Source organism: Cupressus sempervirens, chromosome 5 (assembly GCF_028749045.1).
Source record: "Cupressus sempervirens isolate cs-2001-9-10 chromosome 5, ASM2874904v1, whole genome shotgun sequence".
Classification (NCBI taxonomy): domain Eukaryota; kingdom Viridiplantae; phylum Streptophyta; class Pinopsida; order Cupressales; family Cupressaceae; genus Cupressus; species Cupressus sempervirens.
Window position 1 is genome coordinate 640,685,478 of NC_143122.1, and position 72,089 is coordinate 640,757,566.

General features: G+C 34.5%; 1 protein-coding gene and 2 pseudogenes across 3 annotated transcripts; 1 reads left to right on the forward strand and 2 right to left on the reverse strand.

The window, feature by feature from the left end:
• Positions 1–11,935: 11,935 nt before the first annotated feature.
• On the reverse strand, positions 11,936–18,029 carry LOC149557539 (cold-responsive protein kinase 1-like). 2 transcript variants are annotated; one of them, XM_089832180.1, is made up of 7 exons: positions 17,223–18,029; positions 14,364–14,522; positions 13,558–13,688; positions 13,270–13,483; positions 12,956–13,187; positions 12,611–12,761; positions 11,936–12,493 (listed from the first exon to the last, which is right to left on the reverse strand). In XM_089832180.1, the coding sequence occupies exons 1-7, from the start codon at positions 17,965–17,967 to the stop codon at positions 12,185–12,187; spliced, it is 1,941 nt and encodes a 646-aa protein (XP_089688306.1). In that variant the 5' UTR covers positions 17,968–18,029; the 3' UTR covers positions 11,936–12,184. The 2 variants fall into 2 exon arrangements, with proteins under 2 accessions (XP_089688306.1, XP_089688307.1); XM_089832181.1 differs by lacking the exon at positions 14,364–14,522.
• Positions 18,030–32,683: 14,654 nt separating this feature from the next.
• Positions 32,684–59,795, reverse strand: LOC149557540 (cysteine-rich receptor-like protein kinase 2; annotated as a pseudogene). Its single transcript, XR_016364890.1, has 9 exons — positions 59,290–59,795; positions 57,469–57,474; positions 35,602–35,831; positions 34,923–35,087; positions 34,244–34,374; positions 33,914–34,130; positions 33,584–33,815; positions 33,339–33,489; positions 32,684–33,171 (listed from the first exon to the last, which is right to left on the reverse strand). The product of XR_016364890.1 is annotated as a cysteine-rich receptor-like protein kinase 2 (transcript).
• On the forward strand, positions 47,227–48,101 carry LOC149557541 (putative sugar phosphate/phosphate translocator At2g25520 pseudogene; annotated as a pseudogene).
• Positions 59,796–72,089: the final 12,294 nt, after the last annotated feature.

Sequence of the window (72,089 nt, forward strand, 5' to 3'; positions counted from 1 at the left end):
CATAACTTGGAGCTCGTGAGGGCTATCGATAAACTATTGAATGCTGCAGGATGTTGATGTTGAGGCCTAAAATAACCTATCTCATTTTTGAGAGATCACATTCCATTTGGATTTGGCACAATGATCTCGCTCAATGCTAAAACTCGTAGTGTGCCTCAGTTCATAGATGCACCACAACGTAACTTTGAAATCATTGATCTTGGCATCGAATCGTCAGTGCCATTAGCTCCGGATGGGCGGGTGAACCCTAGTCACACCCTTGTTCTAGCCACAGAGACCATCCATCATTTGCGGCCACCCCATACCGAGGAGTCTCCAAGGTGCTCTAAGTGCATTTTGAGCTCGATCTTTCGAGGGTCATAACTTAGAGCTCATGAGGGCTATTGATGAACTATCAAATGCTACAGGACGGTGATACTAAGGCCTAAAATAACCTATCTCATTTTCGAGAGATCACATTTCGTTTGGATTCAGCACAACGATCTTGCTCGATGCCAAAACTCGCAGTGTGCCTCAGTTCATAGGTGCACCATAGCGTAACTTTGAAACCACTGATCTTGGCATCGAATGGTCAGTGCCATTAGCTTTGGATGGGTGGGTGAACCCTACTCACACCCTTGTTCTGGCCACGAAGACCATCCATCATTTGCGGCCACCCCGTACCGAGGAGTCTCCAAGGTGCTCTAAGTGCATTTTGAGGTCGATCCTTCGGGGGTCATAACTCAGAGCTCGTGAGGGCTATCAATGAACCGTTAGAGGAGACAAGTTTTTAAGAAGTAGTGGCTTAGTGTTTTTGCTAAAATAAGTTAGTGGGATGACTTTATTAGAGGGTCTTGGCCAAACTAGTGGGGTCTTTGCCCACTCTCTAATTTTAGAGACAGTTACATTTTGGAGGGAGATTAGGGGAGCTCTAATACAACTATCCTTACCCTAGCTTGGACCAAGGTTGATATCTCAAACTTGCTTCTTTTCCATTTCTTTCTTTTAGCATGGTTAAGCAATATATGCAAGTGTGGAGTTTATCAATGGAGTATGCATTGCATTGCATTGTGGAGTAGCATTCATGTGAGTGCTTGAATGGTGTTCATTCCATGTAGATTAGTGTGACACCATTATGCATCTTGTTGTATTGTGTGGAGCATTTTGAGTATGAGGTTTGGATTTCATCTATTTCCTTGTTGTATTATAGGTGTTGATGTTGTGTTGTGAAAATGTGATGTGCTCTTGAAAATTTCTTGTTTTATTTCTACTTGGTTTTGTTTTCTTGTTTTGTGCTTAAGTATTGTTATGGGCATGGGACTTACACTCACCCTTGTGGGAAGGGAAGAGAAGTCCAGGGTGAAGGGCTTAAGTTGGGTTCGAAAAATGCATTGAGAACCTTGGAGTATGGGCTCCATTGTATGCCATAACATTTCATATCTTGCTGGGGGTGATAAGGAAAGTATGGTGTAGAAAGTATGGTGTAGAAATGAAGTTTGAGGAGTTACAGCTGATGGTAGTGGGTTTGGAGATTAGTAATTAGATAAATAAAGGCATATTAGTAATTAAATAATAAATTAGTAATTAAATAAATAAAGGCATATTAGTGTGCATGTTAGAGAATATGACAAATTTAAATATTTAACTCAAAAATAAAATAAAAGCCAAGATTGATCTTGACCGCCCTTCTAGAGTAGCCCCCAACATTTCCTATGCTATCATAATGCAAAAAGTTTTCTCCACTCCCCAAGGCGTATTGTTAAATCTGACATTCATTCTAACATGTCATGTCAAAACTTTTATCCTTGAGCTTGCCTCCTTGAAAAGGGGTTTGATCCCCATTAATATACTTGGGTGCATAGGAGAAAGGGTTTATGTCACATCCTTGTCTTATGCACTAGTCGTCCCCTCCTTGCAGCAATGGTCACATGTTCCCAAGCATAGGTAGTCAACTTGAAATTTCTTGCAGCAGTGGTCACGTGCTCCCAAGCATAGGTAGTCGACTTGAAATTAAGGGGGAGTGGGATAGAAATCCCAAGGGATATGTACTTAGGAGAATGTCAAGTTCACATTTAATATAACTTGTTCACATTAGGATTGTTGATTGGAGGGATGGGAAGAATATGTCCTAAGGCTTGGATTAGTCAAAATTTTGCACATGACCCATGTGGGACCTTGTGGGGACCACGTGTAGGAAGAAATGTGGCCTTTGTAAGAGTTAGGGAATGATGAGGATTTAAGATAGATAGGAGATTCACCCTTTAGATTTGTTTTTATTTTTATCAGATAATTATTTAATCATTTCAAGTCTTGAATAGAGGATAATGACACTTAGTGTATTTGACCTTAGTTTAAGGGTAATGTTTATATCAAGGGGCTCATTTAGAAACATGTAACAATTAAACCATATGGTAATGGAAAAGCTCAATATAGGAAAATAAATTAAATGAAATAAATAAGTTTACGAGAATGCATATATAATTGAACATGATGTTAAGTACGGAGGGTTTAATTAAATTAGTGTTAAGACTGTAAATTAGGATAGTTGGATGTACATATAATAGGGTTAATATGAAGTAAGTTGTTGGGATGATGGGATTGGAGAATCAAGGATAAGGATGGATGGTGGATTAAAATAATAACTCAAATCTAGTTTTATCTAGTCAATAAAGCACATTGATAGATAAGAGTTACTAGATAGAATTGAATGCATGACAAATCTATGTAGATGTTGGATTTAATGTCAAGTGAATTTTATATTTGGCTTGAGGTAATGTTAGTTAGATAATGAATGTTGTGGATTTGATTGAAGATATTAGTAGAATATCAAAGTCGATAGAATATATATACCAATTTGAAAATGTAGTGCGGGAATAAAGCATTAGTTAGCTAGTATGTAATAAGGGTCAATAGGCATGTCATTAGAGGTAGCTCATCAGCTCATGTACCCTATGTATAATTAATGATAATACGATTCATGTACACCACATTTTACTATGTTAGTTGCATGAAATGATGAATACATATATGTCAGAACGACAAGGTATGTTATATACAAACCTTATTTATACGCTTGCACCTAATCCTTGCATAAACAATTCATCTAACAAATTTAAATTGACACACTCAATACGATGGTGTAGTAGGATGTGTTTAGATACAGATTGTGAATTATTATTGAGTTAAGTACTTTGAATTGGCCCTTAGACTTACTAAGAGTTCCTCATTTTATGTGCTTACTAATTCGTACTATGAAACTACTTTGAATCTTAACATGCTTTGATAATAATAATATTGATAGCGAAGAAAGTGAGCTTATGGTGAATAATTAGATGTAATAATGTAAAAAGTAAATGTAATAGTATAGTAATTATAGTAATTAAAATAGTAAATGTAAAAGCATGGGAATGTAGCTAGATTAGTTAGTAGTTGATGAGCTAGATAGTTAGTAATTGTCTTTTGTTAGAGTGAGTTTAATTTATGTATTGAAATAGTAATTTTTGTGTTTAGGAAACTGTAGTGAGTGCTAGTTTGGTGAGGAAGCAATGTTGATAGAATGCATAAGGATGACTAAATAGAGTAAAGAGGGAGAAAATGACTCAGTATTGGTCCAATCTTCGAGAGGACCTGTAACCAGTAAGATATGGATGCAAGCACATGATACACATTTGGCACATAAAACAAATTGTTTATTCCATAAGTTGTGTAACTAATGTGTTGAATGATGGATACTATCAATGCAAGTGGCCCCTTCTCCATCATGTAGACTTCGAAGCTACCTTTGGGGCATATCTTTTCTAATTTCCAATGGTTAGATCCGATATGGAGTGGTAGATAAGTGCACATTTTCTTATTTGACTAAGGGTGCTCATGTGATGAGTACTAAATCTAAATTCTATAGATACGTGTGTTTAATCGATTAAGATATACTACACTTCCACAACATATAGTAATTGTCACATTAATATATATTGTAATGATTAAGCAATGTGTGTAGATTGGTAATGAGGATAATAATTAATTTTGATCCCCTTCCCTTACATGCCAAAATCACAACCTAGTCCATATGATACAATCAACAGACCCTAATAGAATATTAGTATCAGAGGCTTGTTAGGATATGAATTACCTCACTAAATTATGAGTGTTGTATCTTGAACTTGCTCTTTTGACTCGTGACGCTAACTTGAACTAGACTGTCATCCAATCTATTTGAAAACCACCTGTGACTAAAATGTTACAACCGGATGACACTATCCACATGAGTCTTGAACTCCTATTCAATGATAACCTTGTTTTACAATATGTAATTTCTTATGTGACTTCATAAGCTACAAAAAAAAAAAAAAATTGTTGTGTTTTTACTAGTAAAATTTAGGGCATGACACATGATCCACGATAAATTGAACAATACTAGATACTAAATTAATATGTATATCATTGTACACATAAATGACAAAAATATATATCAAAATACATGTATCAATAGACAAAATTTTACACAAATATATATCAAAGATCATGTATCCATAGACAAAGTACTCAAATATATATCAAAATACATAGATCCATATACAAAATGTGGATGATCATGCCATCAGAATGTGTATAATATCAATGTTTCTGTATACAATGTGGCATATGCCATCTCAAAAATGTCTCATGATGCATCCTACGAAAACTATACTATCCTAGGGTGTTGGTGGATGATCAAAATGCAGCCTCTTCGCTGCACTAGGTGGATCGGATGCCTCCTACATAAACAAAAAAGGAAAACCTAAAGTTAGACTACTAAATTTATATGATTCTACATATCTAACATTGAATTTCTCAAATTCATAATGATCTTTTCCATAATGGAGATTAATACTATCAAAATTTCATAATAAATACATCTCTCGTCAACCTCCTACGCTGGTCAGGAGTCCTCTCATATGCCTTCGGCAATGCTGGTACCTCTCTGATTGTGGGTTGTATATGTTCAAATACCTTTGTTAGATAAATCTACAATTTAAACTATAACATTATAATTCATAGCATGCTAAATTTATAACATATTTAATCATGAATTCAAACTACAACTTACTATTGTAGGCTCCTCCTTAGGAGTGAGTGGCTGCGTCATCAAATCTACATAACTTTCCCGTCGGACCTCATGTACACTAGGAGTCTCCTATGAGATACAAAATAGTAGTTGTTAATATCACGAAAATTAGTTTTGAATTTATTTATGAAGATAAGTGATGCAGGAGCATCCCATGCTCATCAGGGGAACATTGAAGATCCAAGGCATTACAGTGGTCATGGAGCATCTCTTGAAGTCAATTGGGCAATCCTTGCACCAATTATGGCTCATGGAAGCATACAAAGTTATAATGTTGGACTCATATGTGGAAAAAAGTTGTAATTGGGCATGAGATAGGATTTTAGGATTTCATATGGTAGATGAGTCATTTTATAGGTTCATTTAGGTTTTCATGATCACATCTTGTCATTAGACAAGTCAAAACGTTCAATAAGCCCATTAAAAGCATAGTTTAATAGTTAGAAATTTGAATAGTAATGGTTATGTGTTTTTTGGAGGGAAACTCCATAATTTAAATTTTATGAAGAGTTAACAAATGAAACCAATTGGAGGTGGTTGAGGGGGTTACTAACCATCCCTTGAAACTTATAAATTGTGATTGTATGGCTTGGAGGGTCAAATTTGTACGGACTGTCTTAGAAAATTGAATGAAAGTGCTTGGTTTTCAAGAGCAACTTGAAGAATCCTTTGTTTTGTAAGTGCTTTCTAATATTGGAATGAGTGGTAATATCATGTTATATATTCAAATTCATGGTGAATGCTGAAGGAGAAGTTCTAGAATTGAGTTTTGGGGTTTGAACAAGCAAGCCCTGGTTTTTAAGCCATTTTAAGGAGGGTTTTGAAGTTTGGGTGTTTAGGAGTGTGACCAAGACCTATAATATTGAAAATCCTTTGATTTAGATCATTAATAGAGACTATGAAAAAAGTATTAAGTCAGATTGCAAGTTTGAAGGGTACTTTCTTTGTAAAAGTGGTCTAATTAGGCCTAATTCTGACACAAACTGCCCTGTTCCGTACAATCTTTCCAAAGGAGTGATATCTGATTTTTGGATATGTTATAAAACTCAAAAAAGGGTATCTGAAAAGATAGTTTATTTTCTTGGTGTTTTGGAAATTTTGGAAGAAAAATCAAGAAAATAGGGTCTACTGATCCAAAGAAGAGAATAGCCTAGTAAAGGGCAAAACTGGCCTCTTTTGTATCCACTGAAGATTTGTGAGTTTGGAAACCTTAGAAAAATGTTGGTTGAAGTTTTTTAAGGTGTGTAGAGGTGGAGGGAACACTCGATGAATGTAAATCCAAGTTTGGAGTCTTTGGTGGCATTGTGTGCATTTGGGAACACCATTGAAACATAGGGGTTGGGTCCATATTGTGCTTGAATTTGCAAGTTTGTGATTAGATCCTCCATCCTCTGCATCAAATGGTATCAAAGCATCAACAAGGTCTTTTGGGAGTAGATAAGTTGTAGGTTTCGTCATCATAGGAGTCTTTGTCATCCTTAGTGTGCTGGTCTCTTTGTTGAAGCCTTGGAGTGTCTAATTCCTCCTTGTGTCTCCCAGAGTTGAAAGGTACACAAGTGGTGTCCAGAGATTTCTTGGTGAGGAAAGAAAGAGAATCAGTGAGTTGGCCCTTGGGAAGGAAGAAAACTTGTTGTAAAAATGCCTCCCAAAAATCAAATGGCTAGAGAACTTGAAGAATTGAGAGAAGAGTTGGCAAGAGAGAAAAGAGAGAGGAGAGAACTTGAAGCATCTAGAGTGAGGGAAGAAAGACAGATGAGAAGAGAGAGGCTACAGCTTATTGCAAGGATAGAATCCTTAGAAAAGGAAAGGCAAGAACCTAGAGGAGAAGAGGTTAGAGGAAGAAATCATGGAGAGAACCATGAAGAAGAAGAGGTTGGTAATGCAAGGCAAGAGGATGAGACAACAGATGATCTTGAAGAAAGGAGATTTATGAGAATCATTAAGGCAGTATAAGGTAATGGTGGGAAGAACCATATTGATTTGCCAATATACCAGGGTAAAATGGATAGTGAAGAAGTGCTAGGGTGGATAGAGGCCCTTGAGAACTACTTTGATCTTGAAGACATAGAGGAAAATAAGAAGGTAAAAGTAGCAAAAGAAAGACTAAGAGGAACAAAACTCACTTGGTGGACTAGTGTTCAAAATGAGAAAGAGGAAAGGTGGTGCAGGTCACCTAACCTATATGGCAGGAGGGAACAAGTATCTATGTTGCCAGACACCTTACCACTCCATGAAAGTGAAGATTCAAGTAGATCAGGAAGTTGGAATAAAGGCTTGGTCCATATTTTACAAGTTGGTCTATGTTTTGTAATAAAGGCACATGTAAGGCCCACGAGCATTTTGGTGTGGTTATAATCTCTAAATAATCTCCATGGGACCTTTATATATTTCATATGTAATCTCAGTTGAAAGGGGGAGATCAGAGTGTATGGTGGTTTGGAGAAAAATAATAAAATCTTTAATTTTTTGGAAATTTACTGGTAATCATTCGGTTGTTACGCTGGTATGGATCCATACAAAACTTTTATGATTGCTAAGTGTATGAAATAGTTAAAAGGGTGAGTTAGGAAACTTTTGGTTTTGGTTTGACTCAAAAAGGAGTTGGGGATTAAAAGTTATCTGCATTTTAGTAGAAGGTGGTCTGAAAATCCTTGTTTCCTAGACCCTTCCAGAAATGCATCCCTAACTTACATTCCCAGCCATGGAACTGTCTAAAACTGAGGGATATGCAAGTCAGGAGACTAGGAAACATAATGCCAGAGGTTGGAGGCTTGGAGAGAAGGGCAACTATTTTTCCAAGTCGGCCCTAGGTCAAGCAAGCCCATGTGCTTGACCCGTTTTTGCAAGGTAATTGGTGACAATCATGGTTGCAAGCACTTCTGATCAGTTTGAGTGCTGGAGTTGGATGCATTGAGTGTGTTGGAGATTGCCTTAAGTGTTTTGGGTCTTGGGAACCCACCTTGCCCATTCTTCCTTGAAGCCCTAGCCTAACTTGATCAACTAGGCCTAGGTACCAAGAAGCAGTTTCGAGGGTGCTGGAGAAAGATCAGCCCAAAAGCTTTTGGATTCTTAGTAGGTGCCAAGAAGGGTGTTTGGACCTATGGAGAAGTCCCTATGCTATTAAGGGATACTGGGAGAAAAGTGCAAAGAAGCTAATTGGAAGGCTACAAGGCTTGTAGGCCTAGAAGTGCAAAGGTGTGTTGAGAGTTTGGTGGAACCAAACAAATTGATGATTTTGGGTTGGAACAGTATGTCCATGATTGTCTCCATTTCTGGTGATAGTTGGTGAGGCTTTTGAAGTGGGATTGCCTTGTTTGGCTTGGAGGTTGAGTATACCTAGAGTGGGTAAGAGGACTTGTGAGAAGTCCTAAAATCCTAAGTTGGATTGTGACAACCATTTATTGGCTTGTGGAAGGTAGTTTCTGTAGACTCTGCATCAAAAGGGGATTGAATAAGATTTCAGATTGGGAGAGAATGAAGACCATGGTGAGAAATCAATTCTTGCCATTTGATTTAGCAATCCAAATAAAGATAAGAAGGAACAATTTGAAATAGAGGGATATGGATGTCATGTCCTATACTGAGCAATTTCATACCCTGAGTATTAGGGGAGGACTGGAAGATGAAGATGAGAAGGTGGCTAGATACATTAATGGCCTCAAGTACAATATTCAAGATGAAATAGGATTGAATGTACCAAGGACACTTGGAGAATGTTTTCAGTTGGCAATCCAGGTAGAGGAGAAGTTAAAAAGAAAGAATGAGAGGCAAGCAAATCAGAGAGGAGGTGGAACAATGAGAGGAAGAGGTGTAAGAAGTCAGTTTGACACTTCAAACAATCAAGACAAAGATAAAGGAAAAGAGATTACATTTGAGACAAGAGGAAGTTTCAGGGGAGGAAGATTTGGAAGTGGAAGAGGTAATAGTGTTTTCACAGGTAAATGCTTCACATGTGGAGGAGTAGGCAATCAATCCTACAAGTGCCCTGAGAAAGGTGTGGATTTCAAGAAGGAGGAGAAGAGAGTCACCTTGACCCAAGGAGAAGAGGAAGAAAAGAAGTATGATAATGCAGACCCTGAACTTGAAGGAGAATCTTTGATGGTGAGAAGAGGACCACAAATGCAGTAGCAAAAGGAGACTAGACCATCCATTTTTAGGACAAATTGCATGAGCCATGGTAAGATTTGTAAGATGATAATAGACTCTAGTTCCTTTGATAATTTAGTGTCTTATGAAATGGTAAATAAACTAGGATTGAAGAAGTATCCTATTGATAGACCATATAGGGCATCTTGGGTCAGTGATGCACAAAATATTGTTGTAAGGGAGCAAGCAATAGTGGATTTCTCTATAGGAGAATATAAAGATCAAGTTATATGTGATGTCATTCTAATGACATGCTACCATGTAATCCTTGGAAGGCCTTGGCAAACCTCAAGGAACACTATTCATTTTGGCTCATCTATTAATTTTTCATTGGCTATAAAGGTAAATTTTAAAACCTCTCATGTACGAACACCATAATTTGATCAAAATTTCACTTTTTTCAGATTTTTTTTAACTTCAAAAGAATTGAATCTAGATTGATGACATATAAATTAATTTAAGAAAAATCTTAAAATAAAAAAATTATTAATTTTTTATTGAACATCACTAATTTACATTTAGGTACCACCTTTGATTAAAAAATAATAATAAAATAGTAAATAAAATCATAATAGTATAAAATTTATATTTTTGATATTAGGGCAATGAGAACTCTAATGGGTTTTTGTTTCATAAAAAAAATTGATTGGGAAGACTTTCTAAAAATTATGGCAAGGCGTGAATTTGTCAGTTCAATGCCTTAGCCAAATCTTGAGAGGCTAAGGCATAGGCTTGGTCTCACCAAGCCTGTCCCAAACCAAAATCTGAGGCAGGAAAAAAACCAGTCTCATGTTGTAAGAAACGGGCACCCATTATTTGAAATTCAAAAAATGGGTACTAGTCTTGAAAAACTAAAAGCAGCACGTAAAATCCCCTGGAAACACTAAAAAAATTGAATTTTTAAGAAACGGGTATCTGTTTTTTACTTTTAAAAAATGGGTACCCAATTTTTTTAAAATGGGTACCCATTTTTTACTTTTAAAAAATGGGTACCCGATTTTTAAAAAAGGGTACCCATTTTTTCAAAATTTAAAATTTAATTTTTAAAAATCAGGTACCCATTTCTAAGAGGTCTCATTCCACGGATTTGACTTCCACATAATTGTAACCCAACTTTGTGCATTCACCCTAATAATAAATAAATAAATAAAATTATAACAAAAAATAAATAATTCAGCTTGGGTTCATCTTTATGATTAAAAACAAACAAAAAAAAAGACAAAATTATATTAGATTCAATAAAATGACTTTAAAAGTACATCAATACATATGATTAATTTGAAAAAAGAGAGGAAGAAGTATCAGCACCTCGAGATGCAACAACTACTTGATCATCTACTGTATTTAGAGATTTGTTAATCTTAAAATAGTTTTTAGGTTTTTGAAATTTGTAATGATTAAGTGCAACAAAGTTATGAAAAGGAAGTAAATTCAATAAGGAAAATCTTATCTCTAATGTCTTTTCTAAATTCCCAATATCACAACTCACATGTAAACTCGCATGTCAACTCAGGGTTCATGTTTCCCAATATTAGAAAAATGTGTTACAAAAAAGAACAAACCCTTTAAAATATTAGGTCAATGATTGATCCCATAAGCACATAGAGATGCATGATTCAAGATAAAGAGCCACACATGACCCTCAAATCTCCACCGCAAGCCATGGTCATCACAAACCACAAACAATGTATGACATAATGCAATTCTAATTCACACTCAAATACCAGTGAAGAACATGGAATACAATGGTTACCAAATAATTACTCATCAAGTAGGAATCCAAATGATGTGTCATCATAGGAGAATAATCCATGATAAGTCCTAAACAAGATGCAATAATTGTGCATGCTTAAATGCATGAACAATGAACCACTAACATGATTTTACTATCAAGAAATGGAAAATAAATGAACAAAACTAATTTGGTTGATGCAAAATTGTCAAGAAACCAAGATGCTTCTACATCAAAATTGTGCCACTAGAATAATTATACTTAAAAAATAGAAGCCTTGTTAGCATGGGAACAAGACTGAAATATGATTAATATACCCTTTATATGACTTGTGGAATACATAACATTGTGTTCTATCTTTAAACCCCTTTCAAGAGATTTCATTTTTCCTCATGGATGTGAATTGGCTCTCAAAGAAGGTATCAAGTTCATGAAGTGTTTGGCCATAAGGAATCAATGAGAAAAATATGCCACACCTACTCCTTATGTAGCCAATTACACCTCCTTCATCCAAACATGGTTCAAGAAACTATTGATCAAGAACTCACATAATTAGGATATTATACCTCCAACATACCAAACATTTGTACAACTATATAAAAACTTACACTTGCAAAATCACCTAATCAAATGTTGATTCAAAATGGCACAATGCTATCATGTAGAATCTAGAAGTCAACCAAAGAAATTTCAAAATTGAATACAATCAAGTAAACAAATTCTCAACATGAAAAAAATTATAACATCAAATGCACATATTTAAGTTAAGGAAAACATTCTATTAATTTTTGAAATTAATCTACAATGAAAACTTCAATTTGTAGTGTAATGAATATCAACTTGAATAATAAGCCTTATTTATAATCTTTAAAAATAAAACATGAAACTCTTTTAAAATATAAAATACCCTTTTATCCAATTAATGGAAAATAAGAAATCTTTTTTTAAAAATGATTATAAACACTTCCAAAGCATAGCATTCAAATTTAACTGAATTGCTGAATCTTCAGTTTCTTGGGATCCCATTAACTATTTTTTGATAATCTCTTAATTTTAGTCGTTATGTAAAACCAAAGTGACTAATTTCTTTTGTGACAAAATTCAAAACACAGGCCCCTATCTTTAGCTTTGACAAAATGAACTCATATAGATTTCCATATATCAACTTATGATTTTCTATATCTATTGTGGTATAGTAACCACCTAGTAGTGAAAAGGAATAACTAACGAGGGAGTAAAGTTACAGTAACAGATGCATGAGATCCTGGTGCTGAATCATTTACAGTAAAAGTTGGATTTGTATCATTTACATTACACTCTAGAAACGCTGGTCGGCTAGGCACATCAATTATGTCAACATCACTTGTTAACATTGACACAATTTGTGTCATAGTTGGACGCAGATATGGAATGGGCTTTACACACAGCAGAGCAATCGTGATTACTCTCACCATTTGCTCTTGCGGGTACTGTCCTTCCAACTTCGGATCAACCACGTCCAATATTTTCTCCCTCTCATACAGTTGCCAAATCTACAACCACAAAATTTAACAATGTAGTCATCATAATGCATGTCTTTGACAATTCATGAACAAACTAATAAAGAGAAATGACTAGTTTTATCGCAGTTGAGAAGCTTGAGTGCACACCCATTGCAATAGAAGTTGAAGAGGATCTGGCAACTTTTCATCTATACTCTTTCTTCCACTAACAATCTCAAGAACCACCACACCGAAACTATATACATCAGCTTTTTCAGTTAATTGCCCTCGAACCATATATTCAGGCGCAGTATAACCTCTGTTTTTAATATATGTTAGGATCAATCTTAAATATCACACACTAATGAATGAATTAAACTTGAAAAAAGTAAGTCAATTTTGATTATTTAATAATTTTAACTTAGAAATGAAACACACTATGTGATATTTTAACTTTTACATCTTCAAACTTTTAATGGACTATTAATAGAATATTAATGTGAATGCACCTACACTGTTCCTCCAACTTTGGTGGAAACATGGGATTCCCCTTCAGGATAGAATCTAGCCAATCCGAAATCTGCAATCTTTGGAAGAAATTTATCATCAAGAAGGATGTTTCCAGGTTTGATATCTCTGTGCACTATGCGAACATTTGAATCCTCATGAAGATAGGCGAGGCCTCGAGCTGTGCCCACTATTATATTCATACGTGTTTCCCAATCCAAAAACATCCCTTTGTCTCCTGCAATTCAATATAATGTTACAAACTTCATTTAAGCAAACCGAACTTCATTACAGTTTGAATATTGCAAATCATTACCCACCGAAAAGATGTTTTTCAAGACTAATTTTTGACATAAACTCGTAAACAAGCAAGCGTTCATGGCCATGTGAGCAACAGCCAAGCAATCGAACAAGATTGCGATGACGAACACTGTTGATCAGGTTCACTTCTGTCAAAAATTCATTCATGACTTGCGTTGCTTGTCTCTCGCTGAGCTTCTTAACTGCAATCAGTTTCCCATCTACAAGTTTTCCCTGGACATAAATGCAGCTTAAAATTAGTATCATGGAGACCCAATATTACTCTTTTCAAGTTGTAATATAATAACCTTATAAACTTCGCCAAATCCTCCCTTTCCAAGCAGGTTGCTCGGATCAAAATTATCAGTTGCATCCCTTAGAGTTTCATAACTGAAAATTGTAACTTGATCCAATGCCTCTCTTGCACGCACATCCTCCTCTGTAGAAAACATTAGTTATTATCATGTGTTGCAATTAATTGTTATTATTAAGTTCAAATAAATTGAATTTAGGACATTCTAAATAAGATCAATAGACTATTACTTATACTTATATGACATCATAATTTTTTTTTTAAATTATTTTAAATTGAGTATTGTCTCTTAGATCAAATCTCTACATACTTGAAAATTGCTATCAGGATTTAACAGTGTGAATTTGAGTCAAACTCATTGACCCATATTTTATAAGTAGTGATTCAACATGAATCCATCTCTCATGAGAATAAATGGAACACTTAGAACTCATTGGATCTAGGTGATGTTCACAGGGGTGAAGCACCGGGACTTCCCGAGAGGTCACCCATCCCAATACTACTCTAGCCTGAGCGCACTTAACTACAGAGTTTCCTCCATGGTTAAACTCAAAGCTTGCAACCCTATTTGCATACTTGTTTTTTTATATATACTACATGAAAAAACGTCCTTCAAAAAGAACAACTTTAGCACACATATTAATTATATATAAAAGAAATAGTAAACCACACCAAATTAACACTATTTATACACGAATACTTACATGTCAAAATTCTAAATATTTATAAATCAATGTTGTTTCTGATTTTGATATTTTGTTCCCCTAAGCCATGGCTGAGAATAGTGGAAATTTAAAGCACCTGATTTTGATATTTTGCTCCCCTTAAACTTCCAACAGCACTGATAATATTTACAAAGAGCAGCAATGCACAATGCTGCGAGCAAACCTCCTCCACCAATAATTCCTAGCAATATAGCAACTGTGTTGGAATCTGACCCACTTTTATTCTCCGGGGACACTGTTAAGCACAAATACACACCATTAATATATGAAAGAAAGACAGATTTGAATATACATAATTTGGTGTAGAGATCCCTTCCCTATCTATTAAGGGAAACGAGTCAGTAGCTCATATGTGAATGACTACAATGTCAAAATGTTCAATTATCATTTATAAAAAAAATTTAAAATGATAGTATCTGTAGTAATAGTTGATCATTTTTTAACTTTTTTGGTTGCTGATTGGTCTATTTTTGCAAATTAGGGGTGAACATAAAAGATTAGCTTTAAACTCTTCACTTCAAAATTTAACGTAAGGATATGTAGGTCATTTTTCCTAGGAGGTTCAATGATTGTAAAAGTGTAGATGTCAAATATACCTCCCACAGCCTCTAAAAAGAGATTTGAAATGCTCAAAAGCTCTAACCTCTTGAGTCACCTACAGTAGTGTTGAAATAAATTAATTATCTCAAATATGGTCGGCACAGACCAAGAAGAAATTTCTGCATGTGTCCAATATAGACCAACCAGTCAATCACCATCCATCTCAACTGCTCCTTATAATTATTTCAGCTAACTTTCTACTACAGTGTAAACAACATTTATTATGTATTTGTCTATAAATTAATAGACTGTGTTCAGTAGAGCCCATTTTCTGGGTTTCTCCTTTGGTTTCTTTCCTCTGGTTTCTTCTTCTTTTGTGTTCTATTTTTAATATATTATCATGGTATCAGAGCTGATGGTTGATGAGCCAAAGAAATGATCGTTGTTTACTGGAGTTTTGAACAATCTATTCTGATGAAACGTGAAGTGTTTTATGATTTGTTGTACATCTAATTCCAGGCACTTATGATGTTTGCATAGTAGAAATGAGAATACTATTAGAATGTTGCCCAGAACATTGGTGCATTGACACTCAAAGGAGAATGCAAATCAAATCTCTTATGTAAGGGAGCGCTCATTTTCCTAAGTTTTCTGCTATGAGTTTTTGCTGTGTTATGATTAAGTTTTTGTTCATGGTATCAGAGCTAAATTCTCCAATAGCGCTCCCTTACATGAAGATGGCTGGAAAAGAAAGGTTTGTGTTGCTGCAAGATAAATATGAGGAAGCTAAAGAAGTGTTAAAGACAAGCATTTTCTATGAAAAGATTATTGTGGTTAGTGTATTGTTAAGTGTTGCAAGAAGATCATATCTATGAAAGATGTATTCATATGAGCTAAGATTGCTAAAGAGTGCAAAGGTGAAAAGAATAAAATGAAAATGAGAGAAGCCATGAAAAGAAGGAAGCCAAAGTTGAAGTGTGTTTGAGTTAGTGTTGTGTGACGCTGTCATTCATAGATTAGAAGCATGTGAAGCATCTCTGTGCAAGCGGGAGTGCCAGAGAATGCATACACAAGGCATGGAAGATATTGATCATGGAAATGTTTATTATGTCTTTGTGTTTAAGTACGTGTGTTTGATGTTATAGAATAGTTATTGAACTTAGTTGTGGTTGCAGTAAGTGAAAGTAGGTTGGATTGGTGGTGAGCTAGTTGTCATGATTCAAAGGAATTCTAAGGTCTGTGTGTGTGCTAATTTGATAAAAGTGTTGAGATTGAAAGTGAGAATTTGTCTGTCTAATTGTGAAGGATATGATGTTCTTGATAGTGGTCATGTAATAGAAGTTGATTGCATTGATATCTCCCAACCAAGTGATGAAAATTGAATTAGTAATGATTGTTAATGGGCTATATGAATGTATGGGGTGCATTATCAGTTGTGCTCGACACCCTAAAGGTTTTTTGGTTTGACATATTGATGAACCATGTATGTGAAAAGGATTCTTATAGAACTGGTGAGTACAGCGGCTGGGTACCCATGTATCTCGGTAGATGGATTTCTTTTTATATGGACTCAATAATTAGTTTGATGTAGGTACAAAAGAGAAAGGCCCAGAGTGATGATAGTTTCCCTGTAGTGATGATTCGTGGTCATTAGAACCAGCGAGTGCTTGGTTTGTGGTAATCCAAAACCACTTGAGTGCTTGAAGTTTGTGGTGATCTTAAAACCACTTGTGTGATGTTTGAGAAGTTTGTGGTGAACTTAAAACCACTTTGATATTGCATCGGTTATGGGTAATCCATACAAAACCTAGAGTGATTATGATGGGAGAAACAAGAAAAGTGAAAGCATTTGATAATTGATTGTAAATGGGTACCTAACAAGGCTTAAGGCCAAGACCTATCGTTTCTAGATTATGGGGGGATACTTGAAATCTTTTGATAATCAATTTAGGGGGGATGTTGAAATTAATTAATTATCTCAAATATGGTCAGCACAGACCAGCCGCCCAGCACAGACCAAGAAGAAATTTCTGCATGTGTCCAATACAGACCAACCAGTCAATCACCATCCATCTCAACTGCTCCTTATAATTATTTCAGCTAACTTTCTACTACAGTGTAAACAACATTTATTATGTATTTGTCTATAAATTAATAGACTGTGTTCAGTAGAGCCCATTTTTTGGGTTTCTCCTTTGGTTTCTTTCCTCTGGTTTCTTCTTCTTCTGTGTTCTATTTTTAATATATTATCAAGTAGTACACTAAAAAAACCCACATAATTGAACTTACAATTTAAGAGATCGTAGTGCCCAAAAATAACATGAGCGATTACTAGATCTCTTCACCTATAAAACTCCAAAACAGAGCATGCTATTGAAAAGAAGTTGGGCCGTACCTGTGAGATTATGCAAAAAGAAGGGATAATTTGCATAGCGCATAAAACAACCGGCCATCAGAGCATGGGCTTCCTGCTTCAGAGCACAATTCGTATTAAGACGCTCCCGAGCTTCCAAGAGGCAATCTTGACACGTGTCATTGTCAAGGGTTTTCACGCACTGAACAAGAGCATAGATAGAATCGAGGGAGCCAACGGCATAACCACCGTTTGTAGAAGCGTTTGCTTTGACCTCAGTTAGTAGCTTCTGCACCGTGTTTGAGAAATCTACAGACTCGGTGGCCGAGAAACAATTCTCAGTATCTCCACCGTCCACTCCCTCATCGAAGAAACTGTTATTCTCAAACCGTAGAAAGCAGCCCTCGACATGAAGCTTTGCTCCGTTAGATCTTGGGCAGACTTGTTTCACTTTCGCCTTTGCTGCGGTGAAGCACTGTAAACATTCATTTGTCGTGAGATATTCTCTGCACTGAGCGAGTGCGAAGACTGGATCTGTCGTGCCGTTGTCGATGACTGACGTGGCGAAATGGGATCCATTAATATTCGAAGATAGATTTGAGGCAAGCGATTCATAAACAGCAGCTTGATTGTTATTGAAAGTAGTAACATTTCTGTAGGTCCTGTTATATATACTCTCGCTACATCCGTAGCCAAGATAAGTGATCTGCGGGTCATCTGCTGCTGAAACCACTGCAATTGCGAGTATACTGCCCACAAATAATACTACGCTGCTAATTTTTGACATTTCTCCTGCGCCAAGAGAAATGAAATTTGCGGTCACAATTAACAGCTATATTGATATGGTTTCCTCAAAGAATAGAATATGAGCGGCTTTTAAGAAGAATAGCCTTTGATTTGAATGGTTGATAGAAGGGTAGCTTTACACGATCCTAATGGCGTGGAAAAGTCACTGGATAAGGAGTCAGTAGACGGCACCATATTTGCAGCCGGCCGCTGCCCGCCTGCCCTGCCCGTGCCCTGATCGTGAGGGTAAAAAGACAAACGTTTATGTTCTTTCTGTAAGACAATTTATAAATATCTATAGTGTTTAACAAAATAAAATGTGTATCATTTTTTTTTGTTAAACACGACAGATATTTGTGAATTGTGTGTATTTACATAAATATTTATAAAGTTTTTTTGTTAAGCACTCTAGATATTTTTTTGAAAAATTAATAACCATTCATAAATAGTCAAACAACCATTTTTAAGTCTTGGTCTATGTTTTGGTAGATGATTTTGATTTTGGATGTACAACTAACCATTCATAAATAGTCAAACAACCATTTTTAAGTCTTGGTCTATGTTTTGGTAGATGATTTTGATTTTGGATGTACAACTAACCATTCATAAATAGTCAAACAACCATTTTTAAGTCTTGGTCTATGTTTTGGTAGATGATTTTGATTTTGGATGTACAACTAAGTGGTGTCTTTCCTTACATAAATACAAACAATTCATAAATATCTTTAGTGTTTAACAGAATTATTTTTTTATTTTTTTTTGTTAAACACTAGATATTTGTGAATTATTTGTATTTACATAAATATCTACAAAGTTTTTTTGTTAAACATTATAGATTTTTTTTCGTTAAACACTACAAATATTTGTGAATTATTTGTATTTACATAAATATCTATAAAGTCTTTTTGTTAAACACTAAGATATTTATGAATTGTTTGTATTTATGTAAATATAAATAATTCAGAAATATAAATACAAACAATTCATAAATATCTAGAGTGAGCATCACTATACATCCAATGAGTGCTAAGTGTTGCATTTATTCTCATGAGAGATGGATTCATGTTGAATCACTACTCATGAAACATGGGTTAATGATTTTGACTCAAAATTATAGTTAAATCCTAATAGAAATATCACAATATCTATAGTGTTTAACAAAATAAAATCAATTTTTATTTTGTTAAACACTACAGATATTTGTAAATTGTTTGTATTTATGTAAGGAAAGAAATTTGACATACTTAGTCAAATAGTGACAATTTTTGTTTTTTAAATGTCGTTTCAATAAGAAATTAGAAATTTGAGTTTGATAATCAAAACAAAAATCTCACTTAGTTGTTTTCTTTGAGATTTGGTATCGGAATAAATAGAAGGAATTTTATGTTAAAAGACGTAATTTTGAAATGAAATTATTTCATTAAAAGTGGATTCAATTTTCATCAATAAATTTTAAGAAAAATTGTAATATAAAGTATATTATTCATAAAAATTAAAAATTGAGCAAAATGACAAGTTTATTTTTAAGAGCCCTTTTTTATAAAAAAAAAAAAGTAGTATTTTTCTTTTCTTAGAAGGTTAATGAAAATGTCACCAATAAGATCTATTAGATTTCACAATCTATATGTATAGTGTACATTTCTTGAATGGATTGTATGTGAGTTTGTTGCATCAACATTTTGGATCACATTATGTGATCCATCACCAATATACAAGAGAGTTTCATCTCTCCTTAATCCCTCTTGCATCGAGGAGATGGGTCATATAGTGAGATTTAATTTTTTTATGAACAAGCTCACAAAACATAGTTTCAACTATATTTGTATTATTAAAATCATAAAAAATGGTATTAGTTTGGTGAGGTATGGACATTCAATAAAAGTTTAACCAACAATTTTTTTCATGGTGAATCTTCACCAATTGGCGATTCCTACTCAATGGTTGATCATCAATTGAGGAATAAAACAAACATGGTCATCCATGTCACCAACCTGGGCCAGTCACCCATTATTTTACACTTAACCAGTCCAAAATCTTGGTCCAATCACCAACGTAATATACCTTAGAATGAAATTATTTTAAAGTTTTTGTCAGCATTTATCTATTGTTTCCTAATTGAACAATTTAATTTTTCCCTTAATAGTATTCCCTTGGCCTGGGTGTCATCTTCCATTTTATTGATGTGTGTTGCCACTAGGCCCATTTATCCAATTATTTTATATTTTTGGCTTACATAGGAAGTGTCTTTTCAACTACTTTTTACATTTTTGCTTACGAAGCCCACACAATTTTCCAACATAGTTTGGTATATATACATTCATATGATGCTTTTATTTTTCACAATTTTTTCCATTCCATTCAGACATATCTTATTGTGATTTGTTGTCGATTCATTGAAGTTTTAGAGTGTTGAGTGCATTGTCTAGTTTCTATTGGTAGTCTTCAATCACAATTATTGATGTTTTAGAATGCTGAGTGCATTGTCTAGTTACCACTACCAGTTGTGACTCCCTGTTTTCCTGAGAGGAAAGTGATTTTTAATTTAATCTTTGTGTGGTTGTTTTTTACTAGTACTCTATAGTCACAATCATTTGTTCAACAAGTTGATTTTTTTACAGCCTTTATTGGTTTGTGATGTCAAACAAGAGGGTTTTTGGTAGGATCCCAGAAAGCCAAAAGAGGCCACCAAAATGTAGAACCTTATTACCATACTTTGGTGGTGGAAATAGTGGCAACCTACAAGATTCACAACCTATTTATCTGCAATGCATATTGAAAAAGGGGATTCATCACAAGTTGGAGAACATTTTTAAGAAGTTCAAGTTTGTGAACCTAATATCTCAGTTGATGATGAACTTGAAGATGATTTCAAGATTGTTCCCCTAGGTAGGGAGTCACTAAATCATATTATAGACTTGGGTGATAAAAGAAAAAGTGATACCAAAAATGATATTATAGACTTGACTGAGAAAACCAAAACTGATGTCATAAATGATGTTCGGGTAAAAAAGAGGAAACTAAAATTGTAATAAAAAAATATTAATCTCACTGGGATCTATCCAAAAGGAATTTTCAATTAGAATGGGTGGAGAATTTATGGTTCATCGAATGAGTTCATTGAGTTAATGCCCAATCCAATTGATGTAAACCTCCTATAGAATGCAGATGTAATATTTGCATAGAGAGATCAAAGAAGGAAAAGAGGTTACAACTTAAACTTAATACTATAGAAAACCATGTAACTAAAGTTTACAAAAAGGAAACTATAGATGGAATTGAAAAATCTATGCTAACTTAGAAAATAAATGACAACTGTTTACATATCAGGAATGCCAAGTTATACAAGTTACATGAGAAATTGCAAGAGAATAATTCTAGAGTAAAAGGTTCTATTGAAGCTTTACTTAGGAAAGCAATGGAAGTGGAAAATATGGGAAAAGTGGTTCAGTTAAGTGTCGCCTTTTATATTTTGAGTACAAGGTGTCTTACAAGAGATAACCCTTTAATATCATTTGAGCAGAGGACATTGTATGAAAGACTACCCTTCGTGGTTTATTGCAATTTTTGAAAGTTAGAAACTATCTGAACAATCATTGGTCAGTAAACATCAGATGGGAGTGAGCTAGTTGTCTTGCATAGGTTGAAAAAGAAGATATGGAGGCAAAAAAAAAAAAAATTATACTTCATTGCATTATCTGTAGATGAAGTTACAACAATTTATTATACTTACTGGGTGTGCATACATATTTGTACTATAAACAATCTTTTTGTCAATCTCTTTTTGCTATCTATTGCTAAGTTGGATTGTAGTGTGACAACATAAAATTTATATTAATTGTTAAAGAGTACTCTAATTGACTGTGGAGGTATTGATAGCATGGAGATTGCAAAAATTTGTTGTGTTTTGGAGCAAATGGAGCGGATGGAACTTTGGTTATGCAAGGCCATAAAGGCAGTCTTTGCAAAAACATCGAGAATCATTTGGCTTCCTCCATTATTCCCATTCACTACATGACCAATCAAACAAATATATCTTTTGGAATTGTCAGCAATTTTTATTGTGTTTGTAAAGTAGAATCTTAAACCAAAGAAATTTACCAATACTTTTTTTGAAGTCCAAAACGGGTGAAGGAATTTCAACACTTTTGTCAAGGACTTAATGATAGGATGAAGCTTCTTAAAGATAATGATACTAGATTGATCTCTTTGGATGGACCTGCCCATCGATTATTCTCTGAATATCCATCATTGCTTGGACTAATCCACTATGTGTGAGAATAATTTCCCTAGTTCTTTTGGACTTTAACTAATGCTAAGATACTCTTAACTTTAATAGTTATTCTCCTTATGCTAGAGGAAGTGAGAAATATTATAAAAAAGGTTCAATAAAGAGTTATGTACATTGTAAAATATAGTAAGATTCCTAAATTGACATGTACTAATCTAGATACTCTATATTAATTGCTATCGTTAGATGAATCAAAGTTCAAAAAGTGGATAGAAATAACAGATTTAAACAATCTTGAGAAATTTTTATATATTGGTAAAAATGATGAGATATGTGTGAAGGTGCATGGAGTTGACATACCAATGGATTACTATGTCTACATTAACCCCTACTCTGAGCTCGATGAATCAAGAAGTGAACCAGAGAAGTTACTTTCACGTGTTAAAAGTGAATACTTCGAGAGGATCATTGACTCTGTGCTTGAGTCTATCAAGTGAATTTGCTATAGTCTTTCCTCAGAAATTAGATTCAAATTCCCTCCAGAGGAACTGGTTAAGGGTTGAACCCACAATAATGGGTTACACTTTAGTGGGATGAACAAAAATGAAAAAAATTGCAAAATGGGAAATTGAGTTTACCATATGTTCGTGCAAACATACTTATTATGTTCGCGCGAACTTACTTATTATGTTCGCACGAACTTTTTTTTTTAATCATGTTCACGCGAGCATATTTCGTATGTTCGCGTGAACATATGTGATAAATATGTTCACGCAAACATGATAAGCATGTTCACGCAAACATGGTAAACATGTTCGCGCGAACGCTATGTTCGCACGAAAATGCAAAATCACAAAAAATTAAACCTTTTTTTCAATTTTTTCTTTTTGCTCTTTTGACTTCCATAATTGTAGGAGAATGATCTCCTACTGTAAAAAAAAAATGTCAAAATGTGCTGCTCGGAGCAAGCTTTCCAATTACTATAATTTTAATACATAATTTAATCATTAAGACTTTCAAATATGAGTTTAACTCATTATAAGTTCATTATCGATTGAACATCAACCGACTTCGACACCTCGGAAAAATTAGTAAATTAGGTCAAAAAAAAATTGAAAAATATGGAGGAACTAGCTTATTGAGATACCTTTCTATTCAAAAAAAAAAGTTTATGATAAATTGACTTCAAATTATCTGTGTCAAACAGAACGTATGTCTGAATTACGGTTCATGTCACTTCAAAACTTCATAAACTATACAATATTCAACCAAAATAAATCAAACCAAATGCATCCTCTAGATATTGATGTTACAAATCTAATGTGGAAAGAATTACTTCATTATCATTTCTAGAAAAAAAGTTGTGTCAAACGGACTATCACTTTTTAAAATATTAAATTTTATTATGTACCACTTTTTGGAGGAGATAAAAAAAATTGACATAAATAATTTTTTTTTTAGATTAAAAAATATGGTTACAAAGTAGGAACAAAGTACTCAAAATCACTAGTTTATGTCATCTTGAAATTATTTATAGTTTTGGAGATATAGTCACTTGAATGTGACGTTTGTTGCCAAAATATTGATTTCAGTGTCAAAATTGGTCAAAAAATGGAACCCATTATTGTGGGATCACCCTATTAAGGCAATGTCTACTTTTCCCCCTCAATATTGGTCTTTGAACAGTTTGAATGATTTTCAAAGAAGGATGATGAATTTGATTAAGCATTATTGCAAAAGTACAATAATCAATGGAGTAACTATAAATGAAATTTTAGATGAATCTTGATTGAGAGATCAATTATATTATTTTGCAAACATAATGAGGGAACAATATGATCTTATGGAGAAGCAAAATGAAGAGGTCACAATAACAAAGCTTTGGAAAAACCTTGGTTAGAGTGATTAGTCGATAGAGTCAGTGCCAAAATTTTCACCAATTGGTGATTCCTACTTCTTTGTCAATCATCCTTTCATGAATAAATCATGTATAGATGGTCAGTCATATCGCCAAAATTTTACATAGTTTGGGTCCTCAGCCTAGGCTAGTCACTCATTACTTTGGACATAATTGATCCAATTGTCAATGTAATATACATATAGTGTATATTTATTTTAAAGTTGTTGCCAACCCTTTTATTCTATCGATGTGTGTTGCCACTAGGCTGATTAAGATAATTATTTGATATTTTGGGCTTACATAGATAGCATCTTTTCACCTACATTTTACATTCTCACTTGTGAATCCTACACAATTTTCCCACATATTTTGGTATATATACATTCATCCGATACTTTTATTTTTACAATTTTGTCTATTCTATTTGTGCATATATTATTGCAATTTGTTGGTGATTCATTGAAGTTTTAGAGTGTTGAGTGCATTGTCCAATTACCCCTACCAGTCATGACTCATGGTTTTTCTGAATGGTAAGTGATTTTTAATTTAATTTTTATGTGGTTCTTTTTTCTTGGTGGTCTACTATCATAGTCATTTGTTCAACAAGTTGATATTTTTTAACAACCTATATTGGTTTCTGATGTCAAACAAGAGGGGTTCTAGTAGGATCCCTGAAAGCCAAGAGATGCCACCAAAATATAGTACCTTATCAGTATATGTTGGTGGTGGAAATAGTGGCAACCTATAAGATTCACAACCTACATCTCTATTGCATATTGAAAATGGGATTCATTACAAGTTAGAGGACATTTATAAGAAGATCAAGTTGTGAACCTAATATCTTAGTCAACGATGAACTTGAAGATGATTTTGAGATGGTTCCCTTGAGTAGGGAATCAAAAAATGATATTATAGACTTGGTTGATAAAAGCAAAGTGATGCCAAAAATAATATTATAGACTTGGCCGAGAAAACCAAAAGTGGTGCCATAAATGAGTTTTGTGTAAAAAGGGGAAAAGAAAATTGGAATAAAAATAATTGTTCTTTCTGGGAACTATTCAAATGAAAATTTCAATTAGAATGGGTGGAAAATTTATGGTTCATTGAGTTAATGCCCTAGCCAATAGATGGTGAGCCTGTTATAGAATGCATATGTAAGATATGGAAAGAGATGTCAAAGAAGGAAAAGAGGTTGTAGCTTAAATTTGATACCATAGAAAAGTATGTCGATAAATTTTACTAAAGGGAAATAATAGATGGAGTTGAAAAATCTGTGTTAACATAGAGAATAAAGGATAAGTGTCTGTATATTAGGAATGTTGAATTATATGACTTACATGAGAAATTGTCATGAGAAGCATTCTAGAGTAAAAGGCTCTATTGAAGTTTTCTTTGGGAAAGCAATGTAAGTGGAAAAAATAGGAAAATTTGTTCAGATTAGTGTCATCTTTTATCTTTTTAGTATGGGTCATATTATGATAAACTATCCTTCAATATCTTTTGAGTAACGAGTGTCCTATGATAGAATACCCTTCAATGAGTGGTTTATCACACTTTTTGAAAGTTTGAAACTATGCAAAAAATTACTGGTCAGTAAACATCAGATGGGAATGGGTTAGTTGTCTTGCACGGGTTAAGATATGAAAGCAAAAATAAAATAGACACAATTAATTGTATTATCTCTAGATGAAGTTAGAAAAATTGATAATACTTTCTTGGGTTTGCATGCATGTTTATACTGTGAATGATCTTTTTCATCAACCTTTTATTCTATCTATTTGTAAGTTGAATTGTAGTGCCACAACCAAAAATTTACACAATTTGGAAAAGAGTACTCTAATTAACCGTGGAGGTATTTATAATATGGAGATTATCCTAGGTGACTAATAAATAAATAAGAAAATATGCATTAACCTAAGTAAACTTAAGTAAAGTGTAAATAGTAACTACTTATTTACACCAACAAATATAAGTGCTATCAACTTATCAAAGAATCCAGTAATGCATTCCAAGACAAAGCACATTGCTATAAAAGATCACTTTGTAAGAGAATTGGTAGAGGACAAAGAAATTAGATTGGAATATGTGCATACAAAAGAACAGAGTGTAGATATATTCACCAAGTCATTACCTAAGGATGCCTTTTTGTATCTAAGATGTAAGCTAGGGGTCATTCCCCTATTTGAAGCTCACTAAATAAAGTTTAGTGATGCATCAACAAGAACCAAGTCAAAGATCAATCAATTGATGTAGCTTAGTCAAGAGCATATTGTAGATGAATTAGTACTCAAGGTACATTGATACTAATTTGACATGTGTTGTCTTTGGCATGTGTTGTCAAAGAAGGAGAAGTCTACTGTCATATCTTTCTAAAAAAAATTCATTCCAAGAGGGAGAAGCTAAGTAGTTCTTTCACAGAGAGAGAATATAGCAATGAAGGAGAAGTTTTCAGTGTAAAATCAAATGAGGAGAAACTTTCTGATAGAGGGAATCTTGATCTCAAATTTTATTGTGCTATGAAATGTTGTGTTACCATTAATGCCAAAGAGGGAGATTGTTGGATAAAATTATTTAATTGTGTGTTGTCTTTGATGTTACAAAAATCTCATATCAGTTGATAGTTAGTGCATACTGAGCTCACTTGGTTAGCAAAGATAGTTTCCCTTATCTACCAAGTGTTCCAAAGCTTACTCTATGTGCTGAGTATTCCTAAGTTTACTTTGTGCGAAGACAGTGTCTACTAAGCCCACTCAGGCGTCGAAAGAATTCTTGCATAAAAGAGTGTTAACTGAGCTCAATTGGTTGATGAAGGAAAGTTGAACAGAGTTAGTGTTAACTGAGTTCATTTTGTTAACAAAGGATTTTTGCACGTTCGTAGTGTTGATCAAGTCTCTGTTGGTTAACACGGGAATTTGTTTCAGAGTTAGTTTCTAATGAGTAGGGTTAGCTAATGAAGGATTTTTTATTATTTTTGCATTTGAAGCTTAATTATTTTACCTATTGGTTCTAGCTGACTATGGTAATGAATATTGGTTATTCTAATTTTTATTTGAGCCGACTTGACAATCTGGATGATATAAGTATAAAGTCAAGTTGTGATTTCAAAGGGTGCAATTATGTTGATTGAATTGAGAGAGAAAATAGAGGAAGTGAACTTGAAGGATAAGAAGGTATCCTTGTGGAGCAAAATAGTGGCATTCAATTAGGAAGGATCAAGTATAGGTAGAACAGAGATCTATATTCAACAATTTAGTTGCATCACAATTAGGTCATTTCGTTGTTACTCTCTAACCATTGTAGCAATGAACTAAAATCTCTTAACAGAGTTGGTTTAACAGCCAATTGTAAATCTTCTAACAAGGTGGCAATTTCATTGAATTTTTTTAAGACCTCTTACAAGGCCACTCCAAACAGGGTGATTAAATCCTCTAACAGGGTCACACCTAACAGTGTGTTTTGTAACCTCTAACTAGGTTGGCTCCTAACTGGGCTCACTTCAAAAGAGTGAAAAATAGTAACTAGTTGCATTGGTGGTTTTTCCCATTTTGGGTTTCCATGTTAAATCCTAGTGTCTCATGTGTTCATTTCTTTTCTCTCATGCATACAAATTGAGGTTAAGTAATTATTGATAACATCTAAAGGATAATTGATTACCGTGTTACAACAATTTTTGTTTGTTTACCAAGCATCAACAGTTTTATCAATTCAAATTTTATTATTGACATCTAAGGGATCTGGGGTTTATTTTAGTGGTAACTAATTCACCCCCCCTTAGTTACCCCTCTTATATTTCCAATTTAAATTGAGCCAACAAGTTTATTTTTCTTGGAATTTGTAAACTAGTTGAAAGATTAGGATGATGCATTGGTGGCACAAAATTCAAGGTAAACTATTTTTAGGTGAATTCAAAGAGGGTTCTAGGAGAAGTTTCTAAAAGAGATATGGAATGTGGGGTAGATACATTTTATCCTACCTAATCCATCCTAACCTGAAATCGAGTGATAGAAAATGAGCGGCAAAATATCTTAATTTCCTATTTATAGGAATGGCTAGTCATGAAGTAATAGAGTCATGTGTGAGAACCTATGGAAGATAAGAAGTCAAGGGCTCTTCTTCATCAAGTGACCTAAGAGGAGACTACATTGACATGTTAAGAAAGAAGGATTAAGGATATGAATGCTGGAAGGGTGAACAAGCTATCAAAACTACAATGTATGAAGGCCAAGTAGAATGGAGGACTGGATAGTGATCTGTAATCTACAAATAAATTTGTAAGTTATATCAGATCAAGCCTTAATATTACTCTCTAATAATTGTATCAATCTAGGGTAAATCTGTTGGATTAAGGTTGACCTAACAGTCATATGTAAATCCTTTAACTAGGTGACATTCTAAGTAAATGTTCTAAAGTCTTCTAACAAGGCTCACTCCTAACAGGGTGATTGAAATCCTTTAACAGGGTCACATTTAATAGTGTGTATTGCAACCTTTAATAGGGTTGGCCTTTCATAGAGCATCACTTCATAAGAGTGAAAATAGTAGCATGTTACTGATGGTTTTTCCTAAATTGGGTTTCCACGTAAGTCATTGTGTCAAGTGTGTTGATGAATTTATTATGTTTCATGCTTTACATTTCTACAAGTTGATTCAATACTAACCTACAAGTTTTAAGTGATTGCATAATCTTATGGGTGCATGCATGAATATAAATGTTTTGTGAGTTCACTAAGTTGAGAAAATTTTCATTTATACATCTGGACCTTGGATAATTGATTCACAACCCCCCACCAAAGTTATTCTAACTCAATAAATACCTCATTATTGATGGGTTCATAGCACTTGTTTTTCAAAAATATTGGGATTTTATTTATTGGGACCTGTTGGTATTATTAGAGGAATCGAGGAGAAGAAAGGTCATGTTGTCAAACTTTAATACTACTAATATTTCCCTTATTCCTAGGGTGTTTGTAGATTTCAAAGCCATTTCATCATGAAAAATGATTTATAAAATCTTCACTAAAGTTATAAACCTCAAAATAAATAAATTAATACCAAGAATAATTTCTCTAGAGAAAGGGGGTTTTGTGCCAGGAATGGAAACAATGGATGGTGCCTTGGTAGCATATGAAGCTTTACATTCTATTATTTCGCATTGAACTTCAAATTTTGTTATAAAATTAGATATGATGAAAGCTTATGAAGGCTTTTCTGGAATTTTCTATTCAAAATGTTGGGCAAGTTTGATTTCTCTATTGCATGGTGTAAATGGGTAAAACCATGTATATCTAGTACATAGTTCTCAATCATTATAAATGGTAGTCCAATTGAGTTTTTCACATCTTCATAAGGGATCAAACAAGGTGAACCATTATCTTTGATTCTTTTCCTTTTCGTGAAAGAAGCATTGAGTAGATCAATAAAGTCCCAATAGGTGTAAGGGTTATGGAAGGGTGTGTCAATTGTAAGCACTAATGATTTGGTTACGCACTCTCTTTTTGTGGATGATATAGTACTTTTTATCTTTGTATCAATTCTAGAAGCTGAGAAGATCAAGAGAACCCTCCAAAAATACTCACTAGATTTGGGTTAGTAACCACCAAAAATTTAAAAAATCTTTTTTTTTCCAATACAATTTTAGTTTTGGCTAAGAGGATTCAAAATATCTTAGAACTTCCATTGACATACTTGGAATTCCTTTTTTTGTGGGTGCAAACAAATTAGTATACTAGAACAACATTATTGAGAGAATAAACAATAAAATTTCAGCTTGGAAACCAAAATGGTTATTAGTGTCTGGGAGAATATGGTAATTATAAGTGTGTTAACAATGATTTTAAATTATTTTTTCTGTCTTGAAGGCACCTACATCAATTATTTTTCATATTGAAAAGCCAATTAGAAGCTTTCTTTGGAGAGATAAAATGTTCAGGGTTAAAAAGATCCCCCTAATATCATTAAAAGAGATGTCTCATCCAAAGTCTAATAGAGGAGTGGGCTTACATAGAAATACAGAACTTGGAGGTAAACTTGTTTTGTTTATGTATGAGAAACCAAACAACAAGTGGTGTTATATTATGCATAATAAGTTTCTAGATAATGATGACCTAGTGCAAATATTCACAATAGCAGACCCTCCAAAGGGATAAGTAATTTGGAATTTTATTATGAATTTGAAAGAGCTAGTCTCCCATTATGTCACATAGGAAGTACATAGTAGGTTAAATGTCTCTTTTTGGTCAAATTCTTGGTTGGGTTTCCCTCCTCTTGTAAAAACTTGTCATGGGGATCATGTTGATCACCAACCAAAATTGGGGTACAAAATTGATTGATTTTGTAGATGCAATTGAGATTCACTCAAGCAAGGGTATTTGGAAGCATCCTACATTCTTACCTCTTCATAATAATTAGTTTTCCTTTTCCTCGTGTATTTTTAAGGAAAGAACTTATTTTTCTCCAGATAAGGAGTGTTAAAGAAGGTTATAAGGCATTACAAAATATGGTTGAGTTTAGGTCATCACATCACTCCTTCAATCTTTGTTGGAATAATGTTGTGCTTCCCAAAGTAGGATGCTTCTCATAGATTGCTTTAAATAAAAGGATCTTGAAGAGCGATAAACTTTTTAGACTCTCAATAGCTCAACTCTTCAAATGTGTTTTGTGAGGGGACGTAGGAGACTGTAGATCACTTATTATTACAATGTTCATAATCACAACAATTTTGGCTACAATTTCTCAAGAAGCTTAATTATGAGATCTCACTTCCTAACATTGTGTGGGATAATTTTTAATCATGGTCAATGCTTTATTGTAAATCATTGTTTCACTATATTTGCAAGTGTGCCCCATCAGCAATTGTTTGAGTGCTTTGGTGGGAAAGAAACAAGAAAAAAAATTTGTCATGAATCTTAACAAGGGAAAAAGATGCAAGAATAGATCAAGAAAACTATATCTAAAAGTGTCAATTCATCAATTGCTTCAACAAGTTTTGATCATTATTTCTCAATTTGGGATAGTAGGATCATCCAGGAATTGAAAACTATTCGCATTCCAATTAGAACTCATCCAAATCCAAAATTAATTGGTAAAGTTGATAGATCAATAGTGAAAGTTTGGCAAAAAAAATTTGGCACTTTTGGGGTGGCGACGTCACCCGCAATTTATGAAAACTGGGTCTCATGCTCAGACCAATTGCCAATAATAATAAATAATCATTTTTATTTTGACAATGACTTCGACAATGGAATGTAATCTTTCTACATGGTAAATTAAAAAGAATTGTCCACAATTTCCAAGGCATGTCTTAATAGATGGTCAAATTTGCGAATATGGTAAAACTTTAACTCAGGTTATATGTGAAGTACATAGATTTCACAAGTGTCTCTATTCATTGACTTTCTAAAGAAAAAAATTTTCCTTCTAACTTTTGGCCCGAAATAGATTATACTATGGACAAGTGTCATTATTTTGAAAAATTTCTCTGAAACTTGTTGTACTTTAACTTTTTAGCCCAATATAGGATTTATACTGTTGATTTAGTATGATCTAATATTGTATCTTGAATGAATTTATGATTTCTACATATTTTTATTTTTGGTCCTGATTTTCTGAACTAATTATAGATTCGCCAAGGTTTTGCAAAATTTTCATACGATGGAAAAAAAATTGTCAATAAAAGTAAAATTTTTCCTATTTAAAAAAAAATCACCAATACAAATTAATTTTTTGCCTCTAAAATAATGTTGATTCCCCACAATTTTATACATTTTTCCAAAGGAGGTTTCTTAAAGTTATCCTTGATTATCACAAACCACAAACAATGTATTACATATTACAATTCCAATTCATAGTCATATACCAATGAAGAACATGCTCTCCAATGGTAAAAATATGATAACTCATCAAGTAGGAATCCAAATGAATAATTCATGATAGGTCTTAAACAAGATGTGGAAATTGTGCATGTTAAAATATACAAATGATGAACAACTCACATGATTTCACAAATGAGAAGTAGAAAACAAAACAAAAAATCTAATTTTGTTGATGCAAGATTGTCAAGAACCCAACATGTTCGTACATCAAGATTACACCATTAGGAAAACTATAATTTTCAAAAAGAAGTCTTATTAGCACAAGAAAAGGAATACAATATGAGTAATACACCTTTTCTATGACTTGTGGCATGCATAACACGGTGTTGTGTGTTTGAATCCCCTTCGAGAGCTTTCATTTTTCTCCATGGATACGAATCGGTTGGATGTGAATCAGTTGTAAAAGAAGGTAGTGAGTTCGTGTAAGTGTTTGGCATAAGGATTCAATGAGCACAATATATCAAGTCTGCTCCTTATGTAGGTAATCACACCTCCTTCATCCAAACATGGTCCAAGAAACCATAGATCATGACCTCGCATAATTAGGTTATCATGCCTTCAACATACCAAACATTTGTAAATCAAATACAAATGCTAGTTGCCAAAATACAATTGTACGATTGTTCATTCAAAATGACATTGTGCTACCGTGCAGAATCTGGGAGTCAACTAAAGATATATCAATATTAAATAGAATCAAGTAAATAAATTCTCAAGATAGGGAAATTATTCTATAGATTCATATTATTAATTTACAATGGGAAATTCAATTTATAATGTAAGAAAGATCAATTTGAATAGTAGGTTAAATTTAAGCATACAAATACAAATCTGTATCTATAGTTTGTAGCCAGTTGTAGGGTGATATAGTGACCACCAAGTAGTGAAAAGGAATAACTAACGAGGGAATAAAGTTACGGTAACAGAGGCATGAGATCCTGGTGCTGAATCCATTGACGAAGAAGTTGGAGTTGTATCATTTACACTACTCTCTAGAAACGCTGGTCTGCTTGGCAGATCGGTTATCTCCACATCACTTGTTAACATTGACACAATTTGTGTCATAGTTGGACGCAGAGATGGAATGGCCTTTACACAAAGCAGAGCAATCGTTATTACTCTCACGATTTGTTCTTGTGGGTACTCCCCATCCAACTTCGGATCAACCACCTCCAATATTTGCTCCCTCTCGTACAGTTGCCAAATCTACAACCACAAAATTTAACAATGTATTCATCATAATATATGCCTTTGAATATTCATGAACAAACTAATAACAATGTATTCATCATAATATATGCCTTGAATATTCATGAACAAACTAATAAAGAGAAATGATTATTTTTAAAAGAGTTGAGAAGATTGAGAACCACCCATTGCAAAAGAAGTTGAAGAGGATCTGGCAACTTTTGATCTATACACTTTCTTCCACTAAGAATCTCAAGAACCACCACGACGAAACTATATACATCAGCTTTTTCAGTTAATTGCCCTCGAATGACATACTCAGGCGCAGTATAGCCACTGTTTTAAATATATATGTTAGATATGAATAGTTTCAAATCTGCAAACTTGTGATGGATTATAATTGATAGAATATTAGTGCAAGTGCGCTTACATTGTTCCTCCAACTTTGGTGGAAACATGGGATTCCCCTTCAGGATAGAATCTAGCCAATCCGAAATCTGCAATCTTTGGAAGAAATTTATCATCGAGAAGGATGTTTCCAGGTTTGATATCTCTGTGCACTATGCGAACATTTGAATCCTAATGAAGATAGGCGAGGCCTCGAGCTGTGCCCACTATTATATTCATACGTGTTTCCCAATCCAAAAACATCCCTTTCTCTCCTGCAATTTCATATAATGTTACAATTTCATATAAGCGATCAAGTACAAGCAAACCCAACTTCATCAGTAGAGCTTGATTAATCTAAATCATTACCCACCGAAAAGATGTTTGTCAAGACTATTGTTTGACATAAATTCGTAAACGAGCAGGCGTTCATGGCCGTGCGAGCAACAGCCGAGCAATCGAACAAGATTGCGGTGACGAACACTGTTGATCAGCTTCACTTCTGTCAAAAATTCATTCATGACTTGCGTTGTTTGTCTCTCGCTAAGCTTCTTAACTGCAATCAGTGTCCGGCCATCTACAAGTTTTCCCTGAACATAAATACAGTTTAGAATTAGTATCATTGAGGAACCCAAGGAGACAATATTAATATATTGTTCTTTTCAAGAAGACAATATTGTTGTTTTCAAGTTGTATTATAAACCTTATAAACTTCGCCAAATCCCCCCTCTCCAAGCAGGTTGCTCGGATCAAAATTATGAGTTGCATCCCTTAGAGTTTCATAATTGAAAATTGTAACTTGATCCAATGCCTCTCTTGCACGCACATTCTCCTCTGTAGAAAACATTAGACGTTATATTTCAGTCACATTTTACCTGTTCGAGTTGAGTATACGTAAAACAAATCTTATCATGTTACATAATTTGATTATTCTTTATGTACTAATATTTCTAAATTTTAACATACATACATATATTTATATATATATATATATTCAATTTTACCTCATTTCAATATGTTAGAATCTGAAAAGAAATTAGATATAAAATATGCTCTAAATTATTATTATTATACGATATCATAAATTTTCTAAAAAAATTATATTTTTGAATTGAGTATTGTCTGTTGCATCAAATCTTGTTTCTCGTGCAGAAAGAAAAATATCTGGATACAAGTATCTATATATATATATAACTTGAACGAATGTCCTTCAGAAGGAATAACTTTAGTGTACAGATTAATTATATATAAAATAAATAGTAAACCACACCAAATTAAATAGTTACAGGCCAAAATTCCAAATATCTATATATCAATGTTTTTTCAGATTATGATTTTTTTTCGCCTAAGCCATGGCTGAGAATAGTGGAAATTTAAAGCACCTGCTTTAGCGAAGAACGGTATGAAGCCTTCAAACTTCTGACAGCACTGATAATATCTACAAAGGAGAGAAACGCACAACGCCGCGAACAAACCTGCTCCTCCAATGGTTACTACCAATATACCAACTCCGTTCGAATCTGACCCACTTTTATTCTTCTGGGACACTGTTAAACACGAATACAAACCATAGATATATATACGTACGAAAGAAAAACTGATATTTCAATATACTTAACTTGGGGAAGAGATTTAATAGCCATTAGTTTAAACTAGTTATAGTCTATTTGAATTACCGCCACATCAAAAAGTCTTATGGTTTAAAAGAAGTTCTAAACAATGATAGCACATTTACTGATAATTGATCATTTTTTAACTTTCTTAGTTGCTGATATGTTTTTTAAAAGAATATTGCATAACTACCACTGAAAAATTTAGAACATGATATTTTTTACCAGTTCACATTCTAAGCACAATATAGAAAGAGACCTTAAATGTTCAAATGCTAAAATCTTAGCTTTAAACTCTAGAATCACCTAAAGAAGTACACAAAAAATTTGAAATAATTTAACCTATGATTTAAGAGATCTCAATAGAGAAAGTTAAGATAATTGAGTACTGAGAATCTTCCCCTATACAAGTCCAGAACAGAGCATGCTATCAAAAAGAAGTTTGGCGTACCGGTGAGATTATCCGAAAAATAGGGATAATTTGCATGACGCCTAAAACAACCAGCCATCAGAGCATGGGCTTACCGGTTCAGAAGGCAATTCGTCGTAAGACGCTCCCGAGCATCCCTGAGACAATCTTGACGCGTGTCTTTGTAAAGGGTTTTCACGCACTGAACAAGAGCATAGATAGAGTCGAGTGAGCCGACGGCATAACCACCGTTTGTAGAAGCGTTTGCGACACTACAACATGAAGGGGGATTTTAAGACAATATTGGAGATAATTTTTAAATGAATTGTCGTAATTTGAGACAAAAAAAAATGTTGTGTATTGTCTTTAAGTGAGTGTCTTAAACTATTGTCATAAATTATTGTCTTATAAAGACAATAAAGAACAACACTATTATTGTCTGTTAGAGACAATTTTAATTTTGTCTTTATAGAAACTATTGTCTTTCTTAAGATGATTATTCAGAAGACAATATAAAATCATATTATTTAATATAAACTAAAATATAATTAATTCATTCATGTTAAGGCACGATGGACTCGAACCACCATCCCCTGCTTTTAATGCAGGTGCTCGTCCATTGAGCTAGCACCTTTTAAAATAAGGAAAATTAGAAGTCAAGTTTTGCACATACAACCTACAAGAAGGGAGCAAAACAAATTAATTCAATGAGTAGGAACATTGGTGATGAGCTGGACTTTGCATGTGTGTAGACGGTGCTAGGTTCGGTACATTCAAATCTCACACTCAAGGTTGTTTGCTCATCACACAAATGTTTGAACAAATTAGATGGGACTTACTTTTTTAATTGTACACTAAATAAAGCATGATTTCAAATGTTGATTGCACGCTTTTGATAATTTAAAGAAAAGTTGAATTCTAATTTAAAAACCTTTACAGGTATGTTCTCTAAGTGTGTTGACCTGAGGCTTTGAAAATGGGCATGCACATACAACAACAGAGAGATTTTAACTGCAGCTGATCTGGTATACATGTACACCTAATGTGGAAGCAAAGGCAAGCATGTCAACCATTTGTCATCACCACTTATGCCAAGAATGAAAATCGTTAAAAGTAACTAATTTATTAAATCAATTGTAAATCGCTGCATTACAAGAAGACCATTCAACTCCAATTCTAAATATGACAATACACATCAAGTAGAAGTTGAATCTCTCTAGAAAGACCATTCAACTCCAATTCTAAACATGATAATATGCATCAAGTAGAAGTTGAATCTCCTTAGGGAAGTCGAATGGAAGAATTTTTTTAAAAAGAGGGAGCTGCATTCAGTTTTAATAAAAGAGGGAAGTGCATTGAAAATTAGGGAGGCTATTGCGAATGGTTGTGGGTAAAGACAAGGAGATGTGAGGAGGAAGAAAATAGCTAAGAAGGGTGCAGTAAGAGGGAAAATAACCCAATGCCTACAGACTAATAAGTGTGTGGGAAGATGAAAACAGAGGGAAAAAAAAGACAAAAGAATGCATACCAGAAAAAAGAATACAAGACTGCAAGAAGAAGAATCTATGGCTGAAGAAAGATGGATTTTGTTTTTTGTTTGGATTCATCATTGACTAAGGAAAAGTGAATCTTTGTCAAAGACAAATTTTAGAGTTCAATATTTGCAAATGGATGCCATTATAATATAAGTTATTTTTTGCAAGCTTGATCAAATCTCTCTGGATGCACAAGGAATTAAAACTATGAGCAGTTTATATCGAAAACTTGTTGGTTTAAGTCAAGCATTGCCATTCCTATTTGGAGGCTGATGTATGTGAATGGTTTTGACAGGCTATCAACACTAGTTTTTGGTTTTTGGGTCCCTATCACAATAGTAGAATCCATTCAGTCAGATAAAGCAAGTTTTAACTAACCTAGTGCATATTTAGTTCCAAAAGATGATGTTCCAGGCACAGTAGGGAAGATAAAGTTATCAGTGTGATATTTGTAGTCTTCAAGAGGACTTTCCCAATCAAGAATTCCTACACAAAACAATGCATACCCAATCGTAGTCAGTCCATGAAAACAATTTGTAGTAAAGAATTTACTTAGCTTTATTTTAAATAACATAAGATAGAAAAATACTGTCAATGAAAACTTGAAATATATTAGTACCCATGACTTCAAGTTTTTGTACCTTTGATAAAATCACTCCGGTTCCAACATGTTTATTGAACTACCCAAATATATTGTCTAATCCATGAGCTCCAAAACTCTAGCCGTTTTCTTGAATGTAGATCAAATATTTGTCACTTCTAATTGCTGTATATATCCGCTTAGCTCCCCGCAACAGTTCATCCTAAGAGAACACCCACGAAAATCAATTCAACTAATAATTTTGCTGCACTATAATCTAAAAGCATACCACATTTATTTACTTTTACCTCTAACCTCAAAGAAGAGCAATAGAATGGACAGACTGCAGACTCAAGCAAGTTACTGTAAGATCCTCTGTGCTTATTAGCGAACTTAAAAATCTAGAATAGGGAGGTCAGTGAGCTACTCAAAAAAAAATACAATTTAGTAAGATTGAATTCATGAAGCTGCAATAGGCAATGGAAACTTCCTCTAATCTCATAGTAGATGGGGGCATCTAAAGATAAAGTGCGTCTCAGTCCCATCTTGGATATGGTGCAAAGGCGACACACTCATTCCTCTTTGGTCAGGTGGTGATCAATCTGGCAATGAAGTCGAAGTGATCCAACTCTAAAAGACCCCAGGGTGATGTGCAAGGCATGGCTCCAATGTCGACTCAAGTAAGAGGGACGAATAGTAATGCCATCGCAAGTCACCAGAAAATGCTATGAGTAGAAGGCAGTCCAAGGGCATAACCCACCAAGAGGGCTCATCCAAGTCCTAGAGATGTACTACCCAAAAATGTCAAGTCTAATGTGTCCATTCAACTCCTATTGAGAAGGGAGGAGATGGGTGAGAGCATCCAAGGAGAACTGGTATGGTGAAAGATGATTGATGTCAATCCCGATCGAACTCAGTAAGATCGTGGCCTGGGTGTACCAGGAACGAGCCTTAGTTGTCCCCGCCGAGCTCACAATGTCCATAGAGGAATGGTAAAAAAGGTACGAGTACTTGTGTCTAAGATGGTAAATGAACCATCTCGATCAAGACCCAATTAGAATCAAGAATGGACGGTTCCCAAACCACTGCACCAAAAAGAATTGTGGGTCTAACCAAAGATCAATCTAAATATAAGTTTGAGAAATTTGTTAAGGAAATGCTATAGCAGTAAGCTTATGAAATGCAATGAAGTCATTGCTGCATCAGTGATGATAGCACTAGGGCAGCACACTATTGTAGTAGTAACATGTAGTTATAGGAGCTAATGCACTCATTGAGCAGTTCCAAATCAAAAGAAGTAATCAGCAATAAAAGAAACATTAATATAATGAATATTATTGATATCTCATGAAAGGAAACTGTGTGTATAAAGTGACATGACAGTATAATAGAGGTGTTAGCACTGATTAATAATAACATTGGCAATTGCAAGAGATTATTGTTTGATGGACTATATAAGTGCACTGCCTTGAATGACAGTCAACCATGTTTATAGTTAATACTGATGATGATCAGCAAAGTCATATATTATGACAATGTCACCAAATATGCCATTAAAATAGAGATGGCATAAAACCCCAGGATTTACTCACTAAAGTGTTGTGCTAAGAATAAATAAGCATTTACAACAATGATTAACCCACTAACATATCATGCTAAAAAACAATGAGCATTTACAGTACACAAATAAACAAATAGAAATCCCAATGCATTTATTGTAGATTTCTTCAAAATGGAGATGCATGATGGTTTACTAAGTAATAGCATACAAATCAATTATGTCTTGTGGTAGATAACGTCTTCCAAAAGACAATCAACGATAAAAATCAAGTAAGCTATTGTCATTAAAAAGTGCAGGGACAGAAGGTGTTGATAAAACATTCTAAGATTAAAAATAAATTGCCTCGTGTTCATGACTAATGGCTAACATCTTCCCTTGATCTAGCTTGTGTTGTCTAAGGCCTTGGGAACCATGAAACAAAACAATTTTTAGGTCCTTCTCTAAGCTTCATTTTGAAACTGGTGAACCTACATAGAGAAATATAAATAACAATTATAAGGTATTATATGCCATCACTTATAACCAATAACTTGTTTGAGTATTTTTTCCACCTATGAACTACTTTTGTACATGAGAATCTTTCCTTAGCTTTCATAAATTTTCTGATCTTATAATATAAAGGGAGTGGTCCCCAAGAATAAGAAACTAGTGATTAAAGCAAACACATAATTATCAATAATGATGAGTCTATAAGTCTCAAATAAGTGAGTAAAAATCCAATTCACAATATTAAAAAATTATAGTTAACATGAAAGAACATGTCTATAAAACTGCTATTTAGTCATAAATTTATTAGAGATTCATAATATAGAATACCCAAAATGGATTCACCTAGATGCATTCTTCACAAGTTAATAAGATCATAAGAGAAAATATTATCTCTTGATAATATGATATTTTGACTGACATTCAGTGTCTTCAAATTTCAAACTCAACATTTATCATTTGTATTGTCAGTTTATTTTCAGCATGAATAAGACATTGAGACCAATATAAGCTATGAACTCAAGAAAGAATTAAGTCCAAAGGGATTGTGATGACCTGGAATGAAATGCTCTTCACCGTATTCCAGAAAATAGTGTTCTAAAACAATTTAGGGTGCACCTGTGAGAGGAGGACCTAGTTTCATATCTCTATTACTGAATTCAAGAGACCAATTAACATTATTTGAAAACTTGATTAGCAATAAAAGTTCTTGTTTGCTGGAGACTTAAAAGATTTTCACCATTCCCTCCATGACCTCCAATTGCGTAAACAAGACTATCCAACACTACACAAGAAAATTCATAGTGTGCCACATTCATTTATGCTAGTTTGCTCCGTCCAACATACAGTCCAGTACCAAGGGCTTATCAATCTGGCATTTCCTTATGCCAGAATGGAGTTAAATCCTAAAGAAATTTGAAATTCAATCATCTCACGAACTTAAAACTATCTGATCTAAGCGAATTTAACTCCAAATTTAATATCTCAAATGAAATCAAGACTAATCAAATTAGATTGTTTCTTTCCCACAAGTTTGGTAAACTAAACAAGCGTGTTACTTTCCTACAATTTCTAAACACGTCACCCTATATGAGTGGAGCTGCCGAAGAACCACCGTTATATATGCTATATGTCGTAATAGTGCATTTAGATATGTTGAATGCTTCCTTTTTTGGGCATTGTGTGTGTTATCTTGTGAAGTATTTGCATGGGACCTGGTACAAAATTGATGACACCAAGGTTTGTACTCTCAAATTACAGCTATTGATATATTTATAGACATTTTATTCTCTGCAATGTGCAGTAGTGTCAAATTTTATCTTCTTAAATGTGACACCATGCTAGTTGCAAAAGGTGAACATGTAAAATAACTAGACTTTAATGAGAGGGATTAAACTTGTACAATTTTTATCACTTTCTGTTGTCCATATTCATAAAAAAAATCTGGTCCTGCTTTAATTTGCAACTTTAATTGACAGGTACAGCCTGTGGTGATTGATACTGTAATGGCAGAAGGTGCTTACATGCTTTTGTACTCGAGGTTAACAAAAATATTGAATTCTCAGTAGTTTGTCAATGATCTTACATTATCCTTGATTTATTATCAGCTACGTTGGAGTGAAAATATGCTCTAGTGCTTATGCCATGCTGTTTGTTCAGGTCTTCTCCACAACCCCCATATGTGCTAAAGAACGGAACTACTCAAGCTCGCATGCCAGCACCCTTAAATCATCCGAATAATGCTTGGCACATCAACAACAAATGGACAGAATGGAAATTGCAAAATTAACATTATCCAGTTTTCTCCACTGAAGTTAAGAGCTACAAGAATTGATTCTGATATTGTTTGGAGTTTGGATGATTATGCTAATGATGGATGGTTTACTAGTATGTATGGTTTGGATGCATATGGATTCAATCAAGAGAACCTTTCTATAGCCACAACTGACTGGGATGTATACTCAACTTCTAGGGGGTACACAAATTACACATACAACGATACTGGATCTCTCTTTAGTGGCTCAGATGAAGCATCTTGGAGTATAGACAGCTACAGGGATTCAACGAGCATAGAGGGATCATGCAGAGAGAAAATCTGGTTGAATCAAGCTTCATAACTTGTTTCATATCCTATTTATAAAAATCTTGGTTTGGGTTTTGCATTTCCAGTAAACAGATGCATGGTAAATTGACTTATGGAGAGTATCTTGCCTACTTTTTGAAGCTCTGGATGTCAAATAACTCCTTTTTGACTAGATATGTGGTGGTGAATTGATAATTATTTTACCATCCATCTTCCTAGCAAAACACGTTCTTCCTTTTCTAGGATCAATACTCTTACAATTTGACAACTTGGATCAGATATTTCATATTTGTTCTTTGCACTATTGGCTGCAACACTTGGAGTATATCTAGTGCCAATGAAGCACTAAAGGAAAGGATCTATGATAACATCTATAGATTTAAGTTGTTTCAGACTATGTAAGTGTAAATTTGATGATAATTTGAAGGAAAATACAAAAAGACTGGAAAGACAAGTTATTTATTCAACAATTTTCCAGGTCATGCTATTTGTTAAAGAGAAAGAATCTAGAGATGACTGTGTATCATGTAATATATAATATAGTTAAACGAAACCTATTCATTCACACTGAAACCTGTAGATTTTATTACAATAGAGAGAAATCAATAATAGAGAAAGGAATATTATAAAAAAAAATTGAACAACAATATAACCCATTCAATGATCACCATGAAAGGAAAACTGAACTTTCTGTTTTGACAGAGTATACTCTGTTTTTAGAATGGTCAAGAAAAGAAAAATTATGTCGTGTTTATTATTTTACGACATTATTAATGTGAGCTTCTATGTTTTATGTGGTATTTATGACATAAATTTAATGGAATATTTAGTATATTGGCTGATAATATAAACTGTCTCTTTCTTTTTATAATTTTCAATCAATACACTAATTTTTAATTATTACTACCACAACCCTTGATTATCTTAAGGGCAAGTAGCCCTCACATAAGACACATCATGTTTCTTCTCCTTTATGGGAAGGAATACATCGGGGGTCTGAGGACGAAAATCTTAATTCAGAATACCAACAGGCACATTCTAATGACATGAAATCTATATCAGTCCCCCTTCAGACAAATTGTTCCAGAACAAAACACACCTGCAGATCTCCCTTTAGCTTATGAGAATTTATATTTGTCGGTTATCCTGTCAGTTTCTCAAACCCCCCTGGCCTCAAGAGAAGATCAGAAAGGGGCTAAGAGTAGAGGAGACCGAAAATCCAAAAGCACTAAAGCAAAAGATGAGTTAAAGCTACATTTAAGAGTTTGATTTTAAAGTTCATGCATTCATGGAGATATACTAGGGTTGTGTAAAACAATATCAAAATGTCACAAGTTTACATGAATCAAGATTTCTTTAGAGCATATAACTCACTATAAATAGAAGACTGAATATATTATCATAACATATGTAACATATGAGAAATTATTCAAATCATACAGGTCAGTGATAAGGTAAAGAAGCAAAAGCATTGTTATGGAGTTAACAGATTACAGTGAATTAAACCTTTAAGACAGTCCACATGTTTTCAAGTAAATATCACGAATGATGCATAAGAGACTGATTGACATCAAAAGTATATTAATATTATTCATGTGTAAAGCAGTTTTATTGTAATTCAGAAACCATATATAAAATCAAAGAGAAAGGGGATATCGCCGAAATAAGGCAGCAATATTACAGTCAGTGGGAGCAAAAGGTACAGTCACACTCAACCTGGGGTTGTGGTAAAACTATATTTGTTTAAAAAAAAATCTGAGGGTGGTCAATCTACTGATATATGGATAGGTAAAAGAAACATATGTATTTCTCAAGTACCTATCACAGGAATTGTTGATCAAACAACTTCGAAGAAGCTAAAACTTTCAAAGAAACTTTCAAATATGTCGTCACAGGCACCTACAACCATACCAACACCATCTCCAGCTGCATCTCAAATGAACAATATATCTACTTCTAGTAAGCCCATCAAATTCTCAACTAATCAGGACAAAGGTAGGAAGTATACAACACCAACGACCACTATCAATCAGACAAGACAAGGTATTGCATGGTCGACATTTCAAGATCAGGCAGCTGTTAGTTTGGTTTATGATGTTGGCCCTGATTGAGAGCTTGTGAGTGATTTAATAAATCCCAGCTTGCAAATGAAAGTGACATATGCTGAAGTGCAAATATCCCGTACTACAAGTGCAATTGAATACTATATAGAAATCAAAGACTACAACAGTGACATGCAATCTTCATGTTGAGGCTCATTGTCGCAATAATTGGTTTTCTTCACTAGAGCCCGTGTAAGAAGATAACCAAAAATGTTATATTGTATCCAAGTTCACAATAGACCAATTGATTATCATGTGAGACTTTCGCCCAGAAAACCTTGCTCGAAGATTGCCAAACTTCTATTCATGGTTTGAAGGATGCTGACAAACTATGTGCAGAGATATGTAGAAGCTGCAAATACAATTTGTTGTTGTGTTGTCAGCTCTTGCCTACTGACAACCTATTTATTAATGCACTTTCCTTTTTGTCATTGTTCTGATCTCTTGCTTCCACAGTTGCGAGTCTGTGGCACTCTTGCATACGTTTCTCGGACTGCATGGGTTCAAAGTGGAACAATGCAGGACAACATACTATTTGGGAGGCCCCTGAACAAGAAAAAATATAAAGAGGTGATAAAAAATACCTCATTACACAAGGATCTGGAAGATATTCCCTTCAGTGATCTAACTAAAATTGGGGAGTGGTGTTAATTTGAGTGGTGATCAGAAACAACGTATACAACTTGCCCGTGCTCTGTACCAGGATGCTGATATTTATCTTTTGGACGACCCTTCCAGTGCTCTTGATGCTCCTACTGCTACTAACCTGTTTAAGGTTCATAATTGATGTTCATTTTTCTCTATTATATTGCATGGCATTTGTAGGAAAGGAATAGCAAGGAAGGCTTAAAGGATAGCGGTCAAAGATGCCAATTTGTGGGGATGACAAGAGGCACCAATATGCCAGTTTTTTGGGATAGCCTGAAAGTGGTCCATGGATGAGGACTGTTAAGAGCAAACTTTAGACTAGCATGGCATGTGCGAACTTTTGTTTGCTTAATTATGATTTCAAGAAAGAAATTTTGCACAGTTCACCAGTAGTCCCTAAGATGAGTTTCCTAAACTCTAACTCATATGATAGCAGCAAAGCTTTGAAATTTTGTAATTTGTAGCAATTTATCTTGAAGATGCAACCAAAGATACTAGTGCTTTGAAAATGAAATGAAAACATGGGCTCAATCATGGTGGGGTGTATGGCCTATAAGAAGTTAAAAAATTCAAGGCATACATTATACATGCAACATGAGACTCTCTCCTTAAGCTAGAGAAAAGTTTAATATAACTATTTTGAGGGAATTTGAAACTAATGTTATGACAAGCTATTTGTTTTTGGGCCTTTTGACCTTGGATAATCTCCGACAAGCATTATCTCTCATGATGATTGATTATGGCTCAGATGAATCTTTTAATTCAGATGTAGGCAGAGATAATTCGCGAACATTCCTTCTTCATTCTTGCGCATTAATTTCTTTACTTTTTAAGTTCTCATTTTAGGGAGTAGTACAAACCAATCAAAGCTAAAGAAATGAGTATAAATCTGTCATTTGGGAACCAAACAACAGGGATTGCAGATGTTCGACACTTAGTGCAGTGAAAATAAATGAAATACTGATATTTCCCTAAATTGTCTATCATTTTTTCCTCTTTCTATTAATGGATTGTAGAGTGCAACCAAAAATATTGATGCTAAACATATTCACGTAGTTACTTCTAGAAGCACTCTACATCATTATGCTGGAATTTTTGAAACGGGTTCCCTATATAGCTAGAAATGATTGTATTGACAATTTCACACTTTTATGGCCACTTCTTGTTGATTTATGACTTACAAGATTTGTATAATCGCTTGCTATGGCTATGGTTGTGGTAGTCGAATGACAATAACTCACAATCACAAGATTGGGGATCTGATTGATTTGATTGCAAATATCAATTACCTAGGCCAAGAATAATAGACAAATCTGTTAAGGGTTGCCACTTTCCCAATCCTCGCAAAAAGTCCAATGCTTTATCTACTTGGATATAAATCGAAACACAAATCTCACAATGGAAATGCCAAGAATATTTTAATCTTGTGCAACTTTATACAGTTACTTATTGTATTTTACATATTTAAATATATCATTGCAAGAGCATAGAATGTTTCATTCACATCTGTGGTGAAGAGTTCTCCTTGCAATCCATAATTTCCACCTAATCAAAATCTTTTATTTTTAATAGAATTTCAAACAGCAGCCTAACTCAGATTTGACCGTATTGAATTATTTTAATCAGCCCCTATTCTTGACTCTCTCTTAGTGAATCTTCACCGAGTTTACATAGGACTGTAATTCTTATTCACGTCTATTTCTAAAAAGAGATTATGAAGCCTCAAGCTTATATGAGAATATAATTCTATTAAATCTTCATTAAAATTAGTTTTTATTACTTCCACTAGATAAAGATAAGGACTGTAAGTGTTCTACATTAGTTAGAGTGGAGCAGAATAGTCTACACCATGTAAGAATTCACCAGAAATATAAGCCTCCAAAATTGCAAATTGAAATATGAGTGAAGCAATGTTAGCAAGAAAATGGGGGAACACAAACCAAAGTCTGAGCAGGCAATTTTTCTATGTTGTATTTATACTCCAAATGCAGTAGTATGAGATAGCTTATCAACCTCACCAACTATTATAACTGCACAACACAGTAATTTATATTTTCATATTATTAAATTAAATTATTAAAGGGATCAAAATAATCTGACAGGAAGAGAAGATGGTATTACAAAAATTGCAAAATACAATGTGAAGGAGCGGATTTTAAATTAGTGAGTTCAAAGCTCAATACTGTATTCATCACAGTCAATTACGGACTTCCAAGAAATTTATAAAACTGGGCGTCAAATTCACAGAGGTCTTTTTGGCACTAACCATACAGGCTCTATGAAATCTAAGGCAAGCTTGAGCCATATGCAATCTCAAACCATTATATTAATCTGATGAGATATTACCAAAAAATTAGTGGATCATCAAGATAAACTACTAGGCTATCTCTGTTGCTTAGGTCACACGAGGTTGAGATATTTTGTTTAAAAACCTGTAAAAACCTGTGCATCAAATCTTCACTTGCTTGACTGAGAAAAATTACATGCTAAACTTTATGCCTATTTTCTTACTGGAAGTTGCAGATCTAGCAGTTTTTCTACACAGGTTGAGGCATGTAAGCTAACTGATCCATATATATTATTTTGCAGATCCATTTTTGAAACTATAAGCATTTGGGGGTTTTGCCTATTTGGTCTCTAAGAATGAGGAGTAGAATACCCATTTTGTGAAGATGGGCAAGGGATCAGGAAAGGGCGCGTCTGTCAGCAACACTGTTCTGAAGAGGATTATACTGAGCTATACCTATGTGGGCATCTGGATCTTCTTGACTTTCACTGTGATTGTATATAAAAAATACATTTTGGATAAGAAGATGAATAACTAGTCTTCTCCTATTAGTTTGACAATGATCATCATGGCATTCTGTTCGGCTCTGGCTATTCAATTGGTCATCTTCAAAAAAATTGTTGAGTCAATTTGGATGTCCAAGGAGTTCTATTTGTCCTCCATTGTTCCCATTGGAGCTTTGTATTCAACGAGTCTTTGGTTCTAAAATTTGGCCTACATTTTTCTGTTCATGTCATTTTTCCAGATGATAAAAGCCAGGACACCTATGGTTGTGTATTCTATTGGGGTTGGGTTAAATAGGGATCCTTTCAAGTCCAATACCATGGCAACATGATTCAGATTTTTGTTGGGGTGGCTATTATAGCCTATGGAGAGGCCAAGTTTAATTCACGGGGTGTGATGCTTATGTTTGGCGCAGTTTTTTTTTAGGCTACAAGGTTGGTTTTGATGTAGACCTTGCTTATATCAAATGGCATAACCCTCAATCCCATTAGGACACTCATTTATGTCGCTCCTTGATTTCTTCTATTTTTTACCATCCCATGGTTGTTTGCTGAGTTCCATGTGCTCAAGGAGACCTCAACCTTCCGCTTTGATTGCTTCATCTTTTGCACCAATTATCTCTGTCACTCTGCCCTTAAGCTTATCGTTTTTCTTCTGATCGGAAATAAATCAACTTTGACAATGAATGCAGCTAAGGCTAAGGATTGGTTGCTGATTACCTTCTCTATGGGAGGGTTCACAGATACCAAAGTTTGATGTTTACTTTTTGACAGACCTAACTCTCCAAGGGCTGAGAAATTTAATTGCAACTAACCTAGTGGATATCTATGCAAAATAAGGAAGTAGAGACAAGACATTTGCTGTTTGACAAAATGCCTAAAAGAAATGTTGCAATATGTATTGCCATGATTGCAGGGTATCCACAAAAAAGATTTTTTGAAAACGTGAAAGGAAAACTTGACATCATTTATCAACATCTTCACAATATGTCCCAAAATGGGAGCTTTGGAATACAATATAGGCATCCATCAAAGCATGAAATATGGATTAATTTTGTCAAATGGTGTTGTTGCTACTGCCTTGGTAGACATGTATGCCCAATGTTAATGTAGGTACGCTCTGATACCACTAATGTAGGTACGCTCTGATACCACTGATAGAGGGCCACACCACCCTTAACCACTCACAATCAAGAAAACAACAATATGGAGACCAATAAAAAAAATGCTTCACAAGAAATTTTATTGCACTTGAAGATCCTTACAACACCCACAAGATGATATCAAGCTTCTCCTTGAGCTTCCACTCCTCGAGCTTCTCCTTGAGCTTCTACTCCTCAAGCTTCCCCCTTGAGCTTCTACTCCTCAAGCTTCCCCCTTGAGCTTGATTACAAATGATAATAAGCCTTGCTTAAATAGGCACTTCTAACCCAAGACATTACAAACACAATCAATGTGGGATAAAAGGTAAATACAACTATCTTTAAATAAATATTAAATTCCCACCCAAATACAACTAAGCCCCCAACAAATATTAAATACATGATTTATCGAAAACCTTCTAGAATTTCCACCTACACACCTCGATTAATGGAATGACAACTATTTTTCTTATTTTTCTATTTTATGCCATCTATGCACCTCGAAAATAAAAATTCCTCTTTTTTTTTCTTTTTCTCCTTTTTATTTTTTATTATTTCTCCTCTAATTTTCGTCACTTTCTCTCCTCCAATTTTTTTTTATTTTTTTATTTTTTTAAAATTTTTTTTAAATTTTTTTTTTTTTCCAATAATTTTCCCATGCAAGATGCTCCTGCATCAGACTCCCCCGGTAGATAGAAAAGTGTGTCCCACACTTTGACGCCAAAAGAAAGATCTACCACCATCTTCATCTTCACCAAAGGCTTCCACCTCAATAGGGACAACAAAACCACCATGCAAATCTTCCACATATGCATCACTCTATCAAACACCAGAATCTCAACCATCCAATCAGCATGCTCACTCCCAGGAACAAACTGAACATAATTCTTCATCAACAAACCCTCATTCACATCAGCAACAACAAACTTCATATCAGCACCAACATGTAGATCTCCATCAATACATGCGAAACTCTCAAAACAAACAACCTCATTGCTCACAACAAGATGCTCTGCAATACATAACTCACCTCCAACAATTGGATCATCCACGACCAAGTGTTCTGCAACATACAAGTCACCACCAACATCAACTAGATCATCCATGACCAAATGCTCTGCAGTCTCCATGTTAGACTCAACCAACTGATCATGAAAACCAACCTCTGTCCCAACATCAGCAAGGTTAGGAATATCCTCAGCAACAACCTCTAGTTGCTTTACAGGTTCTACATCAGGCTCCACAAACTGATTAGCAAAACCATCCTCTTCCACCTTGACCTTCTTAGCTTTAGCATCCAATCGAGCAAACATCTTAGAAAAATTCCTCTCTACTATATCATGGATTTTAGCAATCATCTTAGGGTTCAATCCTCTTGGAGCCATCTTCCAAGATCTTCGTAAATCCTCTGCAACAAATCCTTCCCACGCTCCTTGTGACAACCAAATTGTTTGCAAGTTAGATCGCAACCTGCCACCTCGCACGAACAATCAAGAACCACATCACAAGTCTAGGACAATGGATTTGTAATCCACCAGCTCTGATAAACTTCACCCAACCAAGGTCCTGGTACAAACTGCCTCACACTTCGGCGATCTGCTTGTACACTCAGGATCTCCTGCTCTGATACCACTTGATGTAGATACGCTCTGATACCACTAATGTAGGTACGCTCTGATACCACTGATAGAGGGCCACACCACCCTTACCCACTCACAATCAAGAAAACAACAATATGGAGACCAATAAAAAAAATGCTTCACAAGAAATTTTATTGTACTTGAAGATCCTTACAACACCCACAAGATGATATCAAGCTTCTCCTTGAGCTTCCACTCCTCGAGCTTCTCCTTGAGCTTCTACTCCTCAAGCTTCCCCCTTGAGCTTGATTACAAATGATAATAAGCCTTGCTTAAATAGGCACTTCTAACCCAAGACATTACAAACACAATCACTGTGGGATAAAAGGTAAATACAACTATCTTTAAATAAATATTAAATTCTCACCCAAATACAACTAAGCCCCCAACAAATATTAAATACATGATTTATCGAAAACCTTCTAGAATTTCCACCTACACACCTCGATTAATGGAATGACAACTATTTTTCTTATTTTTCTATTTTATGCCATCTATGCACCTCGAAAATAGAAATTCCTCTTTTTTTTCTTTTTCTCCTTTTTATTTTTTATTATTTCTCCTCTAATTTTCGTCACTTTCTCTCCTCCAATTTTTTTTTTTTTTTTTTTTTTTAAATTTTTTTTTTTTTCCAATAATTTTCCCATGCAAGATGCTCCTGCATCAAATGTGGAAGCATAGACATTGATAGAATGCCTCAAAAAGATGTTATTGTTTGGACTGCATTGATAGTAGGATCTCACTAATTAGGGACTACATTATATGAAATATTATAGAAAATTCCTGACACAATCTCAATAAATAACAGCTGAACGTCTATAAGAAACTGTACTCCAAAGTCACCCAGAGGTGCATTAATGTAGATTGCCTACACAATATGAAAGCTTAACATCTACATGAAATTGTAGCCAATAGTCACCTAGATGTATACAAATACAAGATGCCTACATAATAACATCACTTTGAATCAGGGTACAATAAGAAATCAACAAAGGTACAGTTATGTTACATTAATAAATTAATTAAAATCAGTGGAAGATATGTATAGAAGGCAGTCATCGAAAGATCATTTTGAATTACAGTGCAAGAAGATGAGTAATTTTATGGTTGTCTATTTTATCCTCACAGTTTTGGTCTTCAACCTCTATAAATTTAAGCCATTTTATATTCTCAAGGTTGAGAAACACTACTAGCACAACAGTGCTCATTAAGAACTTCATAACACTTCAACTCAATAATCACAATTGACTATAACCTCTAGAAAAAGGTGAACCCAAATTGTCTCTTAACAGAGACTCTACCATCTCCACTGATAAAGGTTCCTCGATATGCTTTTGTATCAAATTTAATAAACAAATTCCAAGTTGTGAGAGGATTCACCATCAAGGTGAAAATGCTTCAACCTTAGCAACTTTTAGAATGAAAAACAATTACAGTGCATTGATTTGTCATCAAGATGAACAAAAATAATCATTGTTCATTGACCATGAATAAAGAATCAAATACTAATGGGTAGCTCTTACACCTATTTGGATCTGGGTGTTGGTGTTTTAAGGAACATGTTCTTAAAAACCTTTGATTGTTAGTAATTAGCAAGAAACTTTTCAATAGTTAATCCATCTTCCAATATTTTGATTATTGATGTAAACAGGGAATTGCTCCTTGTTTTTTAATGGAGATTCAACTTTTTTGCCTAGTCTCTTTGGTTAACAACCAAGGACTGAGGGGTATCCATTCTGCCAAATTCGCCCGGGGTATGATCCCGGCCTCATCCCTTTTAGATGTTGGGGGCCTTGCACTCAAGAAGACTTGATCCCCTGTGGGCTCTTTGTGAGCCTTTCAACTTCACAAGTAGACCAAAGGCCCTTTGACGGAATTGCTCCTTTTTCATATCATAGTCTTTTGTACATTCACATTTTCTATAATGGATCTTTGACTACAACAGAATCTATTAAACCCTTGATAGTATGAAATAATGAAGCTAAAATATTGGTAGTGTTAGAATGTCTGAGTCTTGCAATTAGATGAGGAACAGGGAAGTTAATGCTACCAAAGATTCACAAATAAACATTGGAGCATCACACAGTTTCCTTCCAAATAAACACAAGCTATATGTTGTTAAATATGAAGGCCTTAAGGATTCTTACAACTCTTCAATCACACAAAATGATTTTAAAATATGAGCAGACAACTCAATTAAAATGTGCGACCATTTGCACTCTCTAAAATGGCTCTTACATATGAAAGATGGAGAATCCATACCTAACTGAACATGGGTTTCTTTGTAATCCTTGCTGTAAATTGTGGCATGGAAAAACTGAAAAAGAATAAACCTCAAATTAGTAAATGATTAATAATCAATTGACAATGTTGTACTATATAAAAATTTATTTATTGACATAATCAATAAAAAAATGAAAATACAAACCTGTACTTGTTATAATATTACCCACTATTCAAAGAGCTCGAATAACAACAGATGAAGAGGGATGATTGTATGCATACACACACGTCTGTTTTTAGTGCACGTCATAAACATGTATTAGCAATTCAAACATAAAGGATAAATCTAACAATACAACCTCTCACCAGCTTTCAACAATCTTCAAAAACTATGATAAATTTAATAATAATTTCCTGTAACCAAATTAATACTTTGGTATAACTTTGTTTAAAAGTTCATTACATTAATTATTAGTAAACCAAAAAGATTTTGGAGGACGAATGATAATTGTTGAGATACAACTATGGTGGAGTATAATGTCAAACCTCAAAACAGAAAAAAGATCATAAATAATTCCTATAACAGAGCATAATTGCACAAAATCTAATGATGACTTAAACCTAAAAAGCATTTCAGAGAGATTCAACTTCTCAGTTTTATTGAACAAATACACCAGCCACATTTAGAATATAGTTTAATGGAGTCAACAAGCACCGTCTACTTTGAAAGCTTTGCACACGGCATGGGCATCAATTTACTTCACATAAATTAAAGATGTCGAAAGGAAGTGTCATTAGGTCAGTGGCATCAATTTTTTGCATACTCTTCAATGATACCATGGTTTTGTTAGGGTAAAAGCATCAAAACATAAGGTTGTGAATAACACCTCTCAAAACAAAATCAAAGTTTCCTCTAAAATAACATAAGAAACATAGTGCATATAAAGATGGGGCAGTTTTCTAATCTTCCTAAGACATGGGAGTGACTATATTCCAAAAAATCAATTAAAGCATATAGTGCCTTCGCAAGGAACAGAGATGCGATTGTATTGGAAGCATGTTTAACAATTTTTAAACAAAAAATTACAAAACATCATTTTTAATGTTAGAAATATATTGAAACAATGTAACACCCAAACAATGATAAAGAAATCCAAGAGGAGAACACTAATGAAAATGTAGAATCCACCAGAACATAAAATTTTGGGGACAAGCAACACTGCTACTAGACATGCCAAAGAAAGTGACCTCATGGTTCAAGAACCTAAAATAAAAACTACCTGTTGAGGACCTCCATGATGCATAGATAACCATCAGACCTCGCGAGTATAATAGCATAGAATAGGCCCCCTCCACTTTGTCCATTATTGTTTAAGTACTGTGTTAAGTGCTACTTGTCATGCCCAAACTACGAGGGCAAAAACACACACAAAACTTCTTTTTTTTTAAAAAATAAAATGCACTAAGATGATAAGGTTATGCTCATAGTTAGGTAAAGGTTTTCTACACTATTAAATTAATACTCTCGTTATAAAGTTAATATCGATCATTATTTACATTCTTACATTAACTTACAACAATAAGAAACAATTATTTAAATGACAATGTAAATGTATTCGAGTTTGGATTCATTGAAAGTATATAATCAAAATCAACTATAAAACTCTTAGACAATTATCGTTTTACAAATTAACCGATATTTTAAGGAAAACAATTTAACTAGAATTAAAACTGAATATATGTATATCAAATTTATTAACTTTAAACTTTACAACTGTCTTAACATATTAATAAACCATCAAAATCTTACTAAATTTAAATTTAATGAAATAAAAACTAAATACAAGCAACAAAACTATACTAATTTTAAACTAAAATTCTTTTCGAATTAACATATATCTTTAAAATAATTATCAAATAAACAAACATAATATAACTTAATTTTTTTTAAAAACTAAATTTCTTTAAACATTAAACAATTTTAATAGACTAAGCTAAATTTACAACTAATTAATTAAAAACTTAAAAACAAATACTTAAAACAATTAACATTAAAAACAAACATAATAACAATTAACTAAAATTAATAATTAACTTAAAACTAACTAACTTGACACCTATACTAACATGCTAAAGTTAAAATAACTTAAAATTTAAACTAATTTAACATTAACCCCTAACACTCAACACCTATACTAACCCTACTTCCCCCTAAGCCCACCCTACTCTAAACCCTATAAGCCCTTGGGCAAGCGCTTCCCAAGCGCTGTCCTTGGGACAACACTTAGCCCCATACTGACAAGCACAGGCCCTAGCAAAGGTGGGCGGCTCAGCTGAAACAATGCAAGGGAACATGAGTAAAGTCAAGGTTAAATGCTATTTATATTAAACACAAACCTATGATACTTCCCCCCCCATGCTGAGCGCTCAATTAAGGAATGAAGATGGGATGGGACATGGGGGCAGGGTGACGTCACCCCCCCCCCCCCCCCCCCCCCCCCATGTAGATCTTGACTAGCACAAACAAAACTTATTTCATAAACCTTTTTAAAATTTGTTAGCTCATAACTGCCGCCCAAGGAGAGAGTAAAACATTGAAAGAATAAAGTTTTGTAGGTAGAAAGATATTTAGGGTATTAGTATAATATCTATTAGTTATTCATAATATTTTTTATTGATTATAAATTTCGAATTTAAAAACAAAAACAAGGAATCACAGAGAATATTCTCTGTTGCACAAGTAAATTTAATTCTTACTTCCATGCAAAATCCAGAGAGCATTTTGCTCTTGGGAGAGATTTTTTTTTTTTCTTTAGCTTAATTTTTTTTTTTAAGTAAAGATTTACAAGCAATGTATTTGATTTTTCTAAAAGGGGTATTATAATTTTATGTTCTTAATGGCTTTAAAACATAAGTTCAATAGTTTATTCACAACAATACCATATTTATTTGATCTTCTAATAGGTACAAAATTGAATTGAAATATTAATCATATCCATCTTCCATTCTTAACATACTTAAACTCAAAATTTGCATAATTGAATGTCATCATTTTCATCCTATTTTTGATATGCATCCATCTAAACTAAAATTACGATTAAATCACATGATAGACAATTATACTCAAACACCAATTATATTGGCAAACCTGATTCAAAGGCTCAGCCGGGAAAGAATCAGGAAGAAAACCTGGCTTCGTTGCCAATCCAACAAAGATTTGAGATACAAATTACATAGGATTTCAATTATGAATTACAACACTTAAATGAAATTTCCTTCATGACCCTCAACAAGGGTTCCATATCCAATTCTGCAACACATTTCTACGAACCGTGGAGGAAACAAACTCTGAACAGGTGATAACAAGCATGACCAAGAAACAAATCAAACAAGCATATTCATACAAGATTTTCACTATAAGATTCACAATGAATCAACACTAAGGAAAGGTGGATTCTTCCAACCAGAAGAAGTCAAGCACAACACCAAACAGATGCCCAATCGGGGCTATTAACCAAGAACTTCCGTTCTTCCATTTCAACATACCATAATCATACAAGGTTTGTGCTGACAGGTAGGGGCCCATAACACCCTACCCTTTTCTCCCTCTTCTCATCCTAAAAAAAGACTCTACACTAGTTGGAGTCTAACTAAACAGACATTTCCCAAAATTGGTCACTTCTGCCCTCTCCAAGAGTGAGTAATACCAAAACACCCATGCAAGAAAAAATCTCAAAATTGCAACCATAAACAAGAAAGGAAATCATCCAAAAATAACATGGTTTTCAAAGCTTCCCAACATACCCACAAACATACAACCATTGAAACAACAACAAGGTAGCACAAGCATGAAACAAGAATGAAATCTGAACAAGGGAGATAAGAATTCCAACCTTCACAAAGAGGTAATGGCAATGAACAAGTTTGAGTAGAGCTTCCCTTTCCTTGCTTCAATCTTCAAGAACTCCTCTCTAAATGTAGAGATTGGGTAACAACCTCCACCAGTCCAAGGAGGGCCTCTAAATAAGCCTCCAACTCAACCACCCAAAAGGAGCAATAACTACTTTCACCCACTAGCAATTCTAGAAACTCCTAACTCAACCTACACTATGGTTAAACCCTAAGAGGAGGTGGGGTGATGAAACTCATGGTAGCCACTTGCAATTTTCGCACAAAGGCAAAAAGAGACTTTTTGAGTGGCCTCAAAAGTCAAAAAAAGAGGCTTAGGAGTTGAAAAAGACCCCTAACCCATGCCCATACCCTTTGGGTATAAAAATTTCATGTTATAAAGCCTTAGGGATAGGTTTAGAGCCAAACAAAAGCTAAGAAATAATTATGACCAACAACTCTAAAATGCAAATTAAGCACTAATCCGGATTAGGGATGACTAACCCTGATTAAGAACTCAATCGGCAAACTGACACTAACTTAAACCAACTTAGGTCCAAAGGTAACACAACTAACCCTAATCGGCATACTGAAGAACATAACCAATTTACGAGTGTCAAGCGACACTAAAAGAACATAATTACGAACATTAACATTCACTGAACATAGAAAGATACATTCATACATCTCACAATACAATACGTGAATTACGAACAACAAGGTTTCCAAAATTAGCACATAGAGATCAATTTTGTTCCTCCGTAGGGTTTCTCGACTAAATATCTGCACACTCATTGCACACATCAGTAGTCCCGTAAAATCACATGTACATAAATGTATACGTATCAGAAATTTACATAAATTAAAACATACATCAATAAAGGTTTCTTCATCCTGCTTAATTCTTAACCATTTAAAATCTCTTAAATCAAAGTCTCCATCCTACATTTACTGATTTCATCAACATACATATGCATAAAACATTAAATGACGAACCTTAAATATCTAAAAATAGCATCACTCAACATAAAATAATACGATATGTTCAAGTGTCTGATAATGTCTCAACGTCTCGAGTTGTGAGTAACAAAAAGATAACGTAACAACTAAGGCTACGAAGGGTCGGGGCGAGGCCTCACACTACTTCAACGAGGCATGTGGGAAGAGGCCTGTAAATTACAATATCTACTAGAAGCTAACTATGTAGAGGACCCATGAGGAGGATCCCTACCTCCGACTAGTACCACTAAATGGGGTCAGAGCGAGAATGAAAGCCAGCTACTATTGTTAGTATTATTCATGGATTTTGCTACCCACCAAACTTTACAGTCAAGGTTTTATCACCAACCTCTATAACTTTATCCCTCAGCTTGGTGGATAAAGCATGAGCTCAGGGGTTTCATCTATGGCATAATTGAACATGTGACTCTGATTCCTGACTCCAATCTCCTCTGACCTCTTTGTCAGATGACCATTTCATGTTGTGGGCAATATCGGGTTCTCCTATTCAATGTTTCAATGCACCCTACATTTGTCTACATCAAAACCCACATTATGAAACAAAAACCCCAATTTTTTTATAGGTCTGGTGGACAATTTTCTATAAATCTGTGTTGGTTTTGTGGGTCATCTTCAGCACAGAAGCCTTGTTCAATTGCAAGGCTAGTGCGGGAAGCTCAAACAGCTATTTATTGCTTACGAGTACATGTCAAATGGAAGCCTGGACAAATTCATATTCTCAGATCTAGAGGAAATAATGTTAGTACTTTCCTAGGACTAAAGGTACGCAATTCTGAAGGGCGTCGCTGCAGGGCTGTTATATCTTTACAAGTAATGGGAACGTAGGGTGGTTCACAAAGATGTTAAATCCAGCAATGCTTTGCTTGATTCAGAGCTCATTGCAAAACTTGGTGACTTTGGGTTTGCTGATTTGTATGATCACACACAAAATCCTCAAACAACTCAGGTAGTGGGGATTGCTGGGTACATGGCTCCAGAAGTCACAAAAATAGGGGAAGTTGCTCCACGATTTGATTAATTTGATTTTGGCATTGTTTTGCTCGAAGTTGCATATGGCAGGGCATGGTAGGGCATCCCTACCCCTACAATAATAGGCTACTGGCCCCTACCCCTGCAATCCTATGGCAAAGAGGATCGACAATAGATTATTGTAGGGTGTAGAGAAGCGATTGAAAGAAATACAGCTCCATGGCGAGGGAGAAGTTGTGATCGGGAAGATAGCTGCCATCCTTGTTGGCTGGTAGAGTGCTGAAGACCTGGTAGCCTTTCTTTCTAACAATAGGGGAGATTGTGCATGCATGCATGGTGCTGAGGCGCATAGAATTGTCCAAGGGTAGTGAACAGATTATATTGCTGGATTGGGTGAAGGATCTATATGAAAATGGAAAAATCTTGCTCTCAGCTGACCCCAATCTTAAGGGTTTGGTGCCAAGGCAATAACGTCCACTAACGCCTCTCAGTTGGGATTGCAAGCTGTATAAAAGATACCTTGCAGATAAAAAGACAAGGGAACGAATAAACTAAGAAACCCTAAACATTTCTAAACTCTACAAACTTGCAGAAAAATGAATATACAATGAGGTATAACTTACAAACGTACCAGGATTAATCGTGGCAGCTACACGGCATGAGCAGTTATTAAAGTTTCCAGACACAACAAGATCGCCTGCTGCAAGGCACATAATATGACTCCACACAGAACTGCTCAAGACGATTCCTAATGTAATAGTTTCCCCCCACCATGAAAACCATCCTTGCCGCTGATAACTCCATTTTGATAATTTTGTAGCACGAGTACCGCTAGTTTCTATCCTGCACATCTCAATGCGTTCCATCGTGAGTTTAGGGTCGCGAGAACGGGAAATGAAGTGAAGTTAAGTACCGTGTATCTTTTATCGACATGATTTTCCGTATTGTCTTTATTTAAAACAATTAAAATATAATATAAATAAAGAAATATGTTAAAGACAAAATTGATATTTTGTCTTTAACTAACGTCTTTAGTAGCGCTAGTGTGTAGTAGTGCGATGACCTCAGTAGCTTGTGCGCCGTGTTTGAGAAATCTACAGACTCGGTGGCCGAGGAACAATTCTCACTATCTCCACCGTCCACTCCCTCATTGAAGAAACTGTTATTCTCAAACCGTAGAAAGCAGCCGTCAAGATGAAGCTTTGCTCCGTTAGATCTTGGGTAGACTTGTTTCAGTTTCGCCTTTGCTGCGTTGAAGCACTGTAAACATTCACTGGTCGTGAGATATTCTCTGCACTGAGCAAGTCCGAAGGCTGGATCTGTCGTGCCGTTGTCGATGACTGAAGTGGCGACATGGGATCCACTAATATGCGAAGATAGATTTGAGGCAAGCGATTCATAAACAGCAGCCTGATTGTTATTGAAAGTGGTAACATTTGTGCAGGTCCTGCTTATAATCTCGCTACATCCGGAGCCAAGGTAAGTGATCTGCGGGTCATCTGCTGCTGAAACCACTGCAACTGCGATTATACTGCCCACAAATAATACTACGCTGCTAATTTCTGACATTTCCCTGCGCAAAGAGAAATGAAATTTCCGGTCACAAGTCTGGCTGGATGGCTTCGATTTTGAACAGGTATAGCGATCCAAATTTGAGCTGCTTTAAGAAGAACACTCTTTGACAGTGATGTGATTTGAATGGTTCATGGAAGGTAGCCTTAAGGGACACTAATGGCCTAGAAAATTGTCCGGTATCAGGAATCAATAGAGTAGGTGATTCAGAACAAAAGCATCTCAAAAGAAAAATAGATTTATTAGTGATTGAAAACAAAAGCATTGAAACTACAATTCACAAATAGTAAAATAACCATTTTTTAAGTCTTCGTTTATGTGTTGATTGATGATTTTGAATTTTGATGTACAACTAAGCGGGACATTTTGTCAAAGGGCTCTTGATCTACTGGTGAAGTTAAATGGCTCACGAAGAGCCCATCAAGGATCAAGTCTTGCTGAGTGCAAGGTCCAAAGAAATCAAAAAGGGATGAGGCCGGGATCGTGACCCGGGCGAATTTGGCAATGTGGATGCTCCTCAGTCCTTGGCTCTTAGCCAAAGAGGTTTCAGGCACACGTGGGCCCGCATCGGGTACCTAAAACGTCTTTGTGGATGACCTCCATCAAAAAAAAAAAAAGCGGGACATTTTCTAGGAAAAAAACCAAAATAATTCATAACTATTTATAATGTTTAACTAAAAGTCAAAAATTTTAGTAAAATAAATAAAAAATGTCATTTCAATGAGAATATTGGGTTTGATAATAAAAAGGAAATCTTATTTAGTTGTTTTCGTTGAGATTTGATATCAAAATAAATAGAAAGAATTTTTGGTCAAAAGATATAATTTAGAAATGAAAATCAATTCATTATAATTTGATTCAATTTTCACCAATAAAGCATAAGAAAAATAGTAATATAAATTAATATTATTGATAATATTTGAATCAAATAACAATTTTATTTTTTGGATTAAGTTAAAAAAAGGTTTTACTAAATTCAGTAGTATAAAAAATAAAGTTTTATATGATCAGGACCAAAATTACAACTATGGTGGCAAAGGATAAAACATTGAATTTTCATGTCCAAAGACCCACACAAAATGTAGTGGCTTAGTACTTGCATTCAATCACTTCAAATTTTGTATATAAATTTAATAATAATTGTATTATGTCATACAATAAGTATTAGATATATTGATTTGTATATAATAAAAAATTTAATGAATATTTTTGCTTGAGGTGGTGCGGAGAGGGCTCTGCAACTTGGTTTCTATAGAGCCCTCTTAATTCCCTTCATACTAGCCTTTATGGCCTCGGCTTCGCCGAGGACAAGGAAAAACGGAGTACTCTGTTGCCTACTTCCTACAACATTTAATAGTGAGGATGTTAAACTTGGTGTCTATGACTGCTCTCGCCAGTTTCAGAAAAGTGGGGATTTTCGCTCCAGGTCTAAGGATGAAGAGTGCAATCAAACTACGGGAGCCAAAGGAGTAGAAAACACTCGACCTACCTTCAAACAGGTGCTACAAGGGAGCTTCAACATCCTAGTCAATGCCAAATTTATTAGTCACCAACTGTCTACAACTGCTTTCACCGATGCCATAAGAGATGGAGGTAAGGAACCATCTTCTCCCTACTATGTTGTTAAATCGAATTCCCAACTGATTCTTGAGTTAAATAAGGAAAATGATAGAGTGAAAAACATAGCCTTTTTTTCGCTGCCATGAATCCCTTGAATCTTTCATCGAGGAATTACCTTAATGATTGGTTTCATAGAATCTGGTGTAATAAGTTAGGGCAACATTTTTTGTTTATCTGTATGATTTAGAAAGGATTGTTTATTATTATGTTTTGTAACCCTAATGCTCAAAAAGCGATTGTGGAGAAGCAATTTTGGAAAGTTGGAAGCTTTGAATTTAGGGCTTTACCTTGGTCTCTTGAATCTGTTAATGATGAAGTCCTTACCTTGGCCAGTCCTAGATGGGTCACCATCAACAATCTTTCGTCATATGTCTGGAACTTCATTCCCCAATTAATTGAACCCATTGGGAAGGTCCTCAAAATTGACCATTTAAACACCCTCATTCCTAATGCTGATATCAGATCCCTCATTTCCATTCTCCCTAGTGTGGATGCCCCTGAAACAATCACCCTTCAAGATGGAGCCCTTCCTATTGTTTGCCCTATCACTTATATGGGAGGCTTGAATTTCTGCTACCTATGCATAAAGGAAGCGCATAAGAGGAAAAATTGCCCCTTATTGGTAGGGAAGAAAGTTGATATCTCTTTGAACCCCTCTTCCTCTGTTCCCTCCACTAAGGTTAAACCTGTTATTACATCCTCTAGGAGGGATTATGTTCAAATATCCATTGACCCTCAAGCCTCCAAATGGCTAAGTGAATCCAATGAACTTGTTTCATGTTTGGACTCTCTCAAAAACCATTTTAACTAGACTACTGAAGAATCTCATCCTCCTATAAAACTGGATGCTTTGGAAGAACTTAAATCTCTTCCTAATGTGCAATCCTTGGATTTTGTCTTTGATTCTAAATCAATAGGAAGGAAGAATAAACCCCTTAATGCCCAACAATTGGCCCTAATATATCTAAACGTAAAAGCCAAAAAGACATCACAGAAAGCACCCTCGACGACTGTGGAACTATGCTCTACTATAGTAGGAGATTGTGAGAAGGCTACGCCTCCTCCTTCCCACTCACCTTGTGCTAGCTCAAAATCATGTCTCCCCAGAGCTGATAGTATGGATTTCTTAAACTTGGAGGAAAGGCTTCACAACTTCTCCCTTGTGGTTATTCTGGCAGTTCCTTCTACTGTCGTGAACGCGGATACCTTTGAAGCTAATGATGACATTAGCACATTCTTGTTTCAAGTTAGCATGAGGGGAATTGTGATCTAGAGGATGGGAAATTCCTTGTAATTTGATAGTTGTAGAAGAGGGTAGGCCTCAAGGATATTCTACAAAGTTAGACAAAAAAAATTCAGCGTGGATAAAGAGAATCTGGATTGTAAGAACTGACAGGATGGTGTTGAGTCTCTTAAAAGGAAAAGAGGGAGACCTTGACATTCTAGTGGTAATGTCAAGCCTTTTAAAAAAGATAGGACTAAAATGCCTAACTATTTCAAGGGGTTCCAATCCCCTATGGACATTGATAAATAATTTCCTTTGATGAATAAGCTTAAAATTGCTTCCTGGAATGTGAGAGGGCTAGAATCATCAGATAGGAAATATATTATTAAGAGATTCCTAGGTTGGAACAAGAATATAGACATCCTCCTCCTCCAAGAAGTCAAGTCTATAGGATTCACTCTAGATATTGCATTAAATGCATCTAGAAAGATGTTACTACTTTCTCCATGAGGCACCCTAAAGGTAAGGGAGGCTCTTCTATTCTGGTTGGCCCTTGTTGGAGGAAGAATGCCAGCAATTGGGGGATTCTCCCCTTGTAATAGAGCTTCCTAGGTTACTTTCAAGGATGAAGACTTTGAGTTTGGCATTTTCTCAATCTATGCCCCTAATGATTTTTTGGAGAGGAGTACTCTTTGGCAATGGATGGCTGAGTTGCCTAGCATCCCCTAGATTCTGGTAGGAGAATTTAACATGGTTGAAAGGGCTCAAGAAAAGTTGAGAGGTCTCAAATTTAAGTGGAAAGGTAATGAATGTCTATATTAGTCCAGAATGGCTAATAAGGTTAATCTTATTGATACCCTTTCCAATTTGAAACAACACTCTCGTAGTATTTGGTTCACTTGGTCTAGTTATCAGAAAGGGAAGAATTTTTTTTTTCTCTTGGCTAGATAGGTTCTATTTTAATAAGGATTTCGTCAACTGTCTAAAACTCATGGATAATAACCCAGTGCAAATTCTCCCTTTCTGACCATCATCTAATTGTGATTGATATTTTAAAGCTTGGCTCCCAGCATCCTATAAAAATCAAATCTCATGCCTTTTCTCTTAATTCTTCTCTTCTATATGTTCAAGACCTTCTAGTGGCCTCCAAAATTATCCATTGTTATAACCACTCTATATGTAAGCATGACAACCCGATTGATAGTTGGGTCCAATCTATTCACTCTTGGCAATACTTATTTAAGGACATGGGTAAAAAGAAAGAAAAAGATAGTAGAGTTCTAGAACTTTCCTTGGTGAACTCTTTGCAGATTAAGGAAGTTGTCTCCCAATTACGTTCTGGTGACCCCACTCTTGCTAATTCTATGGCTAATACCAAGCATGAATTGAGGCAACTCTAGTAAAAAAAAAATCAGGGAGCTAAGATCTTATCCAAAGCTAACTAGTTTTCATTAGGAGATAGGGGGTCTAAGTTCTTTTTTAAAATGCTACATTTGAAATAAGCCAAGGATAAGATTAACTACATTTGTGAGGAAGATGCCATTTTAACTAATTCAGAGGATATTCTTTTGGCCTTCTTTTGATTCTACAAGAACCTCTTCTCTTCTGAGGATAAGGGATTGATACTAAGATGTCAAGGAGTAAGATTGATTCCATCATACCCAGGAAAGTTTCAGATTCAGATGCCTCAACTCTTAACTCCTCTATTTCCCTGGCATAGATCCTAAATGTTTTTTCCTCTATGGAAAGTGATAAAGGCCCCAGACCAAATGCTATCTTAGTAAAAAATTTCAAAACTAACATAGAGTGGATTGGTCCCAGTCTTCTTTAACTTTACAACTATTCTGTGATATAGGTTCCTTGGGCCCATCTATCAATTCTGGGCTTGTCAAGCTTATTTTCAAAGGTGGTGATAAAACTTTGATCAATAACTAGAGGCCAATCATGCTTCTCAGTGTTACTTATAAGATTCTAGCCAAGATTATAGCAGTCAAAGTTTCTCCTATTCTGTCTAAAGTGATTAGTCCAACTCAAACAGGCTTTGTGAAAGGGAGGTATACTCTTGAAAATCTCTTAACTTGCTGGGAAGCTATGAATTGGGGAAGATCTTCTGGATAGGATATTGGGATGCTTTTGATTGACAATGAGAAAGCTTATGGCAGAGTGGAATGGAAATTTGTTCTTATGATGTTGAAAGCCTTAGGTTTCCCAGATTTCTATGTTCAGATGGTGGGAGTTCTATTGAAGGATGCTAATGCCTCCATTGAGGTGAATGGTAGCAGATCTAACTATTTTCTATTTTTCAGATCCATAAGGCAAAGTTGTCCTCTTGCCCCTGCACTCTTTTTGATTGCTGCTGAAGCCTTGCAGTATCTCCTGAGAGATGAATCCATCTCACCTAGGGTTTCTGGGCTCCTCCTACCAAATGCACATGAAATTTCCAATGTGTAATTTTCTAATGATACTTTGATTCTATTTGAACTCACTGAAGATAATATGCAATGTCTACCTCTTTTGTATAGCCTAAGGAAGAAAAATATCCATTGCCAAATCTATTATTTTGGGCTAGGAACCCAACCCACCTCAATGGTGCACCAAATTCAGGATCAGTTGGGGTGGTCCCAACCATATTGTTAGGTGCCTTGGTATCCCCTTTGTGATCAATCCAAACATTAAAAATATGTTGTGGTAGGTTAAAGAGAAGATTAATAACAAGATTGGCAAATGGGACACATAGTATCTTTCTTTGGCTGGTAGGATTGAGGTCTTTCAGAAGATTATTTCCTCTTACTCTGTTTATTTTTCTTCAGCATGGTTATTTAATATCAATCAATTTGAATTCTTGCAAAAAATTATCAGATATTTTCTGTGGTCGGATAGTAAAGGAACTTCTAATGCCCATGCTATTAAATGGGAATGGTGCACTAAGAGCAAGGTTATGGGGGGGGGCTTGGACTTAAAGATCTAAGAAAGCAAGTCATTGCTTTGGTAGTAAAATGAATTGCTAAAGTCACTCTTGGAGAGGAACCCTCAAAGATTCTTGTAAGAAATAATTTAACCAATGGCCATCCCTATGGAGCCAAATTCTGGAATAATTGGGATGCTCTAGATTTTCTTGCACTGAATTGCAAATCTGCAGTTGAAGGATCTATGATTTTTAAGGCTATTTGGAAAAGTTGGGGTAAAATTAGACCCCTTTTAGTAACCATTAAAAGGACTGAACAAGGCAACATTTGGTGTGGTTTTTGTTCTATCTAGTGGAATATTTAAAGAAAAGGCAAAGCACTTGCCTAAGTGTAGGGTTGTTTAGCAAAATTTTGGTCCAAGGCTAGTATTAATACTTTTAGAGATGTTTAAAAAAAAAAACAAATTGCTGGAGTGGGTAGAGTTGAAATTGAGATTCAATTTACTAGATTCCCATAGAAAAACTTATGTTATGATTAATAAAGCTCTTGAAGCCTCTGGTGTTAAAAAAGTTTGATGCTTAGCTGACTCTTGTTAGTTTCACCTTAGGTGGCCAGATTCCTTCCTTCTTCATCTGGTCAAAGCTAAAGTTGTTTATGACTTTCTTTCTTCTGGACATATTGTGCTTAACCACCTAAATGTTGTTTGGAATCTCTCCTTTCCCCAACCTGAATGGAAGAAGATACTCAGTCAACTTTGGGCCAGACCTATTGAACCCAAGATTACCTACTTCCTTTGGTAGTTGCTTATTCATAAACTACCCTTCTGCAAGCCTAGTGGTGATCCCAACCCTTGCTCTCTTTATGCCCATCCTGAGTTTGTTACTCATGTCTTCTTTGAGTGCCCCTTTGCTTCTAGAGTTTGGCAATTATTTGGGTTTTGTTTGGGCTTTAAATTCTCTATTTTGAATGTTATATATGGTAAAATCTATTATAGCAACAAGAAATTAAATGTGTTTTGGTCTATTCTTTCTTTTGTTTTGCTCTGGTATATTTGGAAATCTAGGAATAACAACATTTTTCAGGGGGTTGATCATATCCTTACTGAATCTCTAAGGAGACTCATAGCTACTAATATTTCCTTATAGGTAACAACAATCTTCAAGCTGAAGAAGGATCAATTTCAGGATTTTTTGAAAGAAGGAAAAGCTACCTTGTCAAACAAGGACCTCTTTTATTGATATACCACCCCTAAAGAGAAGGACAAAGGAAGTGTTATTAGCTCAGTAGAGGATGATTTCAACATTCCTCTCGCTTAGCCTTTAAAGAAGATTAGAAAGGATAGACCATGGAGACCACCCTTTGAGGATCCGGTTCCTACTATCTCCTTCATGCCTTCCCCAGTGAAGTTCACCACCTTAGAGTTGAGTGAAGAAGAAAGTGGTTAATTTTGTGTTGTAATTTGACTTTGTAATTTTCTTTATGTTCACTAATACTTGATGCTTCATCTAGGAGAGCCTTTCTAATGGCTTTCTGATTCATTTGTTGTAGCCTTAGTGCTGTTTTTTGGTTTGGGTATTTTGGATTTATGGGTTGATAGCATCTTGCTCTTGTTAAGCTTTGGTTGTTTCACTTTTTGACTTCTTGATATGCAATAGTTAAATATCAATAATCTTAGTATAATTATAATCTCAAATATAAATTATTATTTAAATCTTAATTTTAAATAAATATATTTCAATTGATAATAAATATATTTAAACATTCTTATGATATCTTTAAATAATCATAATTGTAATAATAACTGATATTTCTTATAAGTTATAAACAATTTAAATATAATAAAATTAAAATTTTGTTCATAATTGATTTAATTTTTTAATTGAAATAATTAGAAATATAGATAGGATAAGGAAAGGGAAAAATTATAGTTTTAAAATGTTTTTAAAAATTTAAAATTATTTATATTTTTGTAAGTAAATATATTTCACAAAGAGCATTAAAAATAAAATTTGATAATTATATAATAAAAGTAAATAGAATATTATGGCACTATGCATAAATGTTGGTCATATCTTAAAAATCACCATAATTTTGAAGAGGTGTGAGAAATCTATGTATAAGACTACAATGTTTTTAGCCAATGAAATCACTCTAAATTATTTTTCTTAATTTACAATTTTAGGAAATGTGATTTAAAAAATATTAATTGTATAATCATGTTTGAAATTTATGCATTTAGAATTAATAATTAGTAGTTACAAAAAAATGATTATAATAGTACTATGCCCAATGACATGTACCAAGAAGCCAACAAACGAACAAAACCTATAAAAGAAAAATATTAAAAACAAATAGAGAGTTAGAAGTAAGCCAACTCCTTCAGGATGAAATGACAAATTTATATTTAGGGTCTATTTTTATACTATTTTATATTATTTTTCTTTTCTTGCAAACATTAATCAAGATATCAACTATAAGATCTATTAGAATTCCCCAATCCATAAGGATACTATACATTTCTTGAAGTGATTGTGTGTGAATTTTTTCATCAATGATATTTTAGATCACACTATGTAATCCATCATCAAGATGCAAGAGAGTCTCTTCTCTCCTTGATCTTTCTTGCATCTTGAAGATGGATCACATAGTGTGAGATCTAAAATGTTGATGAAAAAAGTTGCATAAAATCATTTCCAAAAGCATAGTGCCAACCATTTTTGCAATATAAAAATCATAAAAATGATATCAATTTGATGACGTACAAACATTTAATAAAAGTCTATGGTGTAAATTTTAAAGGAAAATAAATTAATTGGTCACTCAAAAGTATTTGGACCTAGTATAATTGTTAATCCCAAAATTTATCTATGCATTTGGTTAAATAAGTAACTCTTTATACCTAACAATGAGTAAACTACATCTTAGACTAGGAATTATTCCCACTCCTAAACTCTGATGGAGATGTATGTTGTGGTTTTGTCTCCACCATCCAATAAATGAAAATGAGGCAATTATCCAAAATCATATGGACATCCTCCTACCTCTTGATATCTAGATATTTCTTCTATTCCTTCTCTTGTTCATAGATCAAAGGAAGAAAATTTTATTGATGTTGAGTGATACCTAGCCTCCGTTTGTAGAAGATTTGAATTGTCTATTATAAGAGAATGCCACAAAATGTATCATGCTATGACTCATGACATTTCTTTGAGAAGGGGGAATTCTTCTAGTAAAGTTTTTGAATCCAAGGGATTCTCCCCATCCTTCTATCTGCTAGGTATGATACTAAATTTTGCTGATGGTTTAGATGATAAGGTTGAAACTATAAAAGTTCATATACAAGTGGGGGAAATTCCTATGGAGGTAGTTGGTTGCTAGAGGAAATTTGTGGTGAATGTGTTCAGTGAGGACTCTCCTATTTTTTGTGAGTATCCCTTTCTTATTGTAAGAGATATGTTAGACATAGCATGTGTGGATAATGTATTTGACATGGTGAATAAGGGATGACTATGAAAATAACTATTTTGATGCAGATATGTGTGTTACTACCTACAAGAATGGCATGGGTCTTCCTCTTTACTTCTACATTCATATTTCCTATGGAGGTGGAACACTCTCTTATTGAGGTGGAAATCATATTTAGGCATTAGGAAGTATAGGAGACTCTAATAGAGATGTTGTTTAGTTGCACTACTTTTAGTAGTTTTTTTAGTAGAAGAAGGGGGGATGTTCTTACTTTTGGGGTTTGGTCTTCCTCCTCACCAATCTTCTTATTTATATTATGATGATCTAGGAGTTACCAAAGGCTAGAAGACTTCTATCTAGTATTTCCAAGGCTCAAGGTTGAGCCTTTCCTTGATCCATGGTTATAAGATATGTACTATGTGTGCCAACGTTGAAACTATAGTCTTATTGGGTCCTATTTCTTTTATTAGTCTTTTGATAGGCATGGATGGCTTGAGATTGTTAACTTGTTATTATGGTGATTTTCTCTTTTAGTTTTTCTTTCCCTTATGATCGAGTGATTTCTAGAAATTTTAAAGGATACACTCTGTTCCTTTATTTCTTCTTTCAATTTAAGTCTACAATTATTGTGGGGGCTTTTCCTAAGCCCTTTATTATTAGTGTCAACCATTATTAGTAGTCATCCACTTATAGACCTTCGTCTTTGATAGTGGGAGATCTGACTTATCTGTATCTTTCATTACTTGGTGCTAGTAATTCTCTGTTGTTGGTGTTTAACATTCTCATTGTACTTCAGATTAGCACCCATTAATTACTTCTTTTCTTAATAATAAACACTATCCTCAGTTTAAATAATTTATTTTATACCAATTATAGAATCATAGATGTGAAATTGTAAAAACTAGATTTCTAGAAAGTACTTTAAAAATAGTCAAAATTTTCCTATACCACCTATTTAAGTTGTTATGATTTTAAATATATAAAAATACATGTGAAACCTATGAAACATATCTTTAAGCCCGATACATTTTTTTTCCAAAAAGGAGTAGGAATTAATTAAATAATTTATAATTATCACTTATCACATCAAAAGATTTTGATCAAACCTACCAATTTATTTTAAAAGGTGAAATAGTAAGATCTAAATCATAATGCTAGTTTTATAACTACTTCTTGCACCTTTGAAGCATGCAAGAGTTAAGCTTATAGTCTTGTATACTTTTGATGACAATCTTGAAAAGTTACTACGATATTTATGGTCACAATTAAGTTGTGAAAATTCAATAGAATATTTGATCATTCATTTATGATTTTTAATGTTCTATAGAGTTAGAGTAATTGCATTTTTTTTGAAGTGCAATATGATTTAGTGAGGTTAGTATTTTTTCCATTTAACTATATATGGATTAGTTTGCATGTAGGAGTATCTATCAATGTTGAAAGTGGGTTGAGTAAGGAGCTATACCAATATCCATTTTTCTTGTAGCATAAGCCCTGAGGATTTATTTATAGTGGCAGTCCAAGACATCATGTTTGGAAGTTGTCACTCATTTCCTAAAGTGATAGGTACTACTGGTACACATCTAGGATCTTCATGGTTTGACGATTGACAACATACATGGACACATAATCTCATAGATAATGTCATTAACATGTGAATCAATGATTTTAATATCTTTTTATTGTGTTATTTTACTACTTCATTACTAGAAACTAAATGTGGAGAAATATCAAATTCTCTATTGTAATCTTTAATCTTGGGTTTATATCTCATATACGATATTGTTACATTCAATATTTTCTTTATCTATTATTCAATATTACATTTTTTTCAAACATATAATATATTTATATTCTATGATTTCTTTTGTTTATCTCCGCATTTAATTTAATTTATTCACTAAATTCAATCTATGCAACAACTATTAAACATTTTTTTCTATATATCATAAATACTAAGTTTATTGCAACATTAAAAAATATCACAAAATATAAATTTACTAAAAATAGTTTTTCAAAATAATCTATGAATTTTCACCATTTATATTTTTCTCCTAATTTTTCATTATTAAATAAAATTAAGAATAATATATAATGATAAACATAATATATTTGAAATAATGAATAAACATTTTTTTTAGTGTATTTAAGTATTAAAAATTCAACATATAAAAAGTGACATTCTTAGGAAAAAAAGAGAAAGTATTATTTACAAGCATAGTAAGTACATCCTACAACACAAGGATCAATTTTGAGTGGCTCATATAGTAGCAGAAGTGTGTGTGTGTGTGTGTGTGTGTGTGTGTGTGTGTGTGTGTGTGTGTGTGTGTTTTGTGTGTGTGCATGCGCATGCGTGTGTGCGCATGCATGTGCACATGTGTGTGTGTGTGTGTGTGTATGCATGTGTGTGTGGGCACACGTGTGTGCATGTGCATGTGTGTGCATAGAGAGAGAGAGAGAGAGAGAGAGAGAGAGAGAGAGAGAGAGAGAGAGAGAGAGAGAGAGAGAGAGAGAGAGAGAGAGAGGAGTGTAGGAGGAGTATGATGGGAGAGGGAGGGGGTAGGAGGTAACATGATGATAGATGGATATGGGTGGGAAGAGATGGAGGGGGGGTGTATTGTGGGAGGGAGGGAGAGGGATAGAGGGAAAGGGGAGGGAATGCAAGAGGGAGAGAGGGAAGGAGATGCAAGGAGGTTGAGAATGGTAAAAGAGTAAAAGGGGGAGGGAAGGAGATCTTAAAGTGAGAGGGAAAGGGTGATAGAGAGGATACATGGGAGAGGCGGGGGGGGGAGATAGAGGGAGGAAGGGTGTGGAAGGCATAGGATTGGGAGAGAGGGGGCGAGTAAGAGGAGTAGAATGGGGAGAGGGAGGTGTAGGATGGAAAATGAGGATATAGCCTAAGATAGATGGATGGGGAGAGATAAGGAGGGGGCTAGTGGGATGGAGAGAGAAAAAGAGAGGGGAATGAGACATGAATAGAGGGAGTGGTATGAATGGGTGAGATAGGTGGAGAAACTTAGAGGTAAGGGTAATAGTGAGGATAAGTGGGAAAGAGGTAGGGAGAAGAGAGATGAG

Excerpts from the sequence above, each read along its gene's own strand:
- LOC149557539 (XM_089832180.1), bottom strand. The coding sequence starts at position 17,967 with ATGTCAAAAATTAGCAGCGTAGTATTATTTGTGGGCAGTATACTCGCA. Across the intron at positions 13,689-14,363 it reads GAGCAAAATATCAAAATCAG|AGGAGGATGTGCGTGCAAGA; the intron begins GTGCTTTAAATT and ends TGTTTTCTACAG. Across the intron at positions 12,494-12,610 it reads TTCAACTTCTATTGCAATGG|ATTTGGCAACTGTATGAGAG; the intron begins GTGTGCACTCAA and ends TTGTGGTTGTAG.